The sequence below is a fragment of the Strongylocentrotus purpuratus genome, unplaced genomic scaffold, assembly GCF_000002235.5.
Source record: "Strongylocentrotus purpuratus isolate Spur 01 unplaced genomic scaffold, Spur_5.0 spur5_contig_842, whole genome shotgun sequence".
Classification (NCBI taxonomy): domain Eukaryota; kingdom Metazoa; phylum Echinodermata; class Echinoidea; order Camarodonta; family Strongylocentrotidae; genus Strongylocentrotus; species Strongylocentrotus purpuratus.
The window spans coordinates 287,984-354,928 of NW_022145549.1; the positions used below are offsets into that span (position 1 = coordinate 287,984).

General features: G+C 36.5%; 3 protein-coding genes and 1 long non-coding RNA gene across 4 annotated transcripts; all 4 read left to right on the forward strand.

Annotated features, from left to right (window-relative positions):
- Positions 1-874: 874 nt before the first annotated feature.
- On the forward strand, positions 875-31,464 carry LOC115918767 (macrophage mannose receptor 1-like). The gene is made up of 10 exons (XM_030989766.1): positions 875-993; positions 6,983-7,119; positions 8,585-8,700; positions 9,322-9,470; positions 25,158-25,303; positions 25,978-26,096; positions 27,214-27,344; positions 29,387-29,701; positions 30,251-30,532; positions 31,301-31,464. The coding sequence occupies exons 2-10, from the start codon at positions 7,030-7,032 to the stop codon at positions 31,462-31,464; spliced, it is 1,512 nt and encodes a 503-aa protein (XP_030845626.1). The 5' UTR covers positions 875-993; positions 6,983-7,029.
- A 1,572-nt stretch (positions 31,465-33,036) lies between these two features.
- Positions 33,037-53,800, forward strand: LOC105437842 (receptor-type tyrosine-protein phosphatase F). Its single transcript, XM_030989214.1, has 22 exons — positions 33,037-33,097; positions 34,774-34,944; positions 36,042-36,173; positions 36,838-37,134; positions 37,580-37,954; positions 39,813-39,927; positions 40,665-40,738; positions 42,493-42,722; positions 43,297-43,384; positions 43,843-43,919; positions 44,372-44,408; positions 45,050-45,147; positions 45,668-45,787; positions 46,272-46,420; positions 47,580-47,715; positions 48,670-48,825; positions 49,400-49,499; positions 49,786-49,859; positions 50,354-50,481; positions 51,491-51,619; positions 52,784-52,938; positions 53,670-53,800. The coding sequence occupies exons 1-19, from the start codon at positions 33,037-33,039 to the stop codon at positions 50,402-50,404; spliced, it is 2,541 nt and encodes an 846-aa protein (XP_030845074.1). The 3' UTR covers positions 50,405-50,481; positions 51,491-51,619; positions 52,784-52,938; positions 53,670-53,800.
- Positions 50,419-54,301, forward strand: LOC115925431 (receptor-type tyrosine-protein phosphatase alpha-like). Its single transcript, XM_030989225.1, has 5 exons — positions 50,419-50,481; positions 51,491-51,619; positions 52,805-52,938; positions 53,670-53,805; positions 54,185-54,301. Exons 1-5 carry the CDS (start codon positions 50,419-50,421, stop codon positions 54,299-54,301), a joined length of 579 nt encoding a protein of 192 aa, XP_030845085.1.
- A 10,343-nt stretch (positions 54,302-64,644) lies between these two features.
- LOC115925422 lies at positions 64,645-65,669 on the forward strand. The gene is made up of 3 exons (XR_004064704.1): positions 64,645-64,754; positions 65,220-65,371; positions 65,530-65,669. It is a non-coding gene; the product is annotated as an uncharacterized LOC115925422 (long non-coding RNA).
- The last annotated feature ends 1,276 nt before the right edge of the window (positions 65,670-66,945 follow it).

A 66,945-nucleotide genomic window follows, 5' to 3' on the forward strand; every position in this document is an offset into this window, starting at 1 on the left:
ACATATATAATGGTGACATGGTGATTGGATGCAAACAAAATGTTTTGCTCTCAGACTTTAACTAAGAAAACATCAAATCTACGAATATGCTTTGGATATTTTATGAATACATCTTTGGCATGATTCTTAAGTGGGTATGTAATGATAATAAACAAAACAAAAAAATCATAATTTTATAATTTATTTATTCTTGTCCACAAATGTGTTTTCCACCAGCAATAACAGGCAGTAGGAGAAATCAAGACAGAAACACGTACATGTATACATAAAACCATCTTCACTTATGTTATCTGTTCACAAAACAAAAGGGGCGTAACTCCACTCAGTATTATTCTTCTTCCCAAACTTCATTCCTCATACAAAAATTATTAGCCGCTACTTAATTTGTTTGTCTTCTCTTCCTTCATTTTTCGTGTAGTGTAGTTTTTTTTAAACACTTTTACGTTCTCTGCTGGTCTTGCGTACATCTGTATTTATGATATCTATGGTGTAAATAAGTTTAAGGAGATAAATATAGTTTATATTCTCTATTAAGAATTGTGTTGAACGTGAGTAGGGTACGGATGATTGGCAGAAGCGTGTTCGGTTGCTGCGTGGAATATTCAATCTGATACGATTGTAATAAATATAATAATGGAAATATAAAAATATTACAAAAGTGGTGAAATAATGTTAATAACAATTATTAAAATAGTGATGATAGTTTAAAATGTCATACAATTATTAATAATAATGTTAATGATAATATTAATACTAATTATAATAATAATAATAATGATTAACGTACTGATTTGAAATAATTCATGACATTTTCCAAGCACATAGTAAGGGTCATTACTCTATATTACCTATTTCCCTTTTGTATAAGGTATTTAAACTTCCGTTTAACACCAAGGCAAGGGAGGTGCATACGGCTAAGATCTGGTTATCAAGGACAGTGGGAGGACAGCAGCTGTACCGATCAGCGGGTTCACATTTGCCAACGTCCAAAAGGTAATCTATCTTTTCATTTCATTTCATTTTTAATTTTTCATTTCCAACAAAATACAATACATAATAACGAATACAATGTAAAATGTATACAAAACATAGTTACATTGGTAATAAACAAATCTTAATAATAATTTATACATTTTAGGAAGACAACAAAAAAAATGAATTTTAAAACTTAATTGCATTTATATTTTGAGAAAATGGAGAGGTCCACTGAAAAGCAAAGCTTGTAAATTGTGGACCCCTCAGATAATAATGAGTGTGAACAAAATATTGAATACATAATCAATTAAAGAAGAATAGTGGCCAACAGAGAACATTTATTAAAACATGTAATGACTGTAAACAAGAAGACGTAACAAATTACATGACGAAGAAAGAACAGACAAAAATAAGAAGAAAAAAAAGGGGGAAAAAAGGAACAAAAATGCGGGCTGCGTTTGGAGGGAAGGAGAGTGAGAGAAAAGGAAAGTTGTAGAGATCGAGCATAGGGAGCGCACAAAACCCTTGAGATAGCTGAAACAAAAAGAGCAAGAACATGATGGCAAGTAGTTTTTTGTTTAAAGATGGGCTGAAGAAAAGAGGGAAAGAAAACAAAATTGGGAAGGAGATGTTCTATCACAATAATTTTCTAAATATTATAAGATTGTAATAAGGAAAATTTTAACTTTTTTTAAAAGCAATTAGTGAAGGGGAAGTTTTCAAATCGTTATGCAAAGTATTCCAAAATTTAGGGCCTTCAAAAATGAACGTGTTCTGTGCAGAACATGTTCTCAAAAGAGGTAAGTGAAACTCATCGGATTGTCGAGTGGGATATCTATGAACAGCATGGTTTTTAAGAAACATATCATTAAACACAGAGGGCAGTATACCTTTATTGTAATTAAACATAAATTGACCGAGCTGAAATAAGTACAAATCCTTAATTTTTAAGATGTTATTTTCAAAAAACAGAGGATCCGTATGGGAGCGTATGGGGGCATTACAGATAATACGAATAACTCTCTTTTGCAGCAATAGAACTCTTTCTCACAATGTATGATGTGTATTGCCCCAAACTAGAAGACCGTAATTCAAATATGGCAAGATCAATGAAGAATACAGCATAAATAATGATGATTGCGGTAAGTACAATTTTAGTCTATTAATAACACCAATATTGCGCGAAATGGTTTTACAAATATTATCAATGTGTGGTTTCCAAGAAAGTTTGTCATCGACTGTTAAACCCAAGAATTTGGTAAAAGGGACATGTTTCAAAGGGGTATTGTCAAGAATAATGTCAGAGGGTAATGAATCCAAAGAGTTACTAAATAGCATGTAGTTTGTTTTCTGGAGATTAAGTGACAATTTATTTGCTTGTATCCATTGCAATATATTTAATAACTCGGCATTGATTTTATCAACAAGGACGTTTGGATTTTTGTGTGAAAAAAATAAATTAGTATCATCTGCAAATAAAATAAACGACAGGGAGACGATTTACAAAAGTCATTTATATAAAGAATAAAGAGAAGCGGGCCTAGCAGACTACCTTGTGGGACACCACAACTAATATTGCATAATTCAGATGCATGATCGTTTAAGTGTACATATTGCTTTCTGTTAGAGAGGTAACTCCTGAACCACTCCAAGGCCTTTCCACGTACACCATAGTGAGATAGTTTGTAAAGTAAAATTTCGTGATTGATCGTGTCGAAGGCCTTGGAGAAGTCCAGGAATATACCTACAGTGTGTGACGATGTATCAATTGCGTGGGCAACCTTCTCAACAAAAGACATTAAAGCATGAACGGTGCTGTGCTTTTCTCTGAAACCAAATTGGAAGTTTGAAAATACATCATATTTTTTCAAAAAGGACATCATCCGGATATAGATTATTCTTTCCAAAACTTTAGAAAATGAAGATAATAAAGAAATCGGGCGGTAGTTACCCACATCCAATTTATCACCCTTTTTAAATAACGGAATAATTTTGGCTATTTTCATAGAATTAGGGAATTTACCATGTAAAAGTGATATATTAAAGATGTGAACCAATGGATCTGCAATAAAGGGAATAATGGATTTTAGTATGACATTATTGATTCCATCATACCCTGAGCTTTTTTTTATCTTTCAGACTAGAAACAATTTTCATAATTTCTTGCCTATTAGTTGGAACAAGGAAAATAGAATTTGGATTGTGAGGGCCTAAAAACTCCACAAAATTTGTGTTTGAAGGCGGAATGTTTTTAGCGAGATTATCACCTATTAAAGAAAAATAAGTATTAAAAATATTAACTATGTCTTTTGGGTCTTCAACAATCTCATTATCAAATTTGATCTTATTTACCTCGGATTTATTATTAACTTGGTTCATTGCTTGTTTGATTACCTTCCAAGTGTTTTGCATATCATTTTTAAAAAGTTTCAAACGATTTACAAAGTAATTTCTCTTTTCTAATCGAATAATCCGAGTCAAAATGTTTTGATATGATGTATATTTTCTCCTTGATTGCTCAGTGCCTTTTATTTTATATTTATAATAAAGGTTATTCTTCCGATTTATTGATCGCAATATAGACTTAGAAATCCAAGGGAGTTTGGGCGTTTTCTTATAACCATGTTTGACTTTTTGCTTCGGCATGTTAGTATCTAATTAGTTGCTTAATATACTAGAGAACATTTCATAAGAACAATTAATTTCATTTTCGGAATAAACACTATACCAATCAGTATTTTCGAGATTAGCGCCAAGGCGAGCTAAATTCTCTACAGTTATTTTACGTCTACTTGGGTAAGGACCATTGTTGTTAAATGGCTTTGAAACCGTGTAGTGAGTCACAATGGGGTAATGGTCAGATATGTCCGAAAGAATAATGTAAGAATCAAAATGTGGAGTAACATTAGAAAAAATATTATCAATTAAAGTAGCAGATGTATTTGCAACACGAGTTGGCTTGGAAATAAGTGGTAAGAAAGAAGCAGACAAAATTGTTTCGAGAAATTCTTGAGAAACATTGCTATGTAAGTGCTTTAACAGGTCTATATTAAAGTCGCCCATCAAAAAACAATCTTTATTGTTGAAACTGGCGTTTTGTAATGTGTCAGATAAATACAATAAAAATTCGTGTGCATTCGAACTCGGGGGTCGATATATCACGCCGACTATTATGTTCTTATTACCGGGAATCACGATTTCAATAAAAAGGGATTCTATAATATTATTGCATGTTGATAGATTATCTAGAACGGTATAATTCAGTCTTTTAAGGATATATAAAGCAACGCCGCCACCCAGTCTTTCTTGCCTATTTTTATGAATAAAATCGTAGTTATCAATAGAGTATGGGTGATTGGAATCACAAGTTAACCAGGTTTCAGTAAGACCAATTAGGGATAATGGATTTTGAGAGGGCTTATCAAGAAGAAAAAGTAGATCATCGAAGTGCCTATTCAAACTTCTAATATTCAAATGAAGCAAGGAGAACGTATCATTACGAAATTCTTTCACTACATTACGAAACTGATTAACAGTTACATATTTAGAAACGTTACGTTGAGCAGGATCATCAAAATCAAAGTCGAATTCTAGTTCTTCAAGTGAAGAGTTGATATTGTCCATAACTGAATTATCAAATGAATTAGCAGGGGTGTTAGCTTCATCCTCAAGTCGAATAGGTCTGTGTAAATAAAAGAAATCATCATCATTCACCGTATGGAAAGGGAATTGCTGCTTATCAGGTGAACCTGCCATCATGAATTCAGAATCAGGAAGAGTAAAATAGAGTATCCAAAGGCAGTAAGGAGAAAGAAGAAATGAACAAGACATATGCATAAACTGTACAGAACAAAGAAGATTGCTGTCGCTGAAAGAATAAACACGATTAGAAGAGATGGAATAACCACTTGAAACAAGGAGAGTAGAACAGACACATGAAATTCATATATAAGAACAAAAACATAAAATGAAACTCTGTCGGCATTACGAACATTAAAAGGCATCGATACATGCAGGGGCATATCATGATATAGGAAAAGCAAACGATCAGCCATAAGGCCCTATGACAATAATAATTGCGAATGAGAACCATAATCAAATAACGATGAATGATCCTTAAAATATAAAATAAGCAGATGATGTGTTGGAGAAAACAAGGTCTCCAAATGAAGTTATATGACAAGAAAGGATTGATAAACAGCTTGCGTTACATGTGATAAGAATTATCAAGAATTAGAGGCTTGGTTCTTTTCAGATATTGTAATTAAACAAGGAAAACAATGGACTAAGTATTGTATTACAATTAAAAATGTTGTGAGAATCATGCACGGGTTGGAATTTAATACAGAAAAAATAATGTAATGCTATGGTTGATGAGGCCAATCAATCGTGGTGACAAAACTCAATTGCATAGGCAGTATTTCAATAAACGAATAATTCAAAAATCGAGAAAAGATGTACAAGAAAATTAACAAGTGAATTGAAACATCAGGCATATAGGCGCCGGAGTACCCCCGCGCGGACCACGTGCAGAGGGGCATAAGTATTGTTCAATGACATACCCCTCCCCCCAACCATCGCCCGCCCGGAGCCCCCCGGCGCACTTGGTACCACATAATATGCATGGTCCTTATAAAGAATTTTATAACAGAGAAGAAAAATTAATCTTGAAAAAATAATCAACGTGAAGGAGAAGCAAAGAGCAATATGCCTAATGACAGATGTCCAACAAGGAAACAAAATGCATCACCTTATAAAAAACATTAACAAAACAAGTAGCGATTAGCCCAAAATACCCTACTTTCAATAAAAGCAGTAAGATCACTACGAGCCAATCAAAAAAAGTTTGAGCAAAATCTAGTTACTAATGAGAAAGTTATGAATATTTAATGACATGAACAACTTTGAAAATCACAAGACAAATTGGCAACTCACTCATGAGTCTGTGACGTCATTGCCTCACGATCCACTTATTGTTTTCTTTATATTGATTATATAAATTTTCTATTCCCCCTAAGAATTTTAATCTTCACACGAGCATCCAAGTTAAATTGATAATAAATATGTTTTCGTGTTGATGTACTAATATGGAATAGTTTTTTTCAGTTAAATCATGAAAAATGTGAGTTTGGATAAAGTTTTTTATATAAAAGTCAATACAAAAAAGGGAAATTAATGGGATTAAAATATTTTTTTTAAAATTGATAAATACTGAGGACATGACGTCACAAACTGATAACCAAATTGGCAATTTGTGTAGTGATTTACATTGTTCCTTGATTTAATATTCTTTTTCAAAAACTCATAACTTTGTTAATAGTTATCTGATTTCGCTCAAACCTTTTTTGATTGGTTTGTCTGATTTTTCTGCTTCTATTGTAAGTTAATTATTTTTGGAGTGGACTTGCCCTTTAAATGTCATGATGAGCAAGCACAATAGGGGAAATGAATCCAGATTATGGGCTCTTCCTACCCCCCCCCCCCCGAAACGCAAACCAAGGCATCGAAACATACTCTATATATCACACATAGTTTCCATCCCCCCTCCCACGAGGCCAAGGTCTGGATACCCAACTATTTAAAAGGGATCAATTTTGTCGGTTTTGTCCGTTCGGCCGGGCACTTGACTTCACCACTGGGGGAATGACGAGGGAGAATTTAATCTTCGTTTTTTGAGATGTCGGGAGAAGAATATGATTAAGAAAGTATAGCAAGCCTGCAATTCAACTTTTTAGTTCTATCTTCGCTACGTGTTTATGCTGCTGCTGGTTCATTAGACGGGAAAGGTTCACCAGTGGTCAATTTGACCACGCATGGTGGTAAAGGCGCTTTATTATTACCCCGGCTTAACCTAGAATACGGAATTCGATGCTCACAGCTTTCTTACCGTTAACAAGTACCTGGGTAAAGGGTGGCAAATGTTGATTAATGTCTTACCAATAAAGAACACTTTTGGTCAAAAGAAGAATAGTTTATCAATACAAATAATCAGCGTTTCATTTCGCAGATTCACGTTGTTCTTGGCACCAGTTCGGGCATTCATTTTATCGCTTCATGGGAGATAGGAACACTTTTGATGAAGCCAAGACAGAGTGTTCGAATAATGGTGGGAGATTGGCAATTATCGGATCAGCAGAACTTAATGTAAGTATGATTGCAACTATTACATGTACGTATGATCACATTTCTTTCCTTCCTGGTAATTCTATGAACTACAGCGTCTATTTCCAGATTAAGCATACTAAACAAAACTTATGCACTCAATTGTCGTCACATTTCTCACTTTCATAGCGACTCGGTATAATGAATAGCATTATATCATGCATGTGAGAAAAGAAAGCTTTTGATTTATTGATACGATTACTGCTAACAGTGGGTTCTTATCCGTCAGGGTTGACAATCATGGAGCCCCACATTAGGGCCGTTTAGACTGAGTGGACAAGAACGGCGTAAACGTCCACTTATCATGCGTGTCTATGGCAAGCCGTTTTAACATTTATTCCTATTTCTTGATAACAATATATATGATTTTCTGTTGTAAAGCAATGGTAATTCGTGATATTAAGAATTGAATTCTTGATATCAAGATATAGGAATAAATGTTTAAACGGCTTTCCGTAGACACGCATGATCAGTGGACGTTCACGCCGATCTCGCCCTCAGCTGGGTCGAGTGTGGCAAATGAAGCTTTATGTCTGCTAAAAAATGTGGCAGAGATTTTTACCCGGTATACCTTGTGATTAACAGTCCGGAGATTTATCAACTTGACCACGACTCCTCCATGGGTTATGATTAGCAATTGTATTGTGTTTACCGTATGCCATACATGCTGTCAAATTAATAATGTAATGCACAAGAAAACGGATATGAAAGTGTCAAAGTAACGTTAATTAATGTAAACGGTTCTTTATAACCGAGGGGAAAAAACGCCATCCCAAAAAGCTCATTTTGAGGCACCTGCATTATAATAAGAAGAATAAGAATAAGAATAGCCTAATAGTCCACTCCAAATGTTTTTAAACCGAAACGGAAATTATGAGTATATCGCAAACTTTTGCTATGTTTAGGCCTACATGGAATAAATGTACCCATTTTCACATAAGTACTTACAGTTTCGTCCCCTTCGATTCTCTGATTTTTTTGTTGTTGATATCTTTATATTTGTGTACTGTATACCGCAATTGTTGTTAATATCTTGAGACTGAAATAAATGTAAATTTTAATTTAATTCAAATTCAGTGTGGACTACAAGAAACAGATGATGTTTCGTTTATCGTGATTTCAAAAGAAGAACAAGTTTCACCTTTTTAAATTTCAAAACAACAGAACAATGAGAGTTCAAAAATGAGAACGGTCCTATCGGCATGGGAAAATAAATCAGTCAATTTGGAAAGATAACCCCAAGCTGTGTCCTCCTTTTTTTCCCTTGAAGACTGAAGAAAATATTTTAACAATCTGATAGGAGATCAATAAGCTTCCAACAAATTTTTCACGAGATCCAAATCTTAACATTATACGACGGGAGAAGACTCTTTATGGTATGTCGTATTCAATGCAGCCATCATTTGCTCAGTGTTATGTTAAATTATTTTTTAATTGTTTTATACAGACGTTCCTAACATCGTTTGTATCGCCTGCCCTTTCGTCACCTTCTTGTTACTGGTTCGGTCTAAGTCGAAGCGCGGATATTGAGCTATTCACCTGGATTGATGAAACTCAAATAAGGTGATATTCTATGCCTTTACCTTTTGCTGTTCAAAAACGGTCTACACACACACACGCACCGCCTAACACACTTACACCCTCTAAACATTACATGCACGCATACACACACAAACACGCACACCCGTCCTTGCTAACACACATGATGAAATAAACACAAATATACAAGTATACATCAAATCGAAACACATTTGAAACAGGATAACATATTGGCGATACCCATACAAATGCAAATAAGAAAATACAGAACCCCCCCCCTTTTTTTTTTTTTTTTTTAATTATTATCATTTTTAAAAAAATTATGCCAATGGCTGACCTTATTTAGCGGCTGGCTGAGTCGTTGCGAAATTTAAATCCCCCCCCCCTAGAAAAATTCCTGCGTATGCTAATGGCGTGGCATAATGGAATTTTGCCGCCATTTATGCCAACATTGCTCTTTTCATATTCATTTTTTACAACTGTTTACTATTTACATTGTTTTCGTCATCCTGTGAATTGTTAATACAAATTTGTTTCTCTTATAGCGTGGAAACACAGAAAAAAACAATTATATGTTGTTATCAACAAGCTCAAGATTATTCATTACATGACCCGAATAACCTGTAATGGACTATTACATTTTAGTAACCCTATCTGGGCTCCTGGAGAGCCAAGTTCTACTGGGCGAACCTGCGCGTGTTTGTGGTCTGATGGGAATGACGCTAACAGACATGGCAAATGGGACGGTAGATCTTGTGGGGACCCACTGCCGTACATCTGTGAAAGACCACAAGGTAAGGTTCTTTTTTTAGGACAGTAAAGAGAAAGTACAATCAATAACAAGGTGAATCCGTGGAGAGCATGCCCTGATACTGATAGCAGGGACGTTGCTAAATCATTTCCAAAGAGGGGAGGGCTGTCTGAACAATCTTGTTAAAAAAGACAAGATAATAAATATTTGTTCGCGATTCTTAAGGATTTCACAAATCAAAACATTTTGTCACATGATATGTGTTCAATGCGAAGACGGAGATGAGTGCCCCAAGCCGCAGGGTTATCACTCGGGAACCTAGCAACGCCTCACTGAATGTTGACAATTTATTGTCCGTACTGCAAATGTCATTTTACCACAACGTTATCATTTGTTTTTTTCTTCGGACGACCAAGAAGGCACGCTAGTATTTTTTTTGTCTTCTTTTCTTTTGTTTTTAGAGGCCTTTGCTGAAAAAGGATATTTAGGTGATACGTAACGAAGTCAACGTATCACCTTTTGATTTCGTCAAGATTTTTCTTTATTATTTATTTTTATTATTCTTCCTCGAATTTGTTCGCAGGATATCTCAAGAATGGCAAAAGCCATTGTCATGAAACTTTCAATGATGATAGATCTTAGTCTAACTTAGAACTGCGTGACTTTTTAAAGAGTCAAAATTATCGTGACGTCATCCAGGCGCCATTTTGTGAAAATCAACTAATGATCATATCTTCATAACGGAAAAGTATTTCTCATTCATAATTATCACGATTAAGATAAATATCCGTCCGGTCAAGTTGAGGTCAATAAAAGTGCGCAAATGCGCGCGTGCGCGTTCGTCCGCGCGTTTACGCGCGCGCAAAAATTTAAAATGCTCCAAATCATCCCAAATTTTTTTTGCATACGTTTCAGGCCATATGGAGCATTTGATAAAAAAATTACGCACACGCGCATGCGCGCGCGTTTTCGCGCGTACTGGCATTTTGCAACATAGAATCGCCGATTTTTTTCTGTCATCATATTCGGTACATTTTTCCAAGCATTTTGATAATTTGTTCACCTTTTATTAACGCAATGAGCGTCCGTCAAAGTTGACAGCACGCGCGGATTTGCGTTATCTTTATCCATAATACATGGGCAAAAACATGCCTATATAAAATTCATTGTAACTCTTTAGAATAGATAGAAACTCCTAATATTTTTTCATATTTGGATAGATTATGAGTTGGAAATATGATTTCATGTCTCATTTGACTCTCAATTAACTCATAATGTCATCATAATGGCCTCCGAACTCGAAATTTAAATTTGCATATTATGACGGATGCATATTTTTGAAAAATTGATTGTATCTCTGTAAATATCGATTGTTTTTCTTCAAAGTTTTGATATGTTGTAGCTGAGATAATTTCCTACAAATATAGTGTACACAATTTTCCTGTTTGACAAGGGTATCATGGCGTATTTTTGCAATTAAAGGAGGCATGTCAACTTTTCACATTTTGCGTGTATTGTCTATGGGACATGACTATTTCTCAAAACTGCATTCTACATTTCCGTCTTTCGCGAGCAACATCTCCGTTTTTTTAACTTTGTTTTCCGTGAGCTTCGGATATGTTGTAGCTGAGACAATGTGCTATCTCCAATGTGTACTTCATTTTTCGATCATATGCCGGGATCATGCTCATATTTTACTTGCAAAATGGGATTTTAGAATTCCATTTTCGTTTACGTGTAATCGCTACGGGAAATGTTTTGGTATATCGGTAACGCACTTGACTTCCGACCTTGAGATCCCGGGTTCGAGTCCGGGTGTCTCCAACAATTTTTTCTCCACTTTTTTTTTCCTTTTGACCTTTCACTGTACCATCTCCTTTGATTATTTAAACACGTAAAATCGCAAAATAATGTAATAAACAACCCTATTTACTTTAGTGTTTCCCCATTTTCACTTAATCCATTACTTTTTGTGTGTAATCCCTGTGGGAGATAATTTTTTCTCAAATCTGGATTCTACATTCCTGTCTTTTGCGAGCAATATCGCCGTTATTTCTGCTTGGATTTTGTTGATTTTTGAGTATGCTATAGCTATGACTATGTGCTATCTAAATCACCCCTCATTTTTTCAATAAGATGTCAGGATCCCGCTCATGATCATGATCTTCATCATGATTATCATGATCATCATTATCATAATGATGATAATCATTTATCAATTACATTTTCGTTTTTTTGAATAAGATAAAATCGTCAAAATGTGTTCTTCATGATATAAATTAGAATCAAAGGTGTAACTGGTTACTGCGCAGGGTCAATGGTCATATTTTTTCAATCTATCTTCCCTAGATCCATAATGATCAAGGGGACACAATTTAAACTTGACATATGGATAGATCTTAATGGATGAAGCATTTCATTAAATATTATGATATCGTGTAATGCATTCTTTATTATGTAAACCATTAGCATACGTATCACCTAATTCGTCAAAGTGACGAATTAAAGTCTAGTTAGGTGATACGTAACGAAGTCAACGTATCACCTTTTGATTTCGTCAAGATTTTTATTTATTTTTTTTTTTATTTATTATTCTTCCTCGAATTTGTTCGCAGGATATCTCAAGACTCAATAAAGCCATTGTTATGAATCTTTCACTGATGATAGATCTTAGTCTAACTTAGAACTGCGTGACTTTTCAAAGACTCAAAGTCATCGTGACGTCATCCAGGCGCCATTTTGTAAAAATCAACTTATGATCATATCTTCATAACGGAAAGTAATTTTACATTCATATTTATCAAGATTAAGATCAATATCCGTCGGATCAATATGAGGTCAATAAATGCGCGCAAAAATGCGCGTACGCGTAGGCGCGCGCGTCAATGCGCGCGTAAAATTTTAAATTGCTCAAAATCGTCTTAAATTTTTTTTGCATACGTTTCAGGCCATTTTAAGCATTTCATAAAAAATCACGCAAAACACGCATTTTTGCACGTTTTCGTTCGTCACGGCCGAACGAAAAATAATTTCTCCGCAAAAGCTCTTGACCGAATATTCCTCATATTTTTCCGGAAAATTTGATACCATGTTTAGCTCTTTATCACTATTAAAAACGGAATGAGCGTCCGTTCAAGATAACCGTCCGTACGCGCGATTTTTGTAATACATTGCATATATGGGCAAAAACATGCCTATGAAAAGTCCATTGGGATGAATAGGGATTGCCAATTTTTTTTTCATATTTAGATAGAGTATGAGTCGGAGGTATGATTTCATATCTCATTTGGCCATTAAGTACATCTTGACGGCATCATAATGGCCTTGGAAGTCAAAAATACAAAATTGCATATTATGACGTCATTGTATTTATGGAAAATGTAGTGTATTTCTCTCAATATTCATCGATTCTCTTTGAAATGTCGATATGTTGTAGATAAGGCAATTCTCTACAAGATCACTTTTCACTAAGTTTCATTTTAATGAGGTCATCATAGTACAAAATTCAATTAAAGGCCACATGTCAGAATTTTCGTCATTTGCGTGTTATGTCTATGGAAGGTGAATTTCGTTCACATCATGAATCTGCATGGCATTCATCTATGAGCACTATCTATCTTATGTGTGCTCTGTTTTCTCCCAAATTGGGGTATGTTATAGCTGAGACCATGGGCTATAAAAACGGTGTACTTTGTTTTTTAATCAGATGTTGGGATCATGTTAAAATTTTCGATCGAAAGTTGAAATTGCAAATTTTGAAGGGATCATTAGGTGATACGTAACGAAGTCAACGTATCACCTTTTGATTTCGTCAAGATTGTTATTAGGTGATACGTAACGAAGTCAACGTATCACCTTTTGATTTCGTCAAGATTTTTATTTATTTTTTTTTTTATTTATTATTCTTCCTCGAATTTGTTCGCAGGATATCTCAAGACTCAATAAAGCCATTGTTATGAATCTTTCACTGATGATAGATCTTAGTCTAACTTAGAACTGCGTGACTTTTCAAAGACTCAAAGTCATCGTGACGTCATCCAGGCGCCATTTTGTAAAAATCAACTTATGATCATATCTTCATAACGGAAAGTAATTTTACATTCATATTTATCAAGATTAAGATCAATATCCGTCGGATCAATATGAGGTCAATAAATGCGCGCAAAAATGCGCGTACGCGTAGGCGCGCGCGTCAATGCGCGCGTAAAATTTTAAATTGCTCAAAATCGTCTTAAATTTTTTTTGCATACGTTTCAGGCCATTTTAAGCATTTCATAAAAAATCACGCAAAACACGCATTTTTGCACGTTTTCGTTCGTCACGGCCGAACGAAAAATAATTTCTCCGCAAAAGCTCTTGACCGAATATTCCTCATATTTTTCCGGAAAATTTGATACCATGTTTAGCTCTTTATCACTATTAAAAACGGAATGAGCGTCCGTTCAAGATAACCGTCCGTACGCGCGATTTTTGTAATACATTGCATATATGGGCAAAAACATGCCTATGAAAAGTCCATTGGGATGAATAGGGATTGCCAATTTTTTTTTCATATTTAGATAGAGTATGAGTCGGAGGTATGATTTCATATCTCATTTGGCCATTAAGTACATCTTGACGGCATCATAATGGCCTTGGAAGTCAAAAATACAAAATTGCATATTATGACGTCATTGTATTTATGGAAAATGTAGTGTATTTCTCTCAATATTCATCGATTCTCTTTGAAATGTCGATATGTTGTAGATAAGGCAATTCTCTACAAGATCACTTTTCACTAAGTTTCATTTTAATGAGGTCATCATAGTACAAAATTCAATTAAAGGCCACATGTCAGAATTTTCGTCATTTGCGTGTTATGTCTATGGAAGGTGAATTTCGTTCACATCATGAATCTGCATGGCATTCATCTATGAGCACTATCTATCTTATGTGTGCTCTGTTTTCTCCCAAATTGGGGTATGTTATAGCTGAGACCATGGGCTATAAAAACGGTGTACTTTGTTTTTTAATCAGATGTTGGGATCATGTTAAAATTTTCGATCGAAAGTTGAAATTGCAAATTTTGAAGGGATCATTAGGTGATACGTAACGAAGTCAACGTATCACCTTTTGATTTCGTCAAGATTGTTATTAGGTGATACGTAACGAAGTCAACGTATCACCTTTTGATTTCGTCAAGATTTTTATTTATTTTTTTTTTTATTTATTATTCTTCCTCGAATTTGTTCGCAGGATATCTCAAGACTCAATAAAGCCATTGTTATGAATCTTTCACTGATGATAGATCTTAGTCTAACTTAGAACTGCGTGACTTTTCAAAGACTCAAAGTCATCGTGACGTCATCCAGGCGCCATTTTGTAAAAATCAACTTATGATCATATCTTCATAACGGAAAGTAATTTTACATTCATATTTATCAAGATTAAGATCAATATCCGTCGGATCAATATGAGGTCAATAAATGCGCGCAAAAATGCGCGTACGCGTAGGCGCGCGCGTCAATGCGCGCGTAAAATTTTAAATTGCTCAAAATCGTCTTAAATTTTTTTTGCATACGTTTCAGGCCATTTTAAGCATTTCATAAAAAATCACGCAAAACACGCATTTTTGCACGTTTTCGTTCGTCACGGCCGAACGAAAAATAATTTCTCCGCAAAAGCTCTTGACCGAATATTCCTCATATTTTTCCGGAAAATTTGATACCATGTTTAGCTCTTTATCACTATTAAAAACGGAATGAGCGTCCGTTCAAGATAACCGTCCGTACGCGCGATTTTTGTAATACATTGCATATATGGGCAAAAACATGCCTATGAAAAGTCCATTGGGATGAATAGGGATTGCCAATTTTTTTTTCATATTTAGATAGAGTATGAGTCGGAGGTATGATTTCATATCTCATTTGGCCATTAAGTACATCTTGACGGCATCATAATGGCCTTGGAAGTCAAAAATACAAAATTGCATATTATGACGTCATTGTATTTATGGAAAATGTAGTGTATTTCTCTCAATATTCATCGATTCTCTTTGAAATGTCGATATGTTGTAGATAAGGCAATTCTCTACAAGATCACTTTTCACTAAGTTTCATTTTAATGAGGTCATCATAGTACAAAATTCAATTAAAGGCCACATGTCAGAATTTTCGTCATTTGCGTGTTATGTCTATGGAAGGTGAATTTCGTTCACATCATGAATCTGCATGGCATTCATCTATGAGCACTATCTATCTTATGTGTGCTCTGTTTTCTCCCAAATTGGGGTATGTTATAGCTGAGACCATGGGCTATAAAAACGGTGTACTTTGTTTTTTAATCAGATGTTGGGATCATGTTAAAATTTTCGATCGAAAGTTGAAATTGCAAATTTTGAAGGGATCATTAGGTGATACGTAACGAAGTCAACGTATCACCTTTTGATTTCGTCAAGATTGTTATTAGGTGATACGTAACGAAGTCAACGTATCACCTTTTGATTTCGTCAAGATTTTTATTTATTTTTTTTTTTATTTATTATTCTTCCTCGAATTTGTTCGCAGGATATCTCAAGACTCAATAAAGCCATTGTTATGAATCTTTCACTGATGATAGATCTTAGTCTAACTTAGAACTGCGTGACTTTTCAAAGACTCAAAGTCATCGTGACGTCATCCAGGCGCCATTTTGTAAAAATCAACTTATGATCATATCTTCATAACGGAAAGTAATTTTACATTCATATTTATCAAGATTAAGATCAATATCCGTCGGATCAATATGAGGTCAATAAATGCGCGCAAAAATGCGCGTACGCGTAGGCGCGCGCGTCAATGCGCGCGTAAAATTTTAAATTGCTCAAAATCGTCTTAAATTTTTTTTGCATACGTTTCAGGCCATTTTAAGCATTTCATAAAAAATCACGCAAAACACGCATTTTTGCACGTTTTCGTTCGTCACGGCCGAACGAAAAATAATTTCTCCGCAAAAGCTCTTGACCGAATATTCCTCATATTTTTCCGGAAAATTTGATACCATGTTTAGCTCTTTATCACTATTAAAAACGGAATGAGCGTCCGTTCAAGATAACCGTCCGTACGCGCGATTTTTGTAATACATTGCATATATGGGCAAAAACATGCCTATGAAAAGTCCATTGGGATGAATAGGGATTGCCAATTTTTTTTTCATATTTAGATAGAGTATGAGTCGGAGGTATGATTTCATATCTCATTTGGCCATTAAGTACATCTTGACGGCATCATAATGGCCTTGGAAGTCAAAAATACAAAATTGCATATTATGACGTCATTGTATTTATGGAAAATGTAGTGTATTTCTCTCAATATTCATCGATTCTCTTTGAAATGTCGATATGTTGTAGATAAGGCAATTCTCTACAAGATCACTTTTCACTAAGTTTCATTTTAATGAGGTCATCATAGTACAAAATTCAATTAAAGGCCACATGTCAGAATTTTCGTCATTTGCGTGTTATGTCTATGGAAGGTGAATTTCGTTCACATCATGAATCTGCATGGCATTCATCTATGAGCACTATCTATCTTATGTGTGCTCTGTTTTCTCCCAAATTGGGGTATGTTATAGCTGAGACCATGGGCTATAAAAACGGTGTACTTTGTTTTTTAATCAGATGTTGGGATCATGTTAAAATTTTCGATCGAAAGTTGAAATTGCAAATTTTGAAGGGATCATTAGGTGATACGTAACGAAGTCAACGTATCACCTTTTGATTTCGTCAAGATTGTTATTAGGTGATACGTAACGAAGTCAACGTATCACCTTTTGATTTCGTCAAGATTTTTATTTATTTTTTTTTTTATTTATTATTCTTCCTCGAATTTGTTCGCAGGATATCTCAAGACTCAATAAAGCCATTGTTATGAATCTTTCACTGATGATAGATCTTAGTCTAACTTAGAACTGCGTGACTTTTCAAAGACTCAAAGTCATCGTGACGTCATCCAGGCGCCATTTTGTAAAAATCAACTTATGATCATATCTTCATAACGGAAAGTAATTTTACATTCATATTTATCAAGATTAAGATCAATATCCGTCGGATCAATATGAGGTCAATAAATGCGCGCAAAAATGCGCGTACGCGTAGGCGCGCGCGTCAATGCGCGCGTAAAATTTTAAATTGCTCAAAATCGTCTTAAATTTTTTTTGCATACGTTTCAGGCCATTTTAAGCATTTCATAAAAAATCACGCAAAACACGCATTTTTGCACGTTTTCGTTCGTCACGGCCGAACGAAAAATAATTTCTCCGCAAAAGCTCTTGACCGAATATTCCTCATATTTTTCCGGAAAATTTGATACCATGTTTAGCTCTTTATCACTATTAAAAACGGAATGAGCGTCCGTTCAAGATAACCGTCCGTACGCGCGATTTTTGTAATACATTGCATATATGGGCAAAAACATGCCTATGAAAAGTCCATTGGGATGAATAGGGATTGCCAATTTTTTTTTCATATTTAGATAGAGTATGAGTCGGAGGTATGATTTCATATCTCATTTGGCCATTAAGTACATCTTGACGGCATCATAATGGCCTTGGAAGTCAAAAATACAAAATTGCATATTATGACGTCATTGTATTTATGGAAAATGTAGTGTATTTCTCTCAATATTCATCGATTCTCTTTGAAATGTCGATATGTTGTAGATAAGGCAATTCTCTACAAGATCACTTTTCACTAAGTTTCATTTTAATGAGGTCATCATAGTACAAAATTCAATTAAAGGCCACATGTCAGAATTTTCGTCATTTGCGTGTTATGTCTATGGAAGGTGAATTTCGTTCACATCATGAATCTGCATGGCATTCATCTATGAGCACTATCTATCTTATGTGTGCTCTGTTTTCTCCCAAATTGGGGTATGTTATAGCTGAGACCATGGGCTATAAAAACGGTGTACTTTGTTTTTTAATCAGATGTTGGGATCATGTTAAAATTTTCGATCGAAAGTTGAAATTGCAAATTTTGAAGGGATCATTAGGTGATACGTAACGAAGTCAACGTATCACCTTTTGATTTCGTCAAGATTGTTATTAGGTGATACGTAACGAAGTCAACGTATCACCTTTTGATTTCGTCAAGATTTTTATTTATTTTTTTTTTTATTTATTATTCTTCCTCGAATTTGTTCGCAGGATATCTCAAGACTCAATAAAGCCATTGTTATGAATCTTTCACTGATGATAGATCTTAGTCTAACTTAGAACTGCGTGACTTTTCAAAGACTCAAAGTCATCGTGACGTCATCCAGGCGCCATTTTGTAAAAATCAACTTATGATCATATCTTCATAACGGAAAGTAATTTTACATTCATATTTATCAAGATTAAGATCAATATCCGTCGGATCAATATGAGGTCAATAAATGCGCGCAAAAATGCGCGTACGCGTAGGCGCGCGCGTCAATGCGCGCGTAAAATTTTAAATTGCTCAAAATCGTCTTAAATTTTTTTTGCATACGTTTCAGGCCATTTTAAGCATTTCATAAAAAATCACGCAAAACACGCATTTTTGCACGTTTTCGTTCGTCACGGCCGAACGAAAAATAATTTCTCCGCAAAAGCTCTTGACCGAATATTCCTCATATTTTTCCGGAAAATTTGATACCATGTTTAGCTCTTTATCACTATTAAAAACGGAATGAGCGTCCGTTCAAGATAACCGTCCGTACGCGCGATTTTTGTAATACATTGCATATATGGGCAAAAACATGCCTATGAAAAGTCCATTGGGATGAATAGGGATTGCCAATTTTTTTTTCATATTTAGATAGAGTATGAGTCGGAGGTATGATTTCATATCTCATTTGGCCATTAAGTACATCTTGACGGCATCATAATGGCCTTGGAAGTCAAAAATACAAAATTGCATATTATGACGTCATTGTATTTATGGAAAATGTAGTGTATTTCTCTCAATATTCATCGATTCTCTTTGAAATGTCGATATGTTGTAGATAAGGCAATTCTCTACAAGATCACTTTTCACTAAGTTTCATTTTAATGAGGTCATCATAGTACAAAATTCAATTAAAGGCCACATGTCAGAATTTTCGTCATTTGCGTGTTATGTCTATGGAAGGTGAATTTCGTTCACATCATGAATCTGCATGGCATTCATCTATGAGCACTATCTATCTTATGTGTGCTCTGTTTTCTCCCAAATTGGGGTATGTTATAGCTGAGACCATGGGCTATAAAAACGGTGTACTTTGTTTTTTAATCAGATGTTGGGATCATGTTAAAATTTTCGATCGAAAGTTGAAATTGCAAATTTTGAAGGGATCATTAGGTGATACGTAACGAAGTCAACGTATCACCTTTTGATTTCGTCAAGATTGTTATTAGGTGATACGTAACGAAGTCAACGTATCACCTTTTGATTTCGTCAAGATTTTTATTTATTTTTTTTTTTATTTATTATTCTTCCTCGAATTTGTTCGCAGGATATCTCAAGACTCAATAAAGCCATTGTTATGAATCTTTCACTGATGATAGATCTTAGTCTAACTTAGAACTGCGTGACTTTTCAAAGACTCAAAGTCATCGTGACGTCATCCAGGCGCCATTTTGTAAAAATCAACTTATGATCATATCTTCATAACGGAAAGTAATTTTACATTCATATTTATCAAGATTAAGATCAATATCCGTCGGATCAATATGAGGTCAATAAATGCGCGCAAAAATGCGCGTACGCGTAGGCGCGCGCGTCAATGCGCGCGTAAAATTTTAAATTGCTCAAAATCGTCTTAAATTTTTTTTGCATACGTTTCAGGCCATTTTAAGCATTTCATAAAAAATCACGCAAAACACGCATTTTTGCACGTTTTCGTTCGTCACGGCCGAACGAAAAATAATTTCTCCGCAAAAGCTCTTGACCGAATATTCCTCATATTTTTCCGGAAAATTTGATACCATGTTTAGCTCTTTATCACTATTAAAAACGGAATGAGCGTCCGTTCAAGATAACCGTCCGTACGCGCGATTTTTGTAATACATTGCATATATGGGCAAAAACATGCCTATGAAAAGTCCATTGGGATGAATAGGGATTGCCAATTTTTTTTTCATATTTAGATAGAGTATGAGTCGGAGGTATGATTTCATATCTCATTTGGCCATTAAGTACATCTTGACGGCATCATAATGGCCTTGGAAGTCAAAAATACAAAATTGCATATTATGACGTCATTGTATTTATGGAAAATGTAGTGTATTTCTCTCAATATTCATCGATTCTCTTTGAAATGTCGATATGTTGTAGATAAGGCAATTCTCTACAAGATCACTTTTCACTAAGTTTCATTTTAATGAGGTCATCATAGTACAAAATTCAATTAAAGGCCACATGTCAGAATTTTCGTCATTTGCGTGTTATGTCTATGGAAGGTGAATTTCGTTCACATCATGAATCTGCATGGCATTCATCTATGAGCACTATCTATCTTATGTGTGCTCTGTTTTCTCCCAAATTGGGGTATGTTATAGCTGAGACCATGGGCTATAAAAACGGTGTACTTTGTTTTTTAATCAGATGTTGGGATCATGTTAAAATTTTCGATCGAAAGTTGAAATTGCAAATTTTGAAGGGATCATTAGGTGATACGTAACGAAGTCAACGTATCACCTTTTGATTTCGTCAAGATTGTTATTAGGTGATACGTAACGAAGTCAACGTATCACCTTTTGATTTCGTCAAGATTTTTATTTATTTTTTTTTTTATTTATTATTCTTCCTCGAATTTGTTCGCAGGATATCTCAAGACTCAATAAAGCCATTGTTATGAATCTTTCACTGATGATAGATCTTAGTCTAACTTAGAACTGCGTGACTTTTCAAAGACTCAAAGTCATCGTGACGTCATCCAGGCGCCATTTTGTAAAAATCAACTTATGATCATATCTTCATAACGGAAAGTAATTTTACATTCATATTTATCAAGATTAAGATCAATATCCGTCGGATCAATATGAGGTCAATAAATGCGCGCAAAAATGCGCGTACGCGTAGGCGCGCGCGTCAATGCGCGCGTAAAATTTTAAATTGCTCAAAATCGTCTTAAATTTTTTTTGCATACGTTTCAGGCCATTTTAAGCATTTCATAAAAAATCACGCAAAACACGCATTTTTGCACGTTTTCGTTCGTCACGGCCGAACGAAAAATAATTTCTCCGCAAAAGCTCTTGACCGAATATTCCTCATATTTTTCCGGAAAATTTGATACCATGTTTAGCTCTTTATCACTATTAAAAACGGAATGAGCGTCCGTTCAAGATAACCGTCCGTACGCGCGATTTTTGTAATACATTGCATATATGGGCAAAAACATGCCTATGAAAAGTCCATTGGGATGAATAGGGATTGCCAATTTTTTTTTCATATTTAGATAGAGTATGAGTCGGAGGTATGATTTCATATCTCATTTGGCCATTAAGTACATCTTGACGGCATCATAATGGCCTTGGAAGTCAAAAATACAAAATTGCATATTATGACGTCATTGTATTTATGGAAAATGTAGTGTATTTCTCTCAATATTCATCGATTCTCTTTGAAATGTCGATATGTTGTAGATAAGGCAATTCTCTACAAGATCACTTTTCACTAAGTTTCATTTTAATGAGGTCATCATAGTACAAAATTCAATTAAAGGCCACATGTCAGAATTTTCGTCATTTGCGTGTTATGTCTATGGAAGGTGAATTTCGTTCACATCATGAATCTGCATGGCATTCATCTATGAGCACTATCTATCTTATGTGTGCTCTGTTTTCTCCCAAATTGGGGTATGTTATAGCTGAGACCATGGGCTATAAAAACGGTGCTTTTAGTTTTTTGATCAGATGATGAGATCATATCACAATTTTCAGTTGAATGTTGAAATGATGAATATGTCACGTATGTCCTATTTGTGAAACTTAAACGTTAGCAGTGTCCTCGTATTGAAATTATGTAAGGAAACCCTTTTACTTTCTAGACTGTACTCTCAGACACTATTGAGTGACTGACTGACATCTTTTTTTCTCTGGTAATAAAATACATAAAATGAGCGTTATAGAGAACATGAGCATTCGGCTACATTAATAACCCACTCTGTTCTCATTGTTCATTTCCTATTCAAGACTTGAATAATGACGAACTTCATTCAATATTTGGTAGTAATACTACAGATACTTATACTGATATCAATGATTTAAACTATTTATCCGAAAAAGAATATGAGTTTCATTTCAGTAGGTTTCTGAACTGTAAATATTATATTGATGAGGATTTTACGACTGAATTCAGTAACATTAACTATCATTTTTTAGTATTTTACATTTTAATTCGCGTAGTTTAAACATACATTGTAATGCTTTATCCAATTTCATCTGTACTTATGTATAGAAACTTGGGTTAATGATAGTACGCCACTATTATTCAATGTATCCGGTCATTCATTTATACAATTTAATCGCCAAGTACAAAAGAGTGGAGGTGTTGGTCTATTGGTCGCTGACAATTTTGAATATGAAATACGCAATGATATATGTATATTATACCCATCATACAACTATGAATCACTGTTTATTGAAAGCAATTTCCCTGTCGTTGAAAATGTTTTACAAAAAACACATACTGAACATAAACAGGTTTATATAATGGGAGATTTTAACATTGATCCCGTGAAATTTACTGGCAATGCTGTATGTAATTTCTTGAGCGAAATACATTCAAATCTTTGTATTCCTTTAATTGACAAGCCTTCAAGAAAGACTGACGGATCAATATCCCTCTAATCCACATTCTTTATACAGTGACAGTATATATCCATCCGATATTTAAAGATTTTATTTTCAAGCAACTAGTGAATCTCACGTCGACAACTCAAAATGATCGCTAATGTATTCTCACACTTTTCATTTACGCCGGGACATCGTGACGTCATACACTATACATTTTTAATTATTCAGGCATAAGCTCTTATTTATCAATTATATTTTCATTTCTTTGAATAAGAAAAAAATCGTCAAAATGCGTTCTTCATGATGTAAATTAGAGTCAAAGGTGTAACTGGTTACTGCACAGAGTCAATGGTCATATATTGTCTCAATCTATCTTCCCTATATCCATAATGATCAAGGGATCGACACAATTTAAACTTGACATATGGATAGATCATTATGGGAAGAGCATTTTATAAAATAATATGATATCGTGTAATGCATTCTTTGTTATGTAAACCAATATCATACGTATCACCTAATTCGTCTAAGTGACGAATTAAAGTCTAGTATTTATTTTGTGTCTGTATAGAAGAAATTATTATTATTCTTCCTCAATTTTGTTCGCAGGATATCTCAAGAATGACAAAAGCCATTGTCATGAAACTTTAAATGATGATAGATCTTAGTCTAACTTAGAACTGCATGACTTTTCAAAGACTCAAAATTATCGTGACGTCATCCAGGCGCCATTTTGTAAAAATCAACTTATGATCATATCTTCATAACGGAAAGTAATTTTTCATTCATGTTTATCATGAATAAGATCAATATACTTCCGGTCAATTTCAGATAAAAAAACGTGCGCAAATCCGCGCGTACGCGTTCTTGTGCGCGTTTACGTGCGCGCACAAATTAAAATGCTCCAAATCATCCCAAATTTTTTTTGCATACGTTTCAAGCCATATGGAGCATTTGACAAAAAATCACTCAAACGCGCATGCGCGCGCGTTTTTTGCGCGTTCTGGCATTTGCAACATATAATCGCAAAAATTTCTCTGTCATCATGTTTGGCACAATTTTCCAAGCATTTTGATACCATGTTCATCTCTTTATCACTATTAATAACGGAATGAGCGTCCGTTCAATATAAATATCCGTGTGCCCGAGCTCATGTATTACATAGTATATATGGGCAAAAACATGCCTATAAAAAGTCCATTGGGATGAATAAGGACTGCCAAGTTTTTTTCACATTTTGATAGAGTATGAGTCAGAGATGTGATTTCATAGCTCATTTGGCCATTAAATACATCCTGACGTCATCATAATGGCCTTGGAAGTCAAAATACAAAATTGCATATTATGACGTCATTATATTTTTTGAAAATTTAGTGTATTTCTCAAAATATTGACTGATTTTCTTTCAAATTGCGGTATCTTGTAGCTTAGGAAATTGCCTACAATATGAATACACACTGCTTTTTATTTTATTGACGTCATTATAGTACAAAATTCAATTAAAGGCCACATGTCAGAATTTTCTCAATTTTGCGTGTTATGTCTACGGAAGGTGAAATTCGTTCTCATCATGGATCTACATGACATTGATCTTTGAGCACTATCTAGCATATTTGTGCTTGATGTTCTCCAAAACTTTGATACGGCGTAGCTAAGCAAATTATCTATAAGAATGATGTACAGCATTTATCATTTTGATGACATCATCATAGTGAAAATTTCAATTAAAGGTGACAAGTCAGAATTGTCTTAGTTTGCGTGTTAGGCGACTTTTTCTGAAATCCTGATTCTACAAATCTCTATCGAATACCGGAAGGGGGCGCTATACCACTCTTAATCATGGTCTTTATCGTATTTATGATCATTATCATTAGATCATCATCGGCACACTTTCATGATAACAAAATAGCACGTATCACCTAATTCGTCAAAGTGACGAATTAAAGTCTAGTTCTCATTTGTTCTTTTGCAGTACCAACTGGACAATGGACATATATATCAGGAGTGCAAAACGTGCGGTATTTAATGTCAACCTTGGACACAAGCTATTTCAATGCAAGGGATTATTGTCATCAAATAGGTGGACGGCTTGCTCAGTTGAAAACATCAAATATTTATGTAAGATGTGTTTTGTCGGACCGGTTAAAGCATACAAAGCCACAAATAATCGCTTTCATGCAATGACTGTACATGATCACTTCTGATTAAGCTCATTATTTATAAAGAAACAGGCCTCCTACACAGAGTTCATATTTCAAATGGGTTGCTCTAATGTATAACCCATATCTAAGTAGATTTCAAAGCTACAAAAGAAGAAACGAATTAAAGGAGTCATTATCTTATTAGAAATAAAGCGTATAGAACTTCCCTAAACTTGTGTAGTTTATTCCTAATCTTTAGAATATTCAACATGGATACATGATGTTTGGAAACATGTCATCACCGAGACGGTAATCAACCCAACCCTTTTCTATCATCTATTTATTTTATTTTGTTATCAATATTTGAATTTGTTTCGGTTGATTTGATAAAATAAACCAAGGACAGTCTTTTGCTGCATGCCATGTTTTTGTTAATGATACAGTTCATTTCAATCATCCACGATGTGATTGTCACCGGAGCATGTGTCTTCCAATCGAATATCAAAATCCATTTATATCAAGGTCTCCTTGGTCATATTAATTGCTATTTGTGTACGTTTTCGAATATAACTACTAGTTCCAATTTTTCATTCATATCGAGAAAGTCAATATAAATACTTTTTGTTAAAAATGTTTTTCGTGATAATACAGTCAGCAGTGAAAAATCGATTTGGAAATATTGGAGACGGAAGATTTTGGTTTGGGCTTGATGATCTGAGCAAGGAAGGTACTTTCCGGTGGGCTGATGGAACGCTGTTAAGAAATACAGGGTAAGATCATATTTTATTCTCTCTCTCTCTCTCTCATTCTCTTCCCACCACCCCCCCCCCCTCTCTCTCTCTCTAGCTCTCTCTCTCGTGCATTTCAAGGTAGCCCTTAAACCGTACCTAGAGCTTCGGTTGATTTTTGTTGCCTCTATATCTGCACTTTCGCTCGTTTACCCCAAAACGATGGGCACCAATCAAGAGATAAATAAACTAACCAAGTCCAGTCTTAATTAGTAATTATGACAACTCGTTCAACAGCGGTATAGATAAATCTAGCACTGGAAACAGTTCAAAAATCTTGAAGCCTCTGGTACATGTATCCCATGATAGATACTATATGGGAGATTATTTGTACGTTTGTCGAAAACAAATAGTTACGTTGTTAACTTAACTCTTGTAATCGGGCATTATTGCAATCGGGAATTATATATACTTAACTTATGATTCCTGTCTTCATAAACATATTAATTATCATGTGTCAGCCAATGGTAGCTGAGGCTGAAAGCCCTCTTCGTCACCAGGTGTTCCTTTCCATCTCTAAAAATCTAAAAATCCAAAGTATGTTGAATGGTGGGCATAGGGTTGTATAGGGCGTTGACGTGTGTTTGGGTATATGGCAGCATCTAGCAGTTAAAATCTGTCTCAGCTTTGCTGTTACGTTGTTTGTGGTGATCTTGCCATAATTATATCTGGGCCTTGATCCCATCGTCTCCCAAATTGCCCCCACATGATCTCTAACATGAAGATCTACCCAACAAAATATGGTACTAAAAGAAGCGAGAAGAGTCATTTTACTGGAAAACATATTTACAGCTAAACATGAAACAATTTATTTCCTTCTGACGTTTACTATTGCGTAGTATGAGGCTAGGAACTTTTCCTGTTAAGCCACCTTCGCTGTTTAAAAAGAAAAATGTATTGTTCTGGGTTGTTTTACTAAGGATATAGCAGTTCTGCTAGTTTAAATATGTATGGTATGTACCTTTTTTTTTGGGGGGGGGGGGTAAAAATCCAATATGAGCTCATTCATTACATTTTATTCACCACAACTCTGACAGTACTACAAATTATTTTGTAACGTATGCAATATCACGAAGCTTTCATTACTTCCATTTTGTAGATTCATTGCATGGACTCCCGGTGGCCCAGACAATTACAAAGGGGACGAACAGTGTGTAGAAAATCGAAAACGCGGCTGGAATGACCTACTCTGCAACAATTCACATAGGTTTGTCTGCGAGAAATCAGAGGGTATGCCATGTAATTTAAATATCAACCAGCTAATTTGATAGTGATGAACTGTGACCTAACTTTTCTATACTTACTGAGGTGTCTACACTCTAAAAAAAAAGGGTGCAAAAAAGGGTGCAAAATAAGAGTTTGCACCCTATGTTACCTACTGAAGGAAAAGGGGTTAAAAAAAGGGTGCAATATAAGATTTTGCACCCTTCCCACAAAAATGAACCATATCGCCCAAAACAGTGTGCAAAATAAAAGTTTGCATATTACATGCATATTCACGATAACTTTACACGTGTTCACATACAAATACGTTTGTCATGCTTTGTTAAAGGAAACCGAACCCCAAGTAATAACTTTACTTACTCTGGGAGATTTATTATATTATTGCCCATAAATCTACAAGATTCCCCACCAAAGTGTATGAGAAAGGAATAAAGCTAAAATAAAGTACAGTTTCCCAGCACGACATGGGCATCGCCATTTTCGTGATAATGTGACGTACTATGCGAAGTCGTAAATGTATTCTAATTTATGGATGCTTCATTCCCAGACGTGTGTGGTGATGAGGCATTTCATTCACCTGCTATTATCCTTTGTACTATGATTGCCAGAACGCAAATTGCATAAATAAGTTAATGCCCTTCTGGGGTAAAGGTTTCTCATAAATGAAAACGATTTGTCAACTGCTACAATGTAGTATTTATAAATGAATTTTGTTACAATTGTGCCCCTGTTATTTATTTTCACCTAATATATTTTCTATCATCTCAGTTATTTTTTTTTTCATTGAAAAGTAAAGGTTTCGTTATTGATTTAAAAATTATTTCCTACTAAAACTTAGTGCATGATACATGTACATCTTCATCAGGTACGTCACATTTTCTAGAAAATGGCTGCGCCCATATAATGCTGAAAGGCATCACATCATGCCAGGAATATCTTCATTTATATATATCTTGTACATTTTCGAAAGGAATATTGTACATCAAAAGGCAGGAATACATCTCATTTTTTTTCAAAATACTTACACTTATTCTTTGGGTTTAGGTTTCCTTTAAGCAAATTATGACAATGCACATCAATTTTGTGATTTCTATTTTCCTTCGGCAATCATTAACCAATAGATTATTTTGCCTGATCATGTTACAATTACATTCACGTTTTAGCAATGGATACATGTATATTGATTATATGATTACTAACCAAGAAACAACATGCATGTTTAATATGTATTTGTGTACGAGCAAATTTCAGGAGTATTCCTCGAGTATGGGTGCAGGATTGCACCTTTTAAAGGGTGCAGGATTGAACCCCTAAAGGTGCTGTTATTACATCGGTTTGCACCCCTAATGGAGCAGCATTGAACCATTAAGTGAATTAAAGTGTCTCCTAAAAGGTGCAATCTGGAACCCTCTTAAAGGGTGCAGGATTGAACCCATAAAGATGCTGCTAGTGTTGTATCAGTTTGCAACCCTAAGGGTGCAGGATTGAACCATAAAGGGTACTAACATGTCCCCTAAAAGGTTCAATCTGGCACCCTTTTAAAGGGTGCAGGATTTAGCCCCTAAAGGTGCTGCCAGTGTCGCATCGGTCTGCACCCCTATAGGCGCACACTTGCACTATTTTTTCTTAGTGTGTAATGAAGCTATGAGTAAAAAAAAAATACGCCATTCTTGTCCATAATCATGTTAACAGCAATCAAATAAAATTTTATTACGTAAAGCACAACCATCATTGGTCTCAAACATCAGATGAATTCGATGACTGAGCTAACATTCGTTTTTTTGTCTGAACTTTCTTCTTCTTCTTCTTCTTCTTCTTCTTCTTCCTCTTCTTTTTTCTTAGACGCAAATTAGTAAGCTCTGCTAGCAAGACGAAATAAAGAATATTATACATGTACTAGAGATCTATATTTGAATTACGACTTGGAAGTTACTGTATGGATGGATCATGTATCGCTTGTATACATTGACCACTGGACTCTGTCATTACCATAGACATAATGCAAGGACAATCATCTTCCCTTTTTTTCTGATAATTTCTCTACTCAGCCCCACCACTCCATGTACTTGCCATGACGTCAACACCTTTCGGGAGTTCGGGAGCTACTCCACGTTTCTCATGCATACTCAGCCCTCCTGACAACACAGAAGACTCTGTAACCTATACGGAGAGAGTAATTGTACAGAGCCTCACCACAGAGGGGTATACACTGGACGTCCCGGGCACGAAAATAACTCAGCCTGGTGGATTAATACAGGATCTACCTGGTGATGTAACATCAGTTGGAGTTTATAAGTGCTCGAGTACATCAACAACTTATGGTATTTCAACATCGGCAGATGTAACAATTCTCTCAAAAGACAGTAAGTATAATTCAAATTGAGCGAAGATTGTTTGAGAATAGGACTTACACAATAGTACATAACTTTAAACATACCTTAGGCTTAGCACATGTTTTTCTTATTAAACTTAAGGGCATTCTGTGTCTTTAAATGTTTTTAGCAAAAATATGGCGCCATATGAATTGTGTTAAGCATTATCATCATAATCGGCGTCGTTGTCGTCGTCTTAATCATCCTCACCACTGCATAAAGCTCATCCTTATGACAATTCAAATTTCGAAACTTAATTTTCAAACTTTTCTATTTTTTTTTCTTTTCTTTTGTTGTCATTGTTGACTGATTGGGGGTGAGTTTTTACACATTCAGAGGCGAGACATTGAAATGCAAATCGAGATTCTGAAAAGCAAAACCATGTTTAGAATACAATTAGCATTTTATGAGGTTTCCAGTTCTAATCATTCAGACAATTTATGAAAGATCTTTGGTTTAACTCATTATTAATCATCTCTTATCTATACTTAATTCTTATGGTTTCAAGTCCTTTTCACTTCTTTCTTCCTTTTTTTCCAGGACATTTTCAACCAACTGACGGCCGTCTCACGAAAACGATTTATCCAGGGGACAATATCACACTCTCAGTTTCTACCACGGATATGTACACAGCAGGTGAAGATGAAATCCGATGGAGGACCTTCTCAAACCTTGCTGAAGGATCTTTGTCTCCAGAGGGGGACGGGGCTCTGACCTATGCCATTCGATCGGCAACGAAGAGAAATGCTGATATTTACGGAACGTTTCAAAACGACATGGTTGAAAATCTAATGTACAGCTTGATTCGCGTCATTGTCAGTGGTAAGATTTTGTTTTATTCGTTGCATTGTTCTGATATTCTAAACATTGTATAAATAAACTACCTGTACATGTATACCAAATGTTCTCTGGATTTTCGCTCCCTTCTTAAAAGTTTCCTTTTATTATGATTGGAAAGTTATAATATGATCTGGAGGAATTACGTATTTAAAGAAAATAAGTTGAATTTTAAACAGTGTATTATTACCAGACGTCTATTAAAGATAAGGTAAGCTCTGGTCATGCGATTGCATTGTGACAGAAAAGGTGTGGAATGGATCAGAAAGAGTTGATCATGTAGCTTGTAAGTATTGGTGTGTTCTGGAGTCATCAAAATCATAATACATTTGACCCAGTCTTGGTAAAGTAACAAGCTGTACACAGAAAGATGTATATGGGACTACACAAATGGTGACGGGCCTACTTACCTTCATTTCCTTATCTTTCTATGCTCATTACTCCAGTATACATGTTCTACCAAAATTGTTTGACAAATGACATTTATTTGTAATCTTGAACATTCAGTGTAACTTTCGTATGATTCTGTGAGAATTCATTTTCTTTTCTACCATAACACAATTTTACCTTTACCTTTCAAGGTTTCTTGAACATTACAATTTGCTGGAACTGAAGAGCTAAATACACGTCGAAGATTTCCCTGCGTAAAGTAAAAAAACATTGTAACACTGTATTTTGTCAATTAGCCCTATCCCCAATCTTTAAAGATTCAGCCAAACATTATGCCACTTTGATTCCATTTTATTCCTATAGATTGTCCACGTGGCCGATGGAATATCCCATCCTGTGACCGTCTGTGTGATAATTGCTACAATGGAGGGATTTGTCACCCTCAATCAGGAACCTGTATCTGTCCTCCAGGATTCATGGGCAAAAACTGTCTGACTGGTGAGACGTCCAAATATTTCTCTACGTAAAAGTAAACACATTAGTATTGACATATATTACAGCACGAGTCCCACTTTCCTCCTGACCCCATGACAAAGAAACTAAAAGCCGCAAAAAAAGTGTTTACTACTTATATGTGATACGCAATGCTATATATTCACACACATACACACGCACACGCACACCGAATCGCACTCGCACTGTTCCGCCCTCACCACCATGCAGTTTCATTGCAACTGAAGCTTGCCATGTTGTGTTTGAATGATATCGCTCGCTGTTCAGTCATTTGGGCTTTTGAGGGAGATATGAGAGACCACATATTTGTCTTGATGTAACTTGAGTAAATGAGATTTTAAAAATAATATTATACACGTTATGTATAACTCAATTATTATCTGTTTTGATATAATTTTATGCGATCGACAAACTTGTAGCCCTTTAATAATAAGTATTTTTTCTCAGTTCTAAGGTTTACCGCTTTTGGGGGCCTTTGGGGGGGGGGGGATTATGGGGTACCATTGTATGGATAAAAGTATTTTAAAAAATTAATGATTACTAACAAGGATATATATTCACAAGTTGTGGTGCCTACTTATTGCGAAATAATCGAATTGCTTTCAATGTGATTATATCGCATTTCACAGGAAGCAATTACAGCCGTCGGAGTGCGTACTTGAATATTTATATTTCAAAGATTTAACCAAGCGAAAATGATAATAAAGACAGCTAATTATGTTCAAGTGCACGTGCTACATATAGTGAGAAAATTATCAAAGAAGTATTTAATATCTTAATTTCTTGTTGAACAGCATGCGATGGAAACCGTTTTGGATGGGAGTGTGAACTTAAATGTGGTGCTGGAAATGCTCTACAAGCATGCAGTGGAAGCCAGGTGTGTCTACCCGATCCCTACGGATGCAACTGCCTGACTGGTTATACAGGAATATACTGCGATGAACGTAAGATACGTTAATTCTAAATAAATACGATCACAGTACTTTCAAAAGACAAACGTAAGGCAATCTAAATTCGCATGTCCATCACCCGTTTGCACGTGACAACATTACCATGACGTTTCACGTAAATCTGAATGTGATTTCTTTCGTGTCTATGTGTTACTAAAGTCTTAAAAACGAAACTTCGACGTAATGATTGCATCGTTAAATTCAATGAAACAAAATGTTTTTTGGTACCGCTGTTAAAAATCGAGGAGTATAATGTTTTGTTTTCTATATTTTCGCTGTCGGAAATCAAATATTAGTACTTTTCTAGGAAAGGTCGGTTTAGACCGCCAGCAAGATTATTCTATTCACAGATGGGATGTCCCCTAAATATTTTTTTTTTGTTAAATCAGATCTAATATCGTGATTTAAATCTTTGGAATTTCGACATGAAGGTTCGTTGTTGACTGCCAGCAAGATTACCAATGTGCATGCGGAATGACCTATTCTTATTCATTATTTTTCTATTCTTTACTGTCGTGAATGTCATTTCAGAATGTACTCCGGGTAAGTTTGGTGTTGACTGCCTTCAGGATTGCCACTGTGCAGAAGGGATGCCATGTGATGCCTTCACTGGAAGATGTGAGGGAGACTGTGACGATGGTTGGTCAGGAGAAGGGTGTCAAGGTATGCCTACTTACTTTCTTTGATGGACTTGCTGGTATATTATAATATAAAAATATATGTTTTGTAACCACTGGTCCTTCATGCTATGTACCTGGAATGTACAAATTGATTGCATTGAAAGGGTTGCTACGGTAACTTTGTGTAAGAATTTTACCAGTTCAAGAACAAAGTACGTTGCATAAAGTTTTGGCAAGATGTTGTGGTATCCATGTTGGTCAGTAATATCATCAATCGCGATTTTCCATTGGTGGGTATAACATTCGATACCTGTATATAAAGCTATGGTCACAAATCAGAGCAGCGACTGACCGATCAGTAGCCTGCTCGGTCGCTGCTGGAATTTAGGCATCGCCCAGTGATTGTTGGAGAAGTCGAGCAGGCTGTAGAGCCCCAGCGATGCCTGGGTGGTGACCTGTCGATTTCCCGTCGGTCGCCGGTCGATTTTAGGTAAAAACTGGGCGAAATCGCGGAGCTTTTTTCGCGCGGTGTCCCGGCAGTGACCGACCGGTGACCCTCCGATTGCCGGGCGGTCTCCCAACAGCCACCGGCTGATTTTAAAGAAATTGCCCGGCAGCCGGCCAGTGATTGGCGGGGCTCCAAAATACGCTCGGTGCCTGGCCGTTCGCCGCCCGGGCACCGAACTAATCTAGCGTTCGCCGCCGGGCAATTTAGGTCGAAAATCGAAGGCGCTAGGTCAAAGGCTGCCGACCGGTTTTGGACTCGCCGCCCAGTGACCGACTGATCTCCCGGTGGCGACCGGGCGGCGACCGGGCGGCGACTGCTCGACAGCGTTTGACCTAGGGGCTTCAATTTTTGACCTAAATCGCTCGACGGTGAACGCTCGATTAGGTCGGCTTCCGGGCGGCGACCGCCCGGTCGCCGAGCGTAGTCTGGGCGGCGAGTGAAAGTGGGTAGGCGTCAACCGAATTTTAACTTCGCGCTAAAACTTCATCAGCGACCGAGCTATGCCTTAAAAATGAGCGGTGCCTGAGCGGCCGCCGCTCGGTGGCCGGGCAAAATTGGCTAAAAACTCGCCGCTCGGCCGCCGAGCAGGCTACTTTTGGGTAATGTGACCATAGCGGGTAATACTGTCAGATCATTGGTCTGTTCATCCCTCAGTCGTCTTGTGGAACAGTGTCTGAACTACAAGACTAAGTAAATTGCATGATCTACTGCACTCCATACAATGTGTTCCGTACCTGCCCATGGGACAGCTTTAAACGTTCTTAGCTAGTCTATGTATTGAAAAGGAAATATGGAATTCTTTTTACCAAATTAGAATATGTGTGTGCAGACAAAGATTTCGCTGTCTTCCCATTTTAATCTTCTCCTTTGGTTATATCAGAAAAAATGAAACAGTATTTGTCATACTATATATTCGACATGGTTCGTCATAATGAAAGGTCAAAGGTGAAAATTATTGTGGTTTTGTCAGTATTGTGGACGTCTTTATAAGGTGCCTAGCTGGAATGCTCCCCGGGGAATTAAAAAAACGTGGATTAATAGAGTGTGGGCAAACTTGAATACCACATCCGGTTAATGATTATACGTAAAGCCTTTTACTAGAAAAATCTCAGATCTATGCATCCAAAATATTTGTATCGTTTATATTCATTATCATTGTGAATGTTTATACTATTATTATCATTGTTTTTTTAAATGTTATTATAATAATGATAAAATCTTTGAATCCACATACTATTTTTGCAGTTCCCCCTGTATGTACAGCCAGCTATACGGGAATAAATTGCACAGAGTTCTGTAACTGTCCAGAGTACTCGGAATGTGAGAAGGACTCTGGTTTCTGTACATCATCGGGAGGACAATGTGAGATTGGCTATGTTGCCGACTCTCCAGAGAGACCAGATGGATGTGCCACATGTAAGATATTATCCTTTACCTTAGTACGACAATAAAACGGAGATTAATAAGAATTAATGTAGAATATAACGGAGGCCTGTGCATTTCACATTGATGTACAACCGCTGATATTATTTGTTGTGTTATACATGAACTTAGAATAACCTTGCGAAACATTCAGTCTCCACGTATATACGGACATGACAAAAAGACTGCACTGATGCTTGGTAAAAGAGTATAATAAATATGGGATACTCCATACCTGCCAGTGTAGTGAGATACCTGCATAACCAAATCAAATTTTACAGGAAGGTCGGATCCTGAGGTTCCAGTGGTTTAGTTAGCTTTACCCCTCAATGAGCCAGGTAACATGTAATACCTAATGATAGTAAGCAAATAACTACCGTTGGTGAAGGTGATGGGACAAACTATCACTTCCGAGGCGATCTGGATGTAGCTATCTTTCCGAGGCGAAGCTGAGGAAAGATAGCGTATACATTCTGATCGACGAGGAGGTGATAGTTTGCCATCGCCTGAAACCAAAAGGTGATTATTTGCTTTATATTCCACATCTAAAACAATTTAAATACAAAAAGAAAAGGACGTGTATGCATCTACATAAAAGACACCATGCCCAAATTCACACCAAAAAGGTTAAACAGTAGTTTAACCCAACCCATTGAGGGAACGGTGCGCGCATGTGTTTGTTTTAATTGCGCTCATTGGTAATGCTCGCTTAATTACGCCTGTTTTATTGCGCTTTTGGATAATCTTCAGTGAAAGTGCGTTGCCCTTTGTAGATAGTACCTCTATCTTCAGTGAAAGTGCGTTGCACTGTGTAGATAGTAGTACTATCTACACAGTGTAACGAACTTTTTGCTTTTCCCATCAATAATGGGCGATCTATCTTTCATCACGTGATTTACTTTCGACCAATCGTAGAGCAAGATTCTTAGTATGTGGAATATAATAATATTTATACTCCAAAATGTACTTTAATAAAAATCCTAGTAAACTAATACCTATAAATGCAAATATTTGAACATGGAAACTGCTTTTCTTCCAATAATTTTTGCTCAATTTTGTTTCTACCCATCCGATTTGTTTACGTCTTTTAGTTGCTGGATGTTTTGAGTCTTGTTCTAAGACATGTCACTGTGCTGGTGGTGTCGAGGACTGTAACCAGGAGACCGGGACGTGCTCTCAAGGTACATGTCATCCACGATGGACGGGAGACAAATGTCAAACTGGTTAGTACTATATATCACTCTATCAATTTATAGTCTTCCACCTATGGTGTTGATTGCAGCATTTTTTTCACATATGTCTGTTCTCTGTCATTCTAGTATACCCTGGCAGTGTTATTCCACTCTATGGCTTAACCTTGCCCTCTTTGTTGGTGTTGGTATTCCTCTTGGTCTTTTACCTGCTACTTTTCCTTAAAAAAGATCCTAATCTTGAAGAGACTCTGATGTCTTGCACCGTAGCCAAGGTATTTCGCCATTCTATCTTTAACCACCGTTCCTATTAAGATATTTTTCAATAGTTCTAAACTAAGCCGGTGAGTGTCATTTGTATTCTCATTCAACTGTTAAGAAAAACTCGGCGCTCAATATAATGCGAGAAATGATATGCGTAAATTCCCTGAAAAGTAAATTAAAACAATTGGTTACAACATGAATTTCATCAAACAGTGCAAATTATGCTGATAGTTTGATCCTAAATGTTTCTTTAGATCAAAATGATGTAATCTAAAGGCCAATATATTTGGTTAAATATGTAATGGATTGTCCTATTAGTGACAGTTAAAAAAAAACAAGAAGCTTAACATCTAATCATTTTCTTTTTCAGTGATTTTATTTTTCATCCATAAATTTGTAGATTATGTATTGTACATATTTTTTTTCTTTGAAGATCGCTTTAGCGTTAGACGAGCAAAAACCAACCCGGGTATTGCAATTTTTTCCTGCACATTTGATACCGACACAAGTGGCAACATCCCCTCCACAAAGGCTACTGTAGGGGATTTCTCAATGGAAAACTGGGAAAACGCACAGGCCGTTGATACTGCTACTGATCAGTCTTCATTACAATCAAACTTTACGTTTTCCGTTAATGTCAACGGAAATCAACCCATCTACTGTTTAGTTGGCACATTAACAAGTGATATTGGATTTGCTTTTTTCAGGTTGCCACCACCTGAAACATTCGGTAAGTGCTTAAATGATGAATTTAACTTTAAAAATCTCATGATATATAAACAATTTATCAATTTATCAATTTTATGAAGAGGTATCATATTGGCTTCTGTCCAAGGGGATGCTAAGACCTCAGAGAAAGCGATATACATCTATCAAGAACCGCGTAGGTAATGTCCATTGGAATAACATAAGGACAAGTCAAGAAGAATGATTTCATCTGTGTTGTTCCACAAGTCCATATCAAATTTTGTGCAACATTTAAAGAAGTCACACACAATTTTCGAACAGAGTACCGGATTTTAAGTTCAAGAGTCATGTTTCATCTGGAATTTAGACTTTACTACCACTCAAATATCAAATTATTGAAGCTGCTATTATTTATTTAAGGGGAAGTAAGATTTACCGTTAAGTGTAAATAAACTGCATCATTAACATTTGTCATGTGTTCTTTTCAGTTCTCCCGGTCTTTAACAAGGCGCCTGAGGTAGCAGAACTAGGTTTCAACTATGTCATCATTGCTTGGGATTCTTGGAACGGAAACGTTGATGTTGGTGAGGGTCCAATTATTGGGTACCAGGTCTACGTTACTGCTTCAGATGGGAACGAAACAAATACGTTTATAACATCATCAGGTGTTCCGATGGAGATGGGATCCTCAGGGATTGCGTCCTTAAGGAAGAGAAGACGAGCAGATGAAGGGCCACTGATGTACAACGTAACTGGTCTGGGTGATGGCCAAGCATATGAGATTCAAATTTCAGCAGTTCGTGAGGGACTTAACGGTGAAGGAGAGAAAGGACCTGCTCTGAGGGTGATAACTCTCAAAATAGGTGAGTCCTTGGTGAACCGAAAGTTGCTCCGGCGACAATTGATTGGAATGTATTTCGTGGAAAGTATAGGGTTTGGACTTTTGGGCTTTAGGTTAGATTTTAGGATACGATTAGGATGACGTGTAGTAGATGTCTCAGATTGTGATCCGATATTTGCTTTGGGCTTTTTCCCCCTAAAAAGCAAGGAAGTGGATTTTAAGTCAAGTCTTGGGCTATGATTAGGGCCAGGTATAGTGTTGGGTCTTGGGTTGAAGTTGGAGCATTTGTCGTACAACCCAGTCCAATTGTTGTATAACCGAAAGAAATTGACGTATAAGCTTGGTATTGTACAACAGAGTGCACTTCTGGAGTTTCAGCTGGCTATGCCTTCGTTCGCAAAGGACGCGGTAACCGCGTTGAAAGAACTACCGCGACTGAATAGAACCACAAACGGCTGCGTTTTTTGTTTGTTTGTTTGTTGTTGTTGTTGTTTTTTATCACTGAGCCTGGCCTGCACTGAAAATGTAATTCAAAAGGTTTTGTGTTAAGTGTTGTTGTTTTTTAAATCTTTTATTGTAATGATTTTGTCTTTTTTGTGTTTTGCAATATAAGCGACTTAACACGCCGTGTGAACATGGCTGAATTAATATATTTAACTGCTCTTAAAAATACAGGCCATTCCGATGCATTTTGGTTTTATGTGCAAACAACATATACGCAACACGTACACAAAGCTTTCTTAAATTTCTGTGGAGAATAATTCATGAGATATCCGAGTTTTTCGATGACGCAATGTTGAGAAGAAGTCAGCAAGAAAATACCATTGGTCAAGAAATATACATAATAATTTTACACAATACTTCCAAACTATGCAGTCATTAGGCTACTAGTTAAAATTCAGAGCTCCATCCTCGTCATAGATTCTTATTGTTTGTTTCATTGTTAAATAGTAATAATAATATCTAAGATTGATACAGCGCTGGTCTACTGATACAGTTTCTAAGCGCTTTACAAAACAAAAGAAATTGAAATTACGGTTAAACTAAATATGTGGTAAGGATCAACAAGAAACGTGAAATAAACAATGTGCTTAATTTGGACGAATTACTCTACTAACAGTGTATAACAATAACATGATAATGAAAAATGCAATTAAAAATACTATAATTAAGTAACATAAAACAACCTGCAATAATTATGTACTTTGGATAATGAATAAATTACAAGAAGATAGGACATGTGGTTATAAATTCGGTATGAAGATGGGGTTACTTTGTGTTGAACAGATAAGTCTTAAGTCTACTTTTAAACATGTCAAGAGTTGGGGATTCACGGACAGAGATGGGGAGATTATTCCAGAGTTTAGGAGCACATACAGCACGATCACCACGAATGTCTTACAGATGCCCATGTTCATTCAAATTTGAATAGCTATTTGCTCCATTTTAGCAATTTTCTTAAGCAAACCTTCTAACTGCTAGACGCATGTGCCCATCCAAGCGTGAAAGGTAGAAAACTTGATCTTAATTGATGTTGGTGGAGCATCATTTCTTTCTCTTATTTCATACATTTCAATTAGCATTTTTTGAAAACAAAGGTGTGTACATATTTTTTGCTGAGTGTGTATCACCATAATCAGTATTATTATTATTATTATTATCATTATTAAAGCTTTTATCATTGTTATAATTCCTTTGATCATTATCATTATTGTTAGTATTGTTATCATTGTGGTCCGTGTGAACTAATCAATGAGATGTCCGGGCATTCCCATGATACAATGGAGACAAGAACTCGGTAAGAAAATATCGTTATTCGTTAAATGTCCCATATGTTCTACCAAATAATGTTTTAATGTTACACCTTATTTAATCCATAGCACCCCCTCCTGGCTCTTTTGCAATTGGCGCCATCGCTGGTGGGGCAGCAGGAGGACTAATCTTCCTTCTACTGCTTATTGTCATCATCGTCATCATTGTAGTACGGAGAAGAAGGTAAACACATTATTTAATAACAAATGTGTATGTCTGTAAACCCTTACTCACCTCGCATCTTGCATCCCCACAAGATCGCGAGGACTTTAAAGAAATCATATCATTGCGATGCTCACACATTTCACAATGTTGATGGTTGCCTTGTATTGATTTCTCTGCAGTCTGTGAGATCCTGATTCCTAGCGATAGGTACAGTCATTTAGATCATCTTGAAATCTAAGCTCAAAAACTACAAATTCAATCTAAATGTTCCATCATAGTCCAAAGTCACATCAGCTCAAAAACTTTTGAAAGAAACCCAAGAATCCCAAGATCCCATATAAGATACCCCTTTCCTACGTGGGAATCTGATTTTCTCCATTCATCTATTTATGTTTTGTGATTTTCCTCCCCTAACACTTTTACCGCTATTGTGTCTCTGGTAAAAAGCGCATTTAAGTATTCGATACCAATGTATATCATCATTATTATTATCAGTATTGCTATTATTATTATTATCATGATTACTATAATTTTGATGATTAGTAATAGTAGTAGTAGTGGACATTATACTCATCATCAGTACTATAGTTCCTATCATCATTGTCATTATCGTTATTGTCATTATATTGGACCACTTTGAAAAACAGCTTTTAACTAACAAGGGCAATCTATCCCATGTGTGGAAAATAAATACATTAAAAATCGTTATTATCATCACGACGATCGTCATTTTTATCATATATTCTTGTTTGTAGAAAACCACGCAACGAAGGCTCCAAACCGGTCACCTATAAGAATGATAACGATTATATCGGTGGCATATCCGGAGGTATGTCCATCACATTATCTTTTTCTGCACCGGTGACACTTTTCAGTTTAAAACACCACCTATCCCACGCACATTGAATTAGGTCCTACGCATAGGAGTAGGGGCGCCCTAACATCAATTCCTATGGACAATTCTCACTACCGCATAATGCATTGCGCCCGATTTTGTAGACGCACTAACTTCCGGTGATTCTATACACGTATTCCGAAATACTACGATATTCTAATAATTCATTATCTGCAATTCTTAATCTTTCTCGACAATAACAAACTTTGAAATATGCACAAGCAATAAGCATATTTATTAATTAAAAGTAATATACCAGAATTGGCAAATGTCAGTGCTCGGAGAAATTCTTTCCGAAAATACCTGGCACGCTGCAACACAAGTGCTTTTTTCACAAGCCACGATTGTGAGCTATTGTCAACTTTTAAGTGTTTCCCGTAATATACAGCAGGGTCATATATTTGAAGATACCGAAAGCCATGTTTAATGAATTTACATCATAGGAAATTTTGGCAGAACTACGTTTTCTCATTCTTGGTCCTATTGACGGTGAAGTGTGAGTCCAATACAGTGTGGCCCGTTTTGACCGGAAGTGCATGTGACAACAAAATCCCTGCGATAGAGAGTGCCACTAACGGTGGCTTCTTGTAAGCTATATGCAGTAGCGAGAATTGATAAGGAAATAAATACTCTAGCGTAGGACCAAATGGATCATAATTATTGTTCCGCCTCATCGAGAATAGTAAAGGTATCACACGGAAAGCATGATAGCCTATTGTTGCACCAATCGACCATTTTCTATTTTGGAGGGGGTTGGCGTGGCCCTATAATGTCACCAAATCCATTATAAATCGCACATCGCAGCTTTGGTCCTATAACGCACGTTAGTCTCATTATGTGTATGGAAAGGACCCGGTATTCAGTGTATCGAATGGCCATACAAGGGTTATATTATTCGTGGGGACACTGATATATGATTGTGAAACTAATATTCAATAAGAGATAACAAAATAGATGCCAAACGTAGTGTAAGCTTCTACCAACACATTAGTAGGTAAGCTTTCATCTACTCCTGTGGACTTTCTCAAGTCAAATGATTATTAACAGAGTTTCCTGCTGTCTGCATGCTGCCTCGAGATCATGAGATTGAAGACAGGTAATAATAAATAGCAACAGTCTTTATTCAGTGAAGGATTGGTCTTTTTTATCCAAATGGATTCTTTTAACTTCCTTGACAAGAAGTTGTTTCAAAGTCAATAGAACGGGCCTCATCCCATCCAATGATGTGTCCATTGTTATGGGCGTGTTCTGCTACTGCTGAATGAGATAGAGTGTTCAATCTGAGGACTCTTTTGTGTTCTTTCAATCGACCTTCAGTGTTCTACCTGTTTCTCCGAAATAGGAGTTGTCAAAAATACATTATTATTATATAGGTATAATCGGGCACGTATCTACAGGGGGGGGGGGGGCACGTGCTCCTAAAAAAATGTCCAAGATCGGTTGAACTTTTTTAGACCCCTCCCCAGGACGTCGATCGATTACATGTATGTGCCCACCCCCCCCCCCCCAAACATCATATTCTGTCTACGGCCCTGGGTATAATTCCGCCTAGCAATATACTGCAGTCTAGCCTAGTTATGGTTTCGTTGTTTGTAACAATTGCAAGTTATGCATGTCAGCTAGGTACAGCCTTTGCAACCACCTTCTCGCCATTTCAAACATATCCAAATATGTAACTCGAAATTCAGGTACATCAAAGTCTACTCCAACCGTGACACCGAGGAAACCGATGGTCCTACAAAAAGCATCCACCATGCCTGAACCACCATTGGCTCAAAACGGTTTGGACGAGGTTGATGTACCAAAATCCAGTAGGTCGGAGGAATGGCCAAAGGAGCGTCGCCCGATACCCCTCTCACAGTTTGCTACCCTCGTTCAGAAGAATAGACACACAGACGTGTTCTACGAGGAATTCCTTGTAAGTATTTCTCTTTTACTCCTATCGTATTCAGGTTTCTTGTTGCGTTTGTTTCTCCTGAATATCCACATGCTCACTATGTTGAAGGCTTAGAAGAACTTGATGATAATACTGTGGCTGGTCTTTCGATCAGCCTTTCCGTATGACTAACTTTTACCATGTTTACATAATTTAGCAACCACACAAAAGAACGAAACATTGAGAACAAAAAATGATACTAATTATGAATCGACACTAACGGGACAATACAGTTACACTTAACTGTCATAATGCCCTACCTGGGAAGTCCTAAGTGAAATCAGCCTTTTGAACCGGAAATGGCTTCCTTTTTAGGCGCAAATAACTCAATCGCAAAGATCAACTTAAAAGTGCAAAGGGCAATAATACGTAATCCATTATAGGGTATAACAATTTACCATTGAATTGATTTCTCGAAAGTATGTATAATCGTGTAAGTCTGTAAGATGTATTACGTAAAATCAAATACTCTCGATAAAATCCATCTCATTTGATCTGCAGTAAGTATGCAATGTATGACTACGAAAACGTTGTAATTGAATCTTTCCCAACACAGTGCTTACCAGGCGCAAATATCTTCCCACAAACCGTTGCGAAAAAGCAGGTCAATTTTGAGAAGAACAGATACAAGAACATCCTGCCATGTAAGTTCTCTCATCATACATATGACACTTCAATTCACTTTCTGTCTAGGTAATGAGGCATTGTTTCAAAAAACCCTCATAAGGACAAGTTCGCCGACTTCCCATTGGTACGCGTAAATACTTTTCAGTGTAACTTATGTCGGTGATAAATGTGTGCTTAAACCAAGTCCGTGAAGCGACGTCAACGTTCCCAGTTATCGATTATGCTATCAAGAATACAGATATACCCTCGTTCTTGTGAATTAATCTGATGAACCTTTATCTATTTTCGTATCTATAATATTTGCATTATCTTTCAGAGATAAATTCAACATTTTATTTTAGATGGATAATATATGACAAATGTGACCGGTCTATAAGAGTATATATATATATTTGCCATGCGTGTAATTTCGTTTTTTAATACCGAAATATGAGGAAATGTGAAAATATATATCCCTCTTTAAACTTCACCATAGATGATTTCTCAAGGGTTAAGCTGGCAATCATCAACAACGACCCGGATTCAGATTACATCAATGCTTCTTACATACCGGTAAATAGTTACATGGAAGAACAGGACCATTTTAAAAATGGTTCTGAAATGGGCTATCCAACCGTTTGTCTATACTTTACACATTTACTTACTTTCTTATCGTTTGAAATGTGTTTTATATGTATGTTTTTTTAAAACTTGTATGTATATATGGATTTCGGAAATAAAAACAAACAAACAACAAACAAACAAACACCCTTTAAAAGACATTCTGAGAGATAAGTATTGCTTGTTGTCTTATTTCCCCCGTACTGTTTTTACAATGAAATTGTGTCTTAGCCTAGCTCTTTCTCATCTAACAGGATATTCTGTTTGCAATATAGTTGTTTCCTTTTCTCTTTTTTAACAATTTTTCCCGATGAGATCTTTCGAATCCAGCGTGAATACATTGCCTTTTCAATACATATTTGCTTCTATTTGTTTCTTTCTCTCTCTCCCTCTATGCCCTTCAGAGCTTTGGAAATCAGCGTGCGTACATTGCGTCACAAGGTAAAGTTATCACACTCCGCCGCTGTCTTTGTTTTTTTCGAGGGGGGGGGGGGAACTGTTTGCATACATTTTTTTTATAATAAAGCATTATAACGATAATAACTCACAGCATTTGTTTGGCGCCATTTCTCACTAAAAACATTCAAAGGCGCAGGCTGCTGCAATGAAGACCTTATTTTTACATTTGCCAAAAAAGTAGGTTTTTGAGACACAATTTGACGTTTTCTAGACTGCCAATCTCACGAAGGGATGAAGGAGTGAGTTTAGTAAACGAGGAGCAATGGATGAGAAGTCATGGTCCCCATATCCTTGAGATTTGATTTTCATTTCATGTATTTTATTTATTTGTCCAATATACGTTTTGACATGGATATTTGTTGCGCTCACATGTACATATAAGGCTCAAACATAGTTCACAGTAAACAGAAATTGTTTAAAAAAACAAGGATATATTTTGTTGACGCCTGGTTGATGACAAAATAACATTCATACACAATTTTGATTAACGTTTGGTAAGCCTTCTTTTGTTTCCATAATATAAGATTAGCTGTCTTATGAATAAAGGGATTCACATCACAATATTTTGATAATGATGCAGTCCTGTTGTTTTGATTAATGTATATCTCCGCTCTTTTATAAAGGACCAAAGAATGAATCGATGGATGATTTCTGGCGGATGGTGTGGCAAGAGAATGTGAAAACAATAGCCATGGTGACCAAACTCCAAGAGGGAAACAAGGTGGGTAGTTGTTATTTATCTAGTTATCACGATATGGTTAAAATCAAGATCCGTCGTTTTCAAAGACTAATAAGTTCTTCGTTTAATCTTAGGTGCCGTATTTATCATTGTGTGTGTACGCGAATGTGCGTGATTGTGAGCCTGTGTGTGCGTGTGTGTGTGTGTGTTGTGTGTGTGTGTGCACATGAGAGGATGAGTGAGTTGCAGATGGTAGTCGTTTTGTTTGAGGTTGGGTAGTAAGCGATAGGGTATGATTGTTTCATATTATAACTGATTTCACTCTTTTAAAAAATCGTAAGTTTTGAAGAATTATTTGAAATGTTTTGAATTAAAGTGAAGTGTGTGTGTGTGTGTGTTATGTGAGGCTTAATGTGCGTGTTTTTATGATAGATTACATTATCTATATTCCTTATTTTTTACTCTCAGTTAATGTGTTTGAATATGTACATTTTTATTTTTATTTGTAATTGCTCTAATCAATGGATGTTAATAATATTAGTTTTATCACATTATCAACCAGATTAAATGCCGTCAATACTGGCCGCAGTCGACCTCTGTAAACTTTGGGGACTTCTTAGTGGCATTGGATTCTGTCGCAAATTGTACCGGAGGATTAAAGCGAACACTGTTCTTGACGAAGGTACGTAGCGACATACATCCTTCTTTTTTCCATTCGTGCTCCCTTATTCGTCAGCTTTCTGCTATAAAGGACACTGTCAACATGAATTCTTAATGGCTATAATGTCCTTTTAGCAGTGAGGTGATGCGTTCATAGATTTCATGAATGTTTTTTTCCCCGGGGAGGGGGGGGGGGGGTTAAAGAGAATGTTCATGTATTAATTTGTGTTATTTTAAACTTTGACACGTCAAAATCAGGACCCATATAACGTATGTCTACTGTAAATAGGTAAACAAATACCCTCGATAGCAACATAGTTATCAATGAGTTCGGGGCTATGTTGCTTTTATCTCTGCCCGTTTATGTATTTTCAAAGGGATACTTATCTGGTCCACGGATACACAATGATCCCACTGATCCGACCATCATGATTTGTCAGAGAAATCAGAGATATCAGTAAAGTTATTTCTCGAAAGTCTGTGAAATAAAAATGCCTTTCTTTCAGGGGGCGAACACCAGGGTTGTAAGCCAATATCACTTCACGGAGTGGCCACTCCAAGCAGTTCCTAACAGCACATCTACTCTGCTGAAGTTTATCTCTGAGGTGCGGAAGGACCATGGACTAAATAGCTCTCCACTCCTGGTTCATTGCAGGTCACTATACATTTCATGCATAGGTCGTTATACAAATTAGCCATTCAAAATTGTACTCCAACCCCCCCCCCCCCACCATAATGACATATTTGTATATAATAATTGTTTACTTATGTTTATATATATGTAAGTTTAATAATTATACGGATAATAAAGAAGAAAAAAAAACTATTACCCCTTCACACCCAACCCCCCCCCCCCCACAAAAAAGGAAACCAAAATAAATGAATCCATGAATAAATCAGATTAAACGAATACAAACGAATAATTATTTGTTTTTAAAGAGCAAAATTTCGATTCCTATTATAGCGTATCCGGACACCTACCCCTTGGACATCCATCCCCGGATAACTACCCCCAGTCAACTACCCCCTAGGACAACTACCCCCAGGACAACTACCCCCTAGGACAACGACCCCCTTGACAACTACCTCCGACAACTACCTCATAGCTTAGTTAAACGGGGGATAGTTGTCCTGGCTAGAGGATGGTTGTCATAGGGGTAGTTGTCTGTGGGGTAGTTGTCCGGGTGTAGTTGAGGGGGGGGGTAGTTGTCCAAGGAGGTAGTTGTCCGGGGGTAGGTGTCCTAGGGGGTAGTTGGCTGGGGTGGTTATCCGGGGTTGGATGTCCAGGGGGTAGGTGTCCTAGAACCCTATTATAAACCTGATGCCTTTACGTTGCAAACTTAAAACTAATTTAAAATTCGAGAATTGGTAAAGCGATTTTATTGCGAAAGAAACTATCTAGAACTAATTGGGGAATTTTATTTCGTAGCACATTATAAATTGATGTACATTCTGTAACGTTTTGAAATGATAAAAGTGAAAAGAAAATGACTCATTAATGAAAGCCTCCTCAAAGACTGCACACATAAATGAGCACATTGTACTAAACGTGCATGGGGAATGAAAGCTTTGATAAAACTTTGCAGTTATTTTCTCGTCATATTTAGAACAAAAAGCGTACGAGGGCAAACCTTTCAGGGCGATTTTATTACTATGATACTCATGATATGATTTGTGCTATACAAGAACGAAATATTGCTATCATTGTTAAATGAGATATCTCTCAAACAATATTTTTCATTTTTAACCGGAAGTCTATTTTCGTTCTATTGACATTTTATCGTGCTGTTTTCGTCCACCATTTGTCCCTTCAGTGCTGGCGTTGGACGGACGGGTGTACTGTTGAGTATAGACAGTGTCGTAGCTGAAGCGAAGAGAACCAAGGAGGTCGATATCTTCGGTTATGTGTCAAAGATGAGACAAAACCGACCTTACATGGTGCAAACAAAGGTAGAATATAACGTACTAAAATTTTACTTTCTTATTTCTACAGGGATATATGTTACAAGTCACATATAGATATGAGTTATGATAGAGGTGTCGTGGTCTTGTGGATACATAACCAAACTTGGAATCATATGGGTCTTGGTTCCAATCCCATCGCGACACCGCTGCTCTAGTGTATTATTTCTACATTTGGCAATCTCAACTCCTGTGTCATAAATGGATACCTGGCAGGAACCCATTCGTTTAAAGATACAATGTCCCATTTGCAGGCCAAAAATGAAAAGTTAAATTCCAACTGCATTTGAAAGATAATACTAATTTAGAACTTCCCTAAAAAAGGTGGCTTGAAATGTCTTCAAGTGGGAAAATAACAACTATTAGTTGTCAATTCGACTTTAGGGCTATAGAGCCCAAAAGTAATAGTCTTGATTTTCAGACAATTGTACCGAATGGTCATACGTTTTATGCTGCGCAAAGATTCAATCAGTTTAATCTTGGCCATCACAAGAAGTGGGTTATTGATGTAGACAAATGCTCATGTACCCTTTACAACTCTTTTCATGTATGTTATTACCAAAGAAGAAAAAAGCCAGTCAGTCACTCAATAGTGTCTGACAGTGAAGTCTAGTAAGTAAACGGGTTTCCTTGCATAATTTGAATATGAGGACACTGCTAACGTTTAAATTTCACAGATAGGACATACATGACATATTCATAATTCCTGTAAAGTTCTACGGAATTTGAGGTTGGCTGCAAAGAGGGACATAGTACCTTTAAAGCTTTGAGCGTCTGAGGGCAGCTGGGCTGTAATCAGTGTAATAAAACTATCATGCAGGCGCCATGAATATCCCCGTGGGTGGATCCCCCTTTGATTGTTTGCTTCTATATGATCCCCCTTTAATTATTCACATATTCAAGCACGCATCTCGTCATACTGTATATATTTTTTAATTAAAGGAGCAATATACATTTGTGTACGTGGCCGTGCTCGAAGCTTTGTTCTCCGAAGATACCAGGATCCAGGCTTCCCACTTCGACTCCACCCTGATGAATCTTCAAGAAGTTCCTAGAAACAGCAAAAGAAGATGCACACTGTTGTCTATACAGTTTGAGGTAAAATGTACTCTTTCCCCGGTGAAGGCTATTTTAACGGCCCAAATTCCCAAGAATCCGCAGTTCTGCTTGAATGCAAATTAAGCTTGTTAATATTCTATTCCAGGTAAAAGAAATATGTAAGATATAAAGTTCATCTCCGATCAAGGTTATAGTGACAGAATCTCTCTGAAGCAATCGGGAAGGCTGGGTTAAGTATGCTCAAGAATCGGTATACCCGGTGAAGTGTTTTTGTTTTATTGAGTTAAGGGGATTTTGGATACCTCAAAAACACTATTTTCTTTACAACCTGACAGAAGTTGCACTGACACTTGTATCCATAGGTAGAATTGTAATACCAATGCAGTTGTCCATGGTCATTCTGTAGCAAATTATTAACTCCAATATTGGACCAGACACTGAACCACACCTGTACAGCCCGATCCCTAAACCTAACATAGTTAAAACCCAACTGCAAACTTATCCTATATCCCCAACGAGATAAAGCCTTGAACAAAGTAATTTAAAGGAGCCAAGTTCAGGTCGCCATGGCAAACCTATATGTTAATATCTATCTCCATTTTGTGCTTTGTAGAACATGATGGTCGTTTGTCCTGATCCTCCAGCCTCGTTGATCAGAACTGCTACGAAGACAGAAAATCGTTCGAAGAGCCGTTACACCAACAGCCTTCCAAGTAAACAAACATTGTAATTGTTCATGTAGCGTTTAAATTTCACCCATTCGATGCTTTATAACTTATAAAAGGTCTTCACTTGTTCAGGAATCCAAACATGGTATAATTACATGCAATTTTAGAGATGGGGGTGATCTTCACTAGAGGGGGGCGGGGGTGTTAATATATTTATGTTAAATTAATCCTCTTGTGCCGAACAGCACTCATGGTAAATAAAGGGTTAATTCCATATTGTTTTATTAATTTTCCACCTTTATTTCCAATATATCAACAAACAAACAACCAGTGGACAGGAACCGAGTCATCCTTCAGTCTAGGGGCTCTTCAGATTCGGACTTCGTCAACGCGAGCTTCGTGAAGGTTAGTCTACCAATAGCACCGCGTCGGAGGTCTAGACTAAATATTCTACATACAACGATTGGTATACACTTTGGTTAAAATCAACAAATGATTTTAAATTTAATCTACAGTTTTAAACTTTATTTAAACTTCCCCAAAACACGTCTATTGCCCGTTGGTTCGTAATGAACAACGCGATTTAATTCAGGGGTTCAGATAAACCAACTTCGTGAATTCTGGCAATTCTTTGCAGAATTACTATAATTTTGTTTGTTGAAGGGTACCTACGACACATCGAAATTACGATGTGATAATTTACAATGGTAACATATAGAATATCAAATGACATATATGTTTGAGGAGCGTGTGTTTCTTTGAGAGAAAGTGGGAGCGTGTGTTGGTGTGTGTTTTAAAGTGTTTACACAATTTGTTTAGGTCATTCTACAGTAACTCTCTTCTTATTTATTCATTACCAATGCATACCAACTGGTTTGGTTTTGTCGTCGTTCGTACAGGGTATTCGACACAGGTTCATCACCACCAGATGCCGATGCCGAACACCGTAGCTGATTTCTGGGCCATGGTCATCGACTACCATCCCTCCATCATCGTCATGCTCAACGATGATGATAAAAGTAACGAGGTAAGAAATGTGGAATAATACGAGATTTGTTCACAATGATTATAGTACCAATATTTCTACTACTAATTATAATGATAAAAATAAAGACAGTAATGATAGTGAAAATAACAACAACAAACGTAATAATGATAATAATAATCATCATGATAATAATAATAATGACAGCAATAATGACAATAAGGATAATAATAATTCTGTGCTGTTACTCCAGAGGGCCGATTCTTACACCCCAACACTAATGCCAGGTACTAAATTGACACCTGGTGGTGGAGAGTGGCTAATGTGCATCAATGTCTTACATGACACCTCCACCAAGTTTCATTTTACCTCCATACTGGAGACGGGAGAAGAGACACTGAATTAAAACATAATGTGAAATATCTTACGGGAGATATTTATAGACATCTAGGAAGGGAAGATCGATAATAAACGGGGGATAGACTAAGAATAAGACACTTTGGATACACTTTTTCCGTATGGACAGATAAAGGTCATTCTATAAAAAAAAACTGTAAAACCGTTCAACTGTTGAAAACGGGTTCATTAAAATGTATTTACTTAATATGTGCCGACGGCACATTCTATAATGTACAGGTGAAAGTATTCTTTTAAGAGGACAAACAAAAGGTATTCATGGGGCACCATCATCACTTTGAAATTAATTATTTTAAAATGCACAAAGTGGGACGTCTCCACTTGAAAAGGATCTATGGATATGTTTGTCATTTGTACAAGTGCTCAAAAGTGGCATATATTGGTGAGGCTGTGTGTCAGACTTATAAATAGCTTACAAAACATATGAAATGATAAGGAAGGCTCAAGATAGAGAGAGCTGGAGAAAGAACTAACAATATGGCTCTAGTGTGGACTTGCCGTGGTAGAACTTCCGAGAGAGAAATCATTATAATTGAAGAAAATGTTTGATATTTTTAAAGTATATTTATTAGCCTAAGGCCACACCTCAATCCTAATTTGTCGTGATCGATGTGTTTTCTTAACTCCTTCATAGAGCTGTGCACGATACTGGTCTGACAAGGGTGTAACAACCTTCGGATCTGTCTCTGTCACCACGCTGTCTGTCTCAGAGAGAAGAGGATTCATCGAGAGAGAGATAGAGGTTACTCAGAACAACCCAAAGGTAAATATTCCCCCCCCCCCCCATTGTTGTAATCGTAAAGTTAACTCATAAATTGAAACATTCCTTAATATGAATGTATTCATTTTTGTTCACAACTTGCAATGCATTTCAATTGACAACAGTTCAATTTGGTAAAAATATTAATAATCTGGCCTCAATTATAACTGTAAGAAGGTTTACGATGAGAATAAAAGGCAAGATATATAAGACTTATAGTAGAACAGCGATAACATAATCACGATTAAGAACATAAATAATCATGATACGGAAGATGCGTGGTGTGAAGAACACAAGTGAGCTCATGGAAAGGTTGGGTCTGGAAAAAACTGCGGTGGAAGTGGTAAAGAGAAGTGGATTGAGATGGATGAGTCATGTGTTAGGGAGGGGAGATGATGAACCTGTGAAAGGAGCGTTGGATCAAGAAGTGGACGGCATAAGAGGAAAAAGAAGACCGAATATGTAATGGAAAGGTCTGGTGAAAAAAATAAAGCAGAGTGGTTGTTAATAATGAGGAGGATGCTCGAGACAAGAAGAGGCGGTGAAATCATGGCGCTAAAGTCAGTAACCCCCCCCCCCCCCGCCCCCACCATAAGAGAGAAAATGCTGAATTTAATAATGATAATGATAACGAAAATCTAGAAAAAGCTCAGACAGATAAAACATGATGAAAATAATTAGCATTCTATTTCATTTACCAGTTGTTCATGGATCGTGAATACCGCCAAGTAAAAAGTAAACAAACAATACAGTACTGCTAACCGATCGGCATATCAATTGCCACACCGAACGGGGGCAAACTATAAAGTTGGGCTGCAAAGCAAAGCATACGGATCCCCGACCGGGCCGCGTCATTTTTTTCTGCGGCACAGATTGGGGCTTAAACCCTAACCCTAACCCTAACCCTAAACTGTCCCATAGGCTCAACACGCACCTAACCCCAATCTGTGCCGCCGATAAAAATAACGCGACCGGGCCTATCCATGGTTGAAAGGCCCTGATCATTAAACAAAGTGCAATGAATATATCATAACAAGACAGAAATAGAGTATAAGTAAGACCCCGAACTGGATTAACTTCGTACAGATTAAAACATTGAAGTACAAAATACCATGTTGAATACGTATACAAAGACGTTATTACTAGGATCATTATTTCTTATACAAGGCTCGCCATGTTGTAAAGCAGTATCAGTTCATCTACTGGCCTACTAAGGCAGAGGAACGAAGGGACCGCGCGCCTTATCTTCTGAATCTTATGACAGAAGTGGAGGACAGTTTTAGTGGAGTTGCAGAGGGGTTTCCTGTCCTGGTTCACTGCCTGTAAGTTAAGAACCATTAGTATAAACATTACTGTTTAGTATACATTTCTTCGATGTCTTTCTTCTACAATGGGGAGTTTCCCAATTTCTTTTTTAACCTTTATACCAGAACCCACCCTTTTCTAACAATGATGCCGGTCTATTGAATAGTTGTATTTTGTTAAAGTACGAACATAGTAGTTCGTACAGGTGTGTTACTTACATCCACACGGGTCCTCCATTTAACTGAGGGACGGGATGTTTTCCACTGTAAGACCTTTCTCCACTTCTTTGCCTCGTGGTCAGTTAACGCGTCATCCCATTCTCTTAACATGATCACAAAGACTTTCATGAAGTTAACAGAAGAAAAGTTTCAATATTAATATGGTTTTCTCTTCAGACTGCATATTATGTCATTGCCATTTTCGCCCATTTAAAACGTGACGATAATGATATTCACTATGAACATGACGGACAAAGAAAGCGGACAAAAATATACAGTTCCTCAGGTCGACAAAGGGACATCCCTTCACTGCTATTATGTTAAAATGTGTTTTAAAACAGGTGTCACATGCATATTCACCTGTTCTACACAGTTTTACATAATAGCAGTGAAGGGATGTTCCTTTGTTACCTGAGGAACTGTATATTTTGTCCGCTTTCTTTGTCCGTCATGTTCATAGTGATTGTTTCCATTTTGTTAAAGTCTTTGCGATAATATTTAGTCTTATTTTTTTCTCTTTCAATACATAGGAACGGAGTGGGTCGAACAGGTGTATTCTGTACCATGCTTGAGTGCATCGCACAGATAAACGAAGAGGACGCTGTTGATGTCTTCCAAACGGTCAAGATGCTGCGAAATGAGAGGATGCACTTCGTAGAAACCGAGGTATTAGCAGATCACCAGATCATATTGCTGTGTGTGGGGGGGGGGGGGGGGGGGGGGGGGGGGGGAGGGTCGGAACGGATCTACCGATATTAAGCAGAAAGATTAACCAAAAGCGAACAAAAATGTGTGTCCTCAGGTCCTTCTGGTAGAATTGTCTACTACTGCGGTTGTCAAGGGTTTGTGTCACATGCATAATTGGTATATGCCCAATATGCAAGTATGACTATGTTGTCATAATCATTGCCATGATATCATACAATGTGATACATATGACATGATATGATAGCTTATAATATGAAGTAAAATTAGGCCTGTGCGATTTATTACGACAAAATGGTGTGATTTTCACACATTTTCACTTTCATCTTGTTTAATGTAGGAAGAATTGGCATTCATCTACGAGTTGATTAAAGAGTATCTGTCTGCCGACGAGTACGAAATACTGTCAGTCCCGATCGAAGACGAACATACCTATGGGAGCGTCGACTCTAGCTAGATCTGCCCCCCCCCCGGCTCCAGCGGGCGAGAGCGTGTACGAAATAGAGCAAATCCAAGATGGCGCCGATGAGGGAATCTCGCATGGAAACCTAGCTGAAAGAGACTTTATTGTGGACGTAGCGCCTCCTGCAGCTGAGGGAGATAACGCACAAGGGGATGCTGTTTATGAAGTTGTCAAATACCAGCAGTAAAAATACGAGAATGATCAGGTTTTTCATGAGGATACCAATTAGTTTGTATTATAACTGTTTATATGCTTGTGTATTTATCTATATATTTCGTTTTTGCTGCTTTTTTATTCTTACCAAATTGGTGAAATGTGCCACCCTGTATGAATATCAGAAATAAATAAATAAATAAAAATGTACTCGCGAACTGGTGAAAAAGAATTGTGAACAAAGTTATGAACTCAAGATTATGCTTTTTTCTCTCCTTTGCCCCCTAAATCCGCCATGCCCATATCATGATCTTTCTAAAGTTTGTTGCGATCATAATAAATCCTTAAAATACACAAAAAGGTTAAAATCTGTGGTTTACAAAGTGTGTAGTTGGGACGATTCCTTTTTTCAGTGAGAAAGGTATATGTTTTGTTTTTGTTGATCAATAAGTGTCCATAAAAAGGCATAAGTGTCAATAAGTGTCAATAACTGTGCATAAGTGTCCACAAGTTTCCATAAGTGTCAATAAGTGTTCTTGATTAATTAACTCTACTTAGGCAATATCGGGTTATTTGATAGGCCTAATATAAAACTCTCGTTTTCTGCGACCTTTGATATGCTGAAACATGCAGCTGAGTTTCATACTGGTGTGCTCGCTGTCTGTTTGTATGATAAATGTATCTTTCATTGTAATGTAGTTACATTTTGTCCTTCAATTATTCATTTATGTTTTGTATATTCATCATTCTTTGAACTTTGTGTAGAGATATTATCTTTTGTTATATCTGTATTTATATTGAATGAACAGATTATCAATAATTAAAACAGGAAAACAAACGATAAATTCTGTTCCTGTCATTTCCATGCAATTTCAGAAATGTTTTTGTATCATTCTGTACATTATTTATGGAGCTATTTATTTTTGTTAAATTAAATATGTATATATTTTGACAACAATTAGTTAAAGAACATTATGTTCATGAATCGCCATGTAATCAGAGATTGTCATTGTTGGTATATGTACCGTGTAATAACTGTATTAAGTATTAAGATTTTTTTAAACGATGTTTATAGAAATGTGATTAGGTTCAACATATTAACAGTAATTCGAATATGATTGTAAAACTATTCAAGTTAAATTCATGACGAATTTTAAGTCGAATGAAGTCACTTGAAAATATTTGGTTATGCACTTAAGAAATTATTGGTCTACATAATTATGAAAGTACGCTGTATGCCTTATGTGTTTCCCGTATGAGCATAATAGTTTGCCATCTAATCAATTATTACAAATAATAGTTGACATGGGGGGTGTTTCACAAAGATCCTAAGTAGAACTTAACTCTAAGTTGGACTTAGATATTATGGACAGCCATTGGAGTCTTAAAATGAAATATATTAAAAAGCAGAAATTCAAGTATTTTAGACTTTTTATAAATTCCACATCCAGAACATGAAATCTCCTTGATGATAGAAAATATGAATGATTTGAATAACAATTAATGCCTTTCAATATAACTTTTACAAAATATTTTCAAAGATGCTAATGGCTTTCCATAATTTTTAAGTCCAACTTAGAGATAAGTTCAACTTAGGATCTTTGTGAAACACCCCCTGGAGTAGAAGATCAAGTTTAAGAAAAGGAAACCTTAGACCTTAGACTAGCTTTCTTTGTTAAACCCAAGCATGGGTTTGAATTCGAGCATTTTGTGGATCCTGACATGAGGTGTTAAACGCAACTGCTGTACGTTATCACACAATGTGGAGCAACAGGGTATGAAACGATGAAACGGTTGGCTCAAGACCGACGAACTTGGAGAGAAACTTGGAGAGACACTTGATATAGAATTTTGAATGGGCCACTGAACCTGTCATAAACTGACAGATCACTATTGATGATGTACGTCTATGCCCATTTTAGGTCGGGTCTTGCGGGAGAAGAATATAATAATCATTATGATAACATTACATCTAAATTAATCCTTTCATTGGTGAGAATAGCGATAGAGCAAACTTGAAAACGATGTCAGTTGGGAAAGTATTCACCTTGTCCTCATTCATGACGATCTTGCATGGAACACATTTTTATTTCTAATCTTGCAGAATTAATTTGATTCTGCTTCATACATAAAACATAATTTTAATAATTTATTCTACATATGTAATTCATCCAAGGTAATTTGAAAATGGATGATAATACTGATCTTTAATGTATTTGTCTATATATGGAATCTTTTGGTTAAATGTGATTGTGGTCCAGTTTCTTAGTAGCTGATTTGGCTAAGGAGAGAATTCGTATTTCCATAGGCCGATATGCGTGCGTACACCCTTTATTCTTGTAGAATTAATACAATATGTTTCATGTTACTTTATCAAGTTGGAATTACTCCATTTACAAGAAAATTATTCGGTAGTTGCAACACAGACAAGATGTGTAGAAACAGAAAATATGGATGTTTCAGTTGATATATTCATGAAACGATATTTTTTTTCTTACAGTAAGAAGTTTATATCAATAAACAGTTTCTTATACGAAATATGGCAATTTCGTTGTGTGTATTAAAGTTGCGTGTTATATTGTCATAATATCTTTATGATTGAAAATGTTAATGAAGTATGAAAATTACATTTCCACTTCTGTTACATGTCCTTCATCTCTCTATCAAACAATTAAAAAAAAATATATAAAATCACTACATACGAAGAATTATATTTACATTTTAGACTCACCTTCTACTGGCCACATATAAAACCAACGAAATATTTGGGTAGGATCCCCCTTTAATGATAAATAATTCACATACAAAAACAAAATTAACGCCTGTCGACAATACCAATTGTCCTTGAATAAACAAATATTGTTTATCAGAGTGAGTTATTATTTGCTTGGAAGTATAAAACACTTTTTACTGATGTTAATTTTATAGCGTCAAGCATTCACCTTGTTCCCAATAACATTGGTTTGTTTCAAATGATACCGCAATTACTTATCAAAGCATTTATGCCCATGTTTGTACAATATTATGACCTTGTGCAGAAACACAGTGCATGCAACAAAACAAATAACTAATATTCGTTGGCAAAATAAACCGTTTCTAAGGACCGGACATCCATCGATAAACAGCCATAGATTGCTCGTTCTAGAGTCATGTACATGTGTGGTGTAAGTTTGAGGAAGTAAACAGGGAACTAAATTCTGGCTAAAATGCACTTTACTCATATATCATACTTCACTTATGGCTAATACATAACAAGTTGATGAGCTGGGAATATACACATTTGTGCAGCAACCTACAAGACTGTTCTTCGACTGACTTCATCAAGCTATGGAATGTATTCAACCCTGCTGGAGTTTGTAGAAGAATAATCTGTATCGTCATCTTCAGGCAGTGCAAGGATTGGTATCAGGAGCTATGAAGCTATTATACTCGAAAGTTCATTTTCTGAAGTCACTTCTCACTTCAACACTATGGGTAGTCATATCACTTCTGTTTCTAGTTACAGGACAAGGTAGGAATACTCCAAACAAAATTTCACTGACATAAATCTATAAAATACAAAGCGTTTCGTTAACAATGTTATTTACAAATGGTGTAACATGAAAAATACAAAGAATAGCATGAGCGATAGGCCTATCAGAAGTATGTGTGTGTATGTGTGCTTGGGCGTGTGTGTGTGTGTGTGTGTGTGTCCGTTATTAAGTTTTAAATTAAAGGCACACTGTCCTACTTGTAGCTACTTGCTCCCTCTATATAGAAAACTTCCCCAATCGGTGCCTGTTGGTCCCCCATGATCCTCTTTTTCTTATGTTAAATGAGAGCTAAGTTAATGAGATAGGCACCTGTCACAGTGACCTCGCTGGCTCGCTTGGCGGTCTAATCCCTTCTGGCTGATGTAGTAAAGCCTGCCTTTAATAGAAAGGCAGGGACCAACAGTTTTTACAACCTCTTGTCTATGGTTCAAAATTGAGCATAATCTGTTGATCAGAATAGGTTGGGTAATGTTTTTTTGTAGCAATTGCATGCCCTGTCTATATAAGGGATTGGGGACAGTGTGTCCACCCCTTTACAAATATGCACCTGAAAATAGTGATTACCCCTTTATCACGGACTTTTTCTTCAAAATGCACATCAAAAATGTGAAAACCCTTTTATACATTGTTTCTCTAATTAGTGTTTTTCCTAACCTTTACATAAATTCTGGATTCGTCCCTGAACACCTATTTTATTGTTTTTTATAAACAACACTTAATACAGATTGAAGAAAAAAAGAAAGAAATTGCCAACAATGTTTAGTTGATTACTGGCTCTTGCGATCTTGTGGGCTAAAATTACTTTTTATCAAAATGTCCTTTTTTCTTCATTCGATGCAGAGTATATAATTTAATTTTCATATACAATATACAGCCACAACAATTTTCACCTAAGTTTTACTGCATCATTTTTTTCGATGCAGGAAGTGCTCAGATATGCAACACGCCTGATTGGTTGGAATTTGGTAACAACCAGTATCTTCTCGTACACCAGCCTGGTAGACCATACAGTGATGCTATGGCATATTGTCGATCATTAGGCGGAGACCTAGCAGTTATCACTTCTAACGAACAAAACGTGAGTGGTTGTACTCTAGATATTGCCTTTTCATTTAATTCCATGTTGTGTGTGGTCACATTCAACAATAAGATTAGAATTAGAATAGTCCAATAGTTGATGATAAGATAATGAATCTTCTACTACTGACAATAGTGAAATGGAAATATTTTCAACAATGAAGCTATACGTGATACAACCCATAACAAAAATTAAAAAGAAAATAATGTTGATAACAATAGTCGCAAAATTGATACAGTTGAGAATGATAAAGTTAAAAGTGTAACGATAAATGATAATGGTGATAACACGAACAACATCTTCAACGAACAGCAGGAGCAACAATATCAGCAGTATTTTGTTTCAGAAAGTCACATACAAATAATTCATGTCTACAAGTGCGTTTATAGCGCACGCATGTTCGGATAATGCACGAGACTTGTCGAGTTCATTATCCTGATTATGCGTCTTGAGACTTTACCGAGTGCAATGCATATAACTCATGCACGGATACAGACATTGATTTATAGAAGTAATTGCTTTATAATACGGGCCTACGATATGAGGTACAATTCAAGACATTGACTACAAACCCACATTTCATAAAGCAAAGAGTTGCACAGTATGAGGCAATTACCTAATGGTATACGTGTCTCATGATCAGCTATACTCAATGTCATTGTATATGAAAATACGTTTATTTGCCTGACCATTTCAATCACTTACGTGTTCATCCATTTTGAAAGGCGTTTCTGAACACGTTTACTCGGAAATATTATGGAGGATGGAACTACTGGATTGGCCTGAATGACTTGGATGATGACGGTGAATACACGTGGATAAACAAAAGCCTATCGGGGTAATTCGATTCTACTTTCAATATGAACATATTAACGGCATATTTATTAGGTTTGTGTCACCTCTCGGTCTACCTTTTTGGATGGAATTTACTATGAAATAGTAGAAGAAGAAGAAGACGAAGGATGAGGAAGAAGAATATAGTTTATTACTGTCAAAGAAATTGTAATAGGGAGTCACTGCATGGAAAACGATACTACCTCGAAGGCAGAGGTTAAACTTGCCCTAGATATTATAGTGCAATGATGACTGGATGCACCATAATGCTATTCTCTGAGATTTGAGATAAGGATAATTCAAATATATAAAGGTGCTTTGGAATTCCTATTAATACTGTGTGTCTCCTGTCTTTGGCATGATACACAGATAGGTATTTTAATGATAGAAACAAAATCAAATATATAATGATAATTGATGATTTATATATTATATTATACTTCCCACCAGCGATAACAAGAAAAAATATCAAAACAGAGACGAGTAAAATACGAACAAAGCAATGGCATCTGTTCACATAACAAAAGGGGCGTAACTCAGCTTATAATTGTTGTTCATCTTCTCAAACTTGTTTTCCCATTAAAATTGTATGTAACCCCTACCTTATATGTTTATCTTCTCTTCCTCCGTTTTCCTGTTCTATCCGTAATAATTATCATCATGATAATTTAGTGTTGTTTTTCTTTACACTTTACATCCTCTATTGCCCATTCGCACGATATCTTTGGTTTATTCATGTCTTTCAAATCGAGAATCCTGTACTACTGTTACTTAAACAATGGTGTGTAGACTAGTTTATGTAGATAATTTTGGTTTATATTCTCTTTTTACAATTTGATTGAACGTGAGGTGGGTACAAATGATTGGGGAAAGCGTGTTCGGTTGCTGCGTGGAATATTGAATCTGATACAAGAAGGATTGTAATAAATATGATAATGAAAATATTTAAAAAATACAATAGTAGTAAAATAATAATCAAAATGGTGATAATAGTTAGAAATGTTTTTAAAAAATTATGGTAATGATAATGATGATAACGATAATAATAATTATGACATTAATAGGCCTAATAATTATGATAATGGTAATACAAACAATAATAGTAATAATGTAAGTACTGATATAAATCAATGTGTTATTTTTGTCAAACAGATAATAACAGTTATTAATCTATATTAAATAATTTCCTTTTGTAAAAGGTATTCAAACTTCCGTTCAGCACCAGGGCAAGGGAGGTGCATACTGCTAAGATCTGGTCATCAAGGACAGTGGGAGGACTTCAAATGTACCGATGACGGGTTCACATTTGCCAACGTCCAAAAGGTAATCTATCTTGAAAAACTAGCCAACGTGAAGGAGAAGCAAGGAGCAATATGCCTAATGACAGATGTCTAACAAGGAAACAAAATGCAATCACCTTATAAATAAATATATAAAAAAGTAGCGAACAGCAGTGATGTTATAAAGCTTAACGTTTACGATGAGCAAGAAGAATAAGGAAAATGGGTCCAGATTATGAGCTCATCCTATCCCCCCCCCCCCAAAAGCATGCACCATATAATCACATATGGTTTCCATCCCCCCTCCCACGAGGCCAAGGTCTGGATACCCCACTATTGAAAAGGGATCAGTTGTGTCTCTTTTGTATGTTCGGCCGGGCACTTGACTTCATTATTGGGAGAATGACGAGGGAAAATTTAGTCTTCAGATATTCAAAGTTTGCCTTTCGTTTTTTTGAGATTTCGGGAGAAGAATATGATTAAGAATGCATAGCAAGCCTGCGATTTAATTTTTAATTTATATCTTCGCTACGTGTTTATGCTGCTGCTGGTTCATTAGACGAGGAAAGGTTTACCAGTGGGCAATTTGGTTAGATATTTATAGCGCACATATCCACCACGCATGGTGGCCAAGGCGCTTTAGTATTACCCCAGTTTTACCTAGACTACGGGATTCAATGCTCACAGCATTCAAGGATATTCTTTCTTACCGTTAACAAGTACCTGGGTGAAGAGTGGCAAGTGTAGATTAATGTCTTACCAGTTATGGACACTTTGATTAATAAAAGAATGATATATCAGAACAAATAATCAGCGTTTCATTTTGCAGATTCCCGTTGTTATTGGCACCAGTTCGGGAATTCATTTTATCGCTTCATGGGAGATGGAAAATATTTTGATGACGCCGAGACGGAGTGCACGAACAACGGTGGAAGATTGGCAATTATTGGATTAGCAGAACTTAATGTAAGTATGTTTGCGTCTATTTCCAGATTAAGCATTATAAAAAAAAACTTATGCACTCAATAATTGTCGTCACATTTGTTACTTGCATAGCGACTCGGTATAATGAATATTTTCATCATGCATGTGAGAAAATTTTTTTTTTTATTTATTGATACGATTACTTATCCGTCAGGGTTGACACTCCTGAAGCTCCACGTTAGGGACTTTTAGATTGAGTGGACGGGAACGACGTGAACGTCCACTGATCATGCGTGTCCATGGCAAGTCGTTTTAGCATTTTTTCCTATTTCTTTATATCAAGAATTGATTTCTTGATACCCTATATGAATTTCTGTTGTAAAGCAATGGTAATTCTTGATATTAAGAATTGAATTATTGATATCAGGAAATAAATGTTAAAACGGCTTGCCATAGATACGCATGATCAGTGGACGTTCACGCCGTTTTCTAAAAGTCACTCTTACCCCCGCCTTAACACGACTGCTCTAACGACTCTCCAGAAATTTACCTCAGCTGGGTCGAGTGTGGCAAATGAAGCTTTATGTCTGCCAACAAATGTGGCAGATATTTTAACCCCGTATAACTTGTGGTTCGCAGTCTGGACCAGGGGCGTACGCAGGGGGGGGGGGGGGGTTGGGAGTTCAACCCCCCCCCCCCCTTTGGTATTTTTATGTGTGTAAACCCCCCTAAAAAAAATTAAAACCCCCCCCTTTGGATTTTTTTTTTCTTTTTTTCGGTCTTTCTTTTTGGATGAAAATCACTATGATTCCCCCCCCAACGAAGTAAAATGTCAAATTTTTAAATTTCGAGAAAAAAGAAAGAAAAAAAAGTGTCCGCTTACCCCCCCCCCCCCCCCCCCCCCCCCCCGCCTATTCAGCGGCTGGCTGAGTCGATGCGAAATTTTCGGCCCGATTTAAAAATTTTAACCCCCCCCCCCCCTCGGCTGGCTGAGTCGTTGCGATTTTTTGGGACCAAAAAAAAAAAGTGTCCTCTTACCCCCCCCCCCCCCTCCCCCCCCCCCCTCCTATTCAGCGGCTGGCTAAGTCGATGCGAAATTTTCGGCACGATTTAAAAAATTTAAACCCCCCCCCCCCCTCGGCTTGCTGAGTCGTTGCGATTTTTTTTGGACTCCAAAAAAAAAAAAAAGTGTCCGCTTACCCCCCCCCCCCCCCCCTTGAAAAAATCCTGCATACGCCCCTGGTCCGGACACAATAGGGTCTTTTAGATTTGCACGCCGACAGCTTTGACTGCAACGTGTGACGTCATTTTAAGGCACTGCGCATGCGTCACGTCGTCTCAGTCGGCGATCGAGAATGCGTCAACCTTGATTTTCCTAAATCTAGTACGGTACTAATATGCATGATTACACTATGAATATGACGGACAAAGAAAGAGGACAAAATATACAGTTCCTTAGGTAGACAAAGGAACATCTCTTCCCTGCTATTATGTAAAAATGTGTAGAACAGGTGTCACATGCATATTCACCTGGGCCCCGTCTTACCAAGAGTTGCGATTGATCCAAATCAATCACAAGTCCTCCAATCAATCGCAAGTTTGCAGTCTCCTATCTCTTATGTACATATTGCGATTGATATCAACTCTTTGTAAGACAGGGCCTTGTTCTACACATTTTTACATGATAATAGCAGTGAAGGGATGTTCTTTTGTCTACCACAGCAATTGCTGTGGGTAGAATGAGGAACTGTATATTTTGTCCTCTTTCTTTTTCTGTCTTGTTCACAGAGTTACTTCCTGCATGCATGATATATCGTCGAGTGAAATCTAAAAGATTTCTATTTGTAGTCAACATGGACAGTTGAGTACGTTGACACGCATGATCAGTCGGCGTTCGTCGTGTTCTCGTCCCCTCAATCTAAAAGTCCCTTATATCCACTTGACCACGACATCTCTACGGGTTATGATTATCAATTGTGTTGTGTTTAGCGTTTGCAATGTCATACATGCTGTCAGGCGCGTACGCAGGGGGGGGGGGGGTGTTTGGGGGTTAACCCCCCCCCCCTTTGGGTTTTTTTTAATTTTTTTTTAATAATAAAAAAAAAATAAAAAAAATATTCCCATGGCTGACCTAAAAAAAGGCGACCTTACCCCCCCCCCCCCTTATCGGAGCAAAATGTCAAATTTTCAAATTTCGAGACCAAAAAAAAAGAAAAAAAGTGTCCTCTTACCCCCCTTTTTAAATTTCAAAACAACAAAACAATGAGAGTTCAAAATGAGAACAGTCATATCGGAATGTGAATAAATCAGTCAATTTGGAAAGATAACCTCAAAATGTGTCGTCCCTTTTTCCCCTTGAAGACTGAAGAAAATATTTTAACAATCTGACAATTGGCTTCCAACAGATTTTCACAAAATGCAAATCTCAACAGTATACGTCAGAAGAAGACTCTATGTGGTATGTCGTATTTAATGCAGCCATCTTTTGATCAGTTTGATATGTTAAATGAATTGTTAATTGTTATACAGACGTTCCTAACATCGATTGTATCGCCTGCCCATTCATCGCCTTCTTGTTACTGGTTCGGTCTAAGTCGAAGCGCGGATGCTGAGCCATTCACCTGGATTGATGAAACTCAAATAAGGTGATATTCTATGGCCTTTTTTTGTTTTGCTTGGCGAAACTGGCATCGCATATTCACACACACATGCACGCACCTACACGCACCGCCTAGCACACGTTCACTCTCCACACATGCGCAAACATACACCCACACCATGGAACTACTACGAGAAGATCCATGCTTTAGGCGGCCTTTCACATAATGAAATATACAACCATATGCAAGTAAATATCCTAATAAAACCCATGCGAAATATGGTAACATATTGGCGATACCCACATAAATAAGAATTAGCAAATACGGGATTATGAGAAGGTAGTAGTACCGGTAAATGCGTTGCTTGATGGGTGTTTCCATTGCCGCCTTCCATGTCAACTTACATTGCTCTTTCGTTTTCATTTCTCACAATTGTTTATTTTCAACAAGCTCAGGATCATTCATTACATGACCCAACTAACTTATGATATTTACTACATTTCATTTTAGTAACCCTATCTGGGCTCCTGATGAGCCGGGTACTTCTACCGTGCGAACCTGCGCGTGTTTGTGGTCTGATGGAAATGACGCGAACAGGCATGGCCAATGGGACAGTAGATCTTGTAATGACACACAGCCGTACATTTGTGAAAGACCACAAGGTAAGGTTCATTTTGAGGAGAGTAAAGAGAAAGTACAGTCAAATAATAAGTGGTTTTCGATTGTCACGTCATCAAACTGAACTTCGTTATTCAAATACTTTTTATTATTCCTTTCTTTTATTTCTTTCTAAGATATACTTTATTTTTTTCTTACACAGTACCAACTGGACAATGGACAGATATTCCAGGAGTGCTTAACGTACAGTATTACGTGTCAACCTTCTCAACAAACTATTTCAACGCATCGGAATATTGCCAACAAACAGGTGGACAGCTCGCGCAGTTAAAAACATCAACTATCAATGTAATTAGTTGTCTCGGGTCGGACTAAGTAAAGCATACAAAGAAACAAATACGAACTCGCTCTTATATAAGGACTGTACGTCTGATTCTACTCGTAAATTTTAAAATAAATTACCTAATGGAAAGTACAGAGTAAAAGAATCACCTATATATTTTTAGTTTATTCCTTTTTTTGTTATAGATTATTCAACCTGAATACCTTGTCTGTATTACGTGTTTGAAAACAGTGTCATCGGCGACACGGTAATCGACATTATTATACCCCCAACCTATTACAAGCATCAGTTATCGCAATGCTTTAATTTATCTTTGTGTAATGAAATGAATCATTTGTGGAATCTAATTCAATCCGATGCAACATCTTTTTCATATCTATTTTCATAATTGTCTGTTTATTGTCCGTTAATATAGATGTAGGTGGTCTTTCGTCTTTTACTCTTCTTTATCTCTTCTACCATACATAATTAATCTTCCCTTTATCTTGATTTTTATTTGGTCGTCTCCTCACTTACTGTGAGGTTTTGTTCCAGTACATGTACATGGATTTCATTTAACTCTTTTATTTTTTGCTCTGAAGGTTGTAATATTGTTGAATCATATCATGTTATGATTTACTATAACTTTATACTAAACAAGCTTACATGAATTGCTAAATATTCTTCACTACTTATGGATATGACCTTAAAATATTTGATAAGTTAATGATCCTCATTTTTAGTATATTTTTCAAATCATAAAGTGAATTTTTATTGGAGAGTTGTATTATGTACGTGGTGTTTTATCATGATGTAATTAATTTATTTCGGTTACTTCGAGAAATAAACACAGTATCAGCCTTGAGCTGCGTGTCATGTTCTTGTTATAAACCAGTCCAATTCAATCAACCACGGTGTGATTGTTGCCGGACCATGTGTCTTCCAACCGAATATCACGACTCATTTATATCAAGGTCTCCTTGATCATATTGATTGCTTTTTTCGTACGTTTTCTAAAATAAATACTTCAAACTTCCATTTATGACGAGAAATTCACTGGAAATAAAATGGAAAATTGTTTATTGTTTTCTTGATAATACAGTCAGCAGTAAGAAATCAATTTGGGAATATTGGAGACGGAAGATTTTGGTTTGGGCTTGAGGATCTGAGCAAGGAAGGCGATTTCCGATGGGCTGATGGAACGCTGTTAAGAAATACAGGGTAAGATGACATTGTATTCTCTCTCTCTCTCTCCCTCCCCCTCCTACCTCTCTCTCTCTCTCTTCCACTTTCTCT

Bases quoted from the DNA above. Each gene is read 5' to 3' on its own strand.
- LOC115918767 (XM_030989766.1), top strand. From the start codon at position 7,030: ATGGGAGATAGGAACACTTTTGATGAAGCCAAGACAGAGTGTTCGAAT. The intron at 9,471-25,157 runs GTAAGGTTCTTT...GTTCTTTTGCAG, and splicing joins CATCTGTGAAAGACCACAAG to TACCAACTGGACAATGGACA. The intron at 26,097-27,213 runs GTAAGATCATAT...TCCATTTTGTAG, and splicing joins ACGCTGTTAAGAAATACAGG to ATTCATTGCATGGACTCCCG.
- LOC105437842 (XM_030989214.1), top strand. From the start codon at position 33,037: ATGGTTGGTCAGGAGAAGGGTGTCAAGGTATGCCTACTTACTTTCTTT. The intron at 45,148-45,667 runs GTGGGTAGTTGT...ATTATCAACCAG, and splicing joins AACTCCAAGAGGGAAACAAG to ATTAAATGCCGTCAATACTG. The intron at 45,788-46,271 runs GTACGTAGCGAC...CCTTTCTTTCAG, and splicing joins GAACACTGTTCTTGACGAAG to GGGGCGAACACCAGGGTTGT.
- LOC115925431 (XM_030989225.1), top strand. From the start codon at position 50,419: ATGGTCATCGACTACCATCCCTCCATCATCGTCATGCTCAACGATGAT. The intron at 50,482-51,490 runs GTAAGAAATGTG...ACTCCTTCATAG, and splicing joins ATGATGATAAAAGTAACGAG to AGCTGTGCACGATACTGGTC. The intron at 51,620-52,804 runs GTAAATATTCCC...GTTGTAAAGCAG, and splicing joins TTACTCAGAACAACCCAAAG to TATCAGTTCATCTACTGGCC.